This window comes from Nuphar pumila, chromosome 3 (assembly GCF_984573655.1).
Source record: "Nuphar pumila chromosome 3, dmNupPumi1.hap1.1, whole genome shotgun sequence".
NCBI lineage: Eukaryota > Viridiplantae > Streptophyta > Magnoliopsida > Nymphaeales > Nymphaeaceae > Nuphar > Nuphar pumila.
This window is the reverse complement of record NC_143251.1, coordinates 120,618,424-120,690,512: the sequence shown is the minus strand read 5'-3', so window position 1 is coordinate 120,690,512 and position 72,089 is coordinate 120,618,424. Positions and strand designations below refer to the sequence as shown.

General features: G+C 35.5%; 2 protein-coding genes across 3 annotated transcripts in view; one reads left to right on the top strand and one right to left on the bottom strand.

The window, feature by feature from the left end:
• LOC149843502 (polyadenylate-binding protein-interacting protein 9-like) overlaps nt 1–7,570 on the bottom strand; it is a 23,994-nt gene extending 16,424 nt beyond the window's left edge. For both annotated transcript variants that reach the window (XR_016431140.1, XM_090001853.1), the window contains exons 1-3: nt 7,181–7,570; nt 3,197–3,304; nt 3,051–3,095 (exon numbers count right to left, since the gene is read on the bottom strand). Coding sequence is in view for 1 of the 2 variants with exons in the window: in XM_090001853.1 (XP_089857979.1) it covers nt 3,051–3,095; nt 3,197–3,304; nt 7,181–7,447 (420 nt within the window). In the remaining variant the exon portion in view is untranslated. The remainder of the gene's footprint in view (nt 1–3,050; nt 3,096–3,196; nt 3,305–7,180) is intronic.
• Nucleotides 7,571–56,499: 48,929 nt separating this feature from the next.
• On the top strand, nt 56,500–63,221 carry LOC149843501 (large ribosomal subunit protein uL18). The gene is made up of 9 exons (XM_089999867.1): nt 56,500–56,594; nt 58,365–58,434; nt 58,520–58,611; nt 58,861–58,987; nt 59,100–59,179; nt 59,389–59,505; nt 60,755–60,889; nt 60,959–61,128; nt 62,876–63,221. Exons 1-9 carry the CDS (start codon nt 56,592–56,594, stop codon nt 62,976–62,978), a joined length of 897 nt encoding a protein of 298 aa, XP_089855993.1. The 5' UTR covers nt 56,500–56,591; the 3' UTR covers nt 62,979–63,221.
• The last annotated feature ends 8,868 nt before the right edge of the window (nt 63,222–72,089 follow it).

Genomic DNA, 72,089 nt, shown 5'->3' with positions numbered 1-72,089 from the left:
CAGACAATGACTCTATTGGGAGCTCCCATATGGTCTCCCTCTCTCTTGTATGTGTATAAAAAGAGGCTTTGTCCCCTTTCATTGCTTAATGCTTATCTTAAGCATTCATGCTCAATAAAATATATATTTTTTATGATCTTGTGTTTCTTTAGCAATTATATGTTGCACCGGGTGCATCTAATCCCTAATGTAGACTGTCATATCTTATTCAATCCAAAGGTTGTGATAATGCAGAAAGAAAAAAACAAGCATTGCATTTATTAACATGAAACTTTGAAACCCCTTCATTGTAGTGCATATTTTTATTCTAAATTAGCACAACAATTGGACCAAAAAGATTCAACTGTCTATATTAGGGAGCAAGTTCAACAGATGCATTATATTTATATATATATATATATATATATAGAGAGAGAGAGAGAGAATGTTTTAAAACCCGGTGACTCGTCACTCGGCTTGTCCTTGAGTGACTCGTGACTTGGCTGAGTCATCAGGTCATGTTAACTTTATATTTTATAGTATTTTACCAATATATTATATATAATATACATTATATGATATTTTTAATAATATATTTAATGTATAATTTATTAATACATTATAATCATATTTTTATATATAATATACATAATATTTACATTATATTTCATATAATATATGTAATTATATATAAAATATATTATATATGTATATATATATGCATGACTCGCCCATGACTCGGCCGAGTCATGGCCGAGTCATGTTAAAGTCGGATCACACCTGTTTTTTGACCCTCTGGCTGGGGGATCCGGGCCGAATCACTGGGTAACCTGGTGAGTTTTTAAACTATGAGAGAGGAGGGGTTTCTGTTCATTGCTTTTGGAAAAGGGTTCATGGTGTAAGAGCATCACATTTTGAACTATTTATAAGTTAGGTGATTTCAACAGGGAAAGGGACAAAATAATTTCAAATTGCATTCTAGGAATATGATTTATGGTTTTGAAATAGGCAAGTTATAATAAATGAGCATATAGATTGGTGCATGGAGTGATTAATGGAAAAGAATGGATGCCTTTATGGAAGATGTTTCTTGGCTTTCGTACATAACCTTATGAAATTCAACCTTTTTCATGTTGGGTTGCTTTTCTAAAGTTTAGCTGTGTTCATTTGCTCTGGCTGATTCAGATACATTTTTAGTTATAAGGTGGAAAGCTTTGACGTCATTGCCTAGACCAGGTTGATCGTCTTTCCACTCTCTATATACTGTGGTATGCCATTTCCATCATAATGAAATATGCGAAAATACAAAACAAGAGCCTCTAAGGGCTAACAAGATCATAAACACAAGGTACACATGCACATACACAAGTCCTACTTAGGGAGAATACAAGAGCACAAAGGCACTACACAAGCACTAAGTGCATTCAAGACACCAGAGCTTTAGTTTAGTTTAGGGGTTGTTTGATGGCTTGTCCATGATTTTACGGAACAAAAGAACAAAACAGACAGAACACATGTTCTATCTGTTTTGTCTGCTCTGTAACAACTATATTCAGTCCAACATTTGGTGGCTTGTTCACGAAAGTTGTGTTCCTTATGTCCAACGTTTGTTAGATCCGGTGTGCGGACAACATGGACACACATGGATAATGGGTCGGATAACTTCATTTTGATTGTTCAGACTCGATCCGCCCAACCATATGAGTGTTTTAACATGTTTATTATGGATTTTAGCTCTGGATATGGATCTCAGATTGGATCTAAAAACACAAAAATGTTTAAAATTTGGATAATTTGATAAAAAATAAGAATTGATATCTTTTTATATATAAATTCTTTAATCGGTTTCATATTGGATCTAATTATGAAAGTTTATAAAAAAATTATGGATTTTAGCCTCAAATATGGATCTCAATCTAGATCCAAGTGCAAAAAAATGTTTAAATTTTGATATATAAATGCATCGAATATCGATCTTAATCTCGATCTCCGGCAGGCTTGGCAATGAACCCCAAGCCGATTCACCCATCGCCCCAATGGTAGAACCACCAGCCCCTCTATTGTTGTCAGCGATTTGTCGTTGGTGTTGCCACAGCCAAATCTGGACTGGAAAGGGGAATCCTCTGACCAACTACTGACCGACGATCCATGGCCGGAGGCAACCTCCACCGCCGGCTGCACCTTCACCCCAATGGTGGAACCACCAGCCCCTCTATTGTTGTCAGCGATTTGTCGTTGGTGTTGCCACAGCCAAATCTGGACTGGAAAGGAGAATCCTCTGACCAACTACTCTGACCAACTACTGACCGACGATCCATGGCCGGAGGCAACCTCCACCGCCGGCTGCACCTTCACCCAACATCCCTCCATCTACCCACCTTCCTCCTCTTTCCTTGTTACCCACCACCACACGTACCTTCTCCTTCCTGGTTCCATCGAATATGGATCTTCGATTGAGAAAGATGGCTTGGCCGGAGATCTCGATCTCCAATAGGAAGAAGATGTCGGTGTCAGAGCTCGAGATCTCCAGCCAAGCCATCTTTCTTGTTGTCGGCCTCGCCGCTGCACAAGAGAGAGAAAGAGAGAGGGTCGGGGACAGGAGGGAGAGAAATGAGTTTTTTTTTTCCATCGCTCGTGTCCTGTTCCCAACATAACAGGGGGGTGGAACGCTTGAGAACAGTCTTTCACCATGAAAACGGACACGGCAGACACCGTTCTGCACGCCCACCGCGGCATTATCAAACAACCCCTTAGGTAACTGTTATAATAGTGGTTTCATCATCTTCATGTTGTTTCAAAAAATTACCATCCGTTTCTTGAACATTGAATTTCTTAAAATTATATTTCTCCTTTGGGAACAAAGGAAATTTAGAATATTCATAGTTGTGTTGTTTTTGTAATAATTGGCTGCCCCCCTTAGTGTTATCATGACTTTATGTGATTTCCTAGTTATAAAGTGAAGACATGATTACAAGAGATTCACTGAATTGAACAAACAAGGGGAAAATGAAACTAAATTTCCCGGAGTTAATGGAACATGCACCAATCAGTATAGCTTCAAAAGGACGTACCTCTCCACAATTGGTAAACAACTCAGCAAGCTGCTCTTCCGTAACCTGCATCAAAGATCCATATGAATAGCAGTTTTCATCATCTAAACCATAAAAGAAAAATATAATAACTGATAAATTGTAGCAATCTTCCATAAAACTCATACATGTTGATCAATGTCCGATACATACACCGTCCTCCTGACGCTATCTTCTCTTTGATCTCTTGGAGCTCTTCCATTCAACCTCCTCATCATTGGATTGTAGTTGTTCCTCTGTTAAACAACACCAAGCCAACTGAATAAATACAGGAAACTGACTGTAGATGCTTACAACTCCACAAAACTGAAACTTGCAATATTGATTCAGGGGTTTTCATGCACCACTTGTCCAGGAAACTAAATAAGTTACATTTTGCAGTACCACGCTAAAACCGGAGTCACAAATATAGGCAATATTTTGAAAATATCACAATAATATTGCTGTATATTAATAAAATGATATTAAAGGCATAATCTCGTGATATTTTGAAAATATCAGAATTTTATATGTCATGATATTATCGCAAAAATATCATTACACTATCAGTTACTTTTACTTTTTTAATACTTCTTTATATATCTTAAACATGTTTTCTTCTTTCTTTTAGACTTTTTACTTATTTCTTTTATTATATGTGTACTTTATTATCTGAACATGATATTTTCTTACTTATTTCTGCTATTTTATATTTTAAAATTTTTAAGATAGAGTTTTTCCCTAGATTTTCCTGAGATTTATCAACTAAGAGAAATTTCCCTGCAGACATATAGCCAAGACTGATATTTGTGAATACCACTAAAACCTATCCACTTCCCATATAAAGGGGTGCAGGGTTCACATGAACCACACCCTTTTAGGTGGTACTTTTCATATAAATCTGGTCTACATGGAAAAATGAGGTTAGTGCACGAACAACACCATTTGGATGACATGTCAACCAGGTTTTGTTAAACTAAGGTTTTTGAAAACATAAGTTTTCCCTCCGTTTTGAAGAAACTGGGGGGTCCAGATTTTTTCATAGGTAAAACTCTTTTATCAAGGTCTACACCTTTCTTCCTTCCCCATTTGCCTCTCACTCACCTCCCCTCCCCTCTCCTCCTCTTCTTGATTGTTCTCACCTATCCACCATTCAGCCATTTTAATGGCTGGATGCCAATTAAAAGGTGCCATCGGCGGGGGGAGACCCCCCTGCTGGAGAAAAAAAAAGAACACTTTACTTGCGGCGGGCGGCGGAACGGGGGGTGACGAGCGGCGGACCGGGGAGCGACGGGCCTGGGAGTGCGTCGGCCGGCGGGGCGACGGGCCAGGCGGAACGAGGGGCGACGGGCTGAGGAGTGCGTCGGGCGGCGGAGTAAGGCGTCGGGCCGGGTGGAACGAGGGGCGACGGGCCGGGGAGTGCACCGGGCGGCAGAGGAAGGCGTCGGGCAGCGGGGCAACGGGTCGGGCGATGGAGGAAGGCGTCGAGAGGGGAAGGGCGGCATCGGGAGGGCGGGAGAGAGGAAACAAGAAAAGAGTGAAAAGGGCTTTAGTTAGGGATTTACGTGAAAATTAGCGATGGCTTTGACAATGGAATTATTCCGTCGTCAAGCCATCGTAAATTTACAGGAACTGTTAGCGACGGAATATTTCCGTCGCTGACGTTGTCGCTAAGTAGCGATAGAAAACTTTTCGTCGTCAAATTCGTAGCTAATCGTCGCGTGTATTGCGACAAAAATGTGTCGTCACTAATCCTTCGTTACGTAGCGACGGAAGGTTTTTGGTCGCTACATCCGTCAATATTATAAATCTTAGCGACGGATTAGATTCTCTCGCTAATCCGATGCAAAGTTGCGACAGAAAATCCGTCGCTACGTCACATTTTTCTTGTAGTGTACATAGTTTTGCGATACTCATGCTTTATTTAAATTATACATGCATTTATTTAAAATACATAGTTTTGTATACATCTGCTTTATTTATGATAGCTTTTTTGGCAAACATTGCTTTATTACGTGTAAATATATACACATATATATGTATAATTTACTTAGAGTACACAGTTGGGTGATACCCATGCTTTATCGATGGGTTGCTAGAAAACAACCGGAAACCCAGAGCATTTGCTTGACTTTCTGGCCATTGTCTGGCCACCCAATAATCAACAATAGCTTGTATGATTTTGTCTGACCTAGATCACATGTTACTGACCATTTTTCACCCAAGACATGGTTGGAAAAGAGAAAGGAGAAAAGAGTGGCATAGAGAGAGAGAGAGAGGATGGTGCAGTCCAGAACAGAGGCACCTTCTCCTCGGCCAATTAATGATCTTAAGTCCGGAGAATTTGCTAGAATCTTTGGCCACTGTCCAGACACCCAATGGTTGAAAATATATTGGGCAGTGCCATCCAGCTTGGGCGAAACCTCTACCAACTATTCTCTAGCTAGGCCATGGCCAAATTATCGTCGGGAAAGACAGAAAAGGGGGGAATCATTAAGCTTCAACTTCTCATCTCTTCAATATCCAGTTTTCAGACATGAAATTTCACTGCATTAGTTTCTCTCTTGGCAGTTTTGTAATGTAGCCACCTTTTCTTAGGTAGTAGCATCCAATTTGGTATTTTACTATTTTTGAATTAATTCATTGATTTTGGGAACTATGTTTATAGAACTGATTGTTTGTATGAAGAGATGATCAGCAAATAATTTTATATGTTTCATTTTTAAGTGTTAAATTTTAAAATGTTTGTAGTGTTTGATTCATAGTAGCAATTTAGCAGCATTTTTATCCCAAGTGTATGAATTTAAGTTCATGTCTTTACTTTATTTGTTGGTTTCTACCTTGTCAAGTTTACACTTCACCATGTCATTAAATGTTGAATTGTTCCTTGTCTGATTTTGTTTTCTTTTCAATTATTTGATCATTTCCAGCTTCCTTTGCATTGTGGGGAAAATATTTTAGGGGTGCTCATTGGAGTGATGACAAGATATCGTGAAAAGGATTGGTTGCATGCAGAATTCAAGTTGAAGCAGAATTTGATGTCAGAAAATGCCATAAGCAAGGCACTGCTGGCAAAAGGAAGAGGGGGGTTTCTGTTTTTGTTTCCATATGATGGCTTACCAAGCCTCAGATAGCCACAATTGGGTCATGTTGTTTGGCTGCAATGACATGCTATATGATTCAAATGATTGGTCAATTGATTCTTTTCTTTTTTTTAGAACAAACAATGTGTAAGAGAGAGATAAACAAAAAAAGATATGTCGAATTATACAAACTCCTTATGATTGCTAAAAAGGTGTATGTAATAAGTTATTTTGGTGAAAAAAATCTCAAAACCAGGTTAACTATCATCCGTCCCAAAGTTGGCGTAGTGGGGTGGGGCCTTGGCTGCTAGACGGCCAGTTAAGGTTTGATTCTCATGGGAGTCGCCCCTCTGCGCAAGCCAATCAGTTGCATAGGCCCCGGGAGCAGAGTTTTATGCTGCCGGCACGACGACCGTAGGTATGGTAGGCTGAGCCAGCGCGACCAGGTCTTAGTGCTGGGTGCTGTTTCTTCGGGTTATAAATTCAAAAAAGGTTAACTATCTTCCAAACAACAATAATTAATACCCAAGTAAACTATTTGTTAACTGGCCTGGCCATCATCTATACAACAAACAAAGTTCCCAGTCTGAAGAAACAGGGTTTCGCACCAGGTTTTGAGAAATCAGGTTTTTTATATTTGCCATTCAAATGCTCCTAAGTGGGCGCATGCAGAAAACCATCTTATGTAATTTTGTCTATTGAACAAAGAGAAAATTCCTTCCCGGGAAAAAGTAAAGGTGACCAAACTCCTAGTAAAAAAATGCTCATATCTACAATGACACTCAAATCAGTAAATGAGAGAGGGGGGGGGGGGTGGAGTCTTCCTCCTTTTCAGATGGTGTGATCGAACAAATTTCAGCCGAAACCCAAAAACGCCTACACAATGTTTCATGTTTCAAGCACGATCAAGATGGATCACAGTCTTCCCATATCAAAAACAAAAGCTAAAAAAAAACCATCTTTGCCAAACCCAACTGATCACACAAAAGGGAAATGATCTATGAACCAAATTGAAAAGTGAAATACAGGAAAAAGTGATCGTCTTCGCACCTTCCGGAAATTGCCTGAAACATTGGCGCTGAAATCCTTATTCGATTCGATGGCATCATTCGAACGGGATCGACGATCTGCGTACGAAGAGGGGAAGAACTCCTCGGCGGAGGGGTTCAATTTGGAGAGCAATTCGACCAGATTCTGCATGTCACGCTTGAACTCGGCCTTGTCATCGGAGAGGTGGTGATGGAGGTCGTGGTGCATGATGGGTTTTTGCTGAATGAACTGGTGATCGGATTCCACGGAGTTCTGGGTTATGGCCATCAAGAAAACAAGAAGAAGAAGAAGCAAAGAAAAAAGCAAAATGGTGAAACCAATGAACCAGAAGGGGGGAAGAGAAAAGGAGGGGATGGAGTCTTCCTCCTTTTCAGATGGTGCAATGCAAGCTTCAATACAAAAAGGGAAACATTGTTAAAGGGAGAAAGATGATTTGAGTTGACAATGGCGTTTATGAGAATGGGTTTCTGCTGGAATTTTATTTTTCTCTCATTGTATGTGTGGAGAGAGAAAGAATAGCACGTTAGAATTTGTCTTTTTTGGAATGGGGTACCGAGTACAACAACTGAGGTGACATAATATGAGAGAGAGAGAGAGAGACTATTATATGTATAAAAATGGAAAGTTAGGTGGGGGAGATGAATGAATTGGGTATTGAACCCATCTGACAAGAAATGAGAATTTTCTCTTACACAAACAACGCCCACATTGGTTTGGTTTTAATTATAGAAAAAAATTTAGTTTTGGACCAGTCTTTTACCATTAATTACAAAATAGATCTTATTTTTTAAGTTTTCTTGATATTACCTCTGTTTTATTAAAAATTACCAAACAAAAAGTTTATTAAAAACTGCCAAAGAAAGAGTTACTTGTGTTATTATTAACATATGTTCAATTTTATCAAATTATGATAATAACTTTTATAATCAAATTTCAAAATATTTGCCCTTTTAACATTATGATGAATGAGTATTTTTTAATTTCAAAACTGATACAGAAAGTCAAAAAAAAAAAACTGAAGTCTTTATTTGACAGATTGAAGGAAACCTAACATCCATATTAGAATTTGCAAAAAAGTGAGCTATTTATGAATTTAGGGGTAAAAATTAGTAAATAAATGAAAATTTTTCTTTTAAGTCAAAACTGCAAGAAGAATCCATTAATTGCTGATGGGGGAAATTTTTCCTTTTAAGCCTGATTCCACCTGAGTCCGAACAAAACTGGACAAGTTGACACCCCTAAGGTCTCTCTCTCCCTCTTTCTCTCATATGACAATTAGGTCAGTCATATATAAGTATATAAGTGGTCCATGTCCAACACTAAAATATTTGGACCTTTCTAGATTTCAAGACCACCAGTATGCACCATATCATGTACTTTAGCTTTTTATGTATACATAGACAAAAATGGACTTGTAGGGTAATGCTAAGCCATGGTAACTTACTCTATGCTCTTTCCTCCTCCCACAACCAACCTTTAACAATTAGGCTAATCCCTTTAAGTGGGTTCATAAGGATTTGGCACTAAAGTAACATAATCTCTTCTAAGGTACAAAAGATGAAAGAAGTTTTATTTTGTCATAGATGTCTTGAAAGTCAATTTTTGTTCCATCTTAAGATGGCGCTCATCATATTTTTCAAACTCTTGAATATTAAAGAGTGACCCACTTACAAATTGGGAGTGAATGTCTTTTGCACTTGTTTGAACAAGAAAACTTTCAAAAAAGTAAATTATTGGGCCTAAGTTTTTCTTTTTCTTTTTTATTTGAAAGGTGAGTATTAGTTTGACCTCGACTAGTTATACAATAAGTTATAATACACTTTGAGGTATTGAAGTCATGACGTTCCAACACTTGGTAACATTCATACATCGTTTTGACCAAATGAGAGGAGACCTTACAAGTAGGGGAAAACATTTTTATTAGATATGCTTAGCAAAAGCATGAGTTTTACAATAATTTTCCTATTAAAATTATTGCACCTCAAGAGGTCTAACAATTTTGTTTTGAAAAATGTCATGACCAATGAACAAGATTTTCTAAGGATCTCATTAGAAAGGATTGTTAAAATACTACTTTTTCAAGACCCATGTCACAAGGATATTACCCCCAACTTACTATCGTGCCACATTTCCCTATACACTACAGTTAGTAGGAAATCATATAAAAATAATGTGTCGCATGTCATTTTAGCCATATCTATATGACATAGTTTAAAGTCTATCAAATGCATAATTTATCTAAAAAAAATTTACAAACTTAAGTTGTTCCGATTTGTTTGTCCTCGCCATCGTCATCCCTCTCTCATCCACCACCTTCTCTGTCAACTACTACCATCATCATCCCTCTCTCATCCACCACCACCTCTGTCAACTACTACCATCATCATCCCTTTTTTTTTATCTATCGACATTGTTTCTCTTTCATCTAACGAAAACCTCTGCTGACACCATCTCTCTTTGTTACAAAAATAAACAAATGAAGTAATGCACATACTATACTATGAAGAGAAAAAAGGAAGAAAACATGGCATTTACATAGTTTGGCTTTTAGTTTACATCTGACAACAGAGGAGAATCAAGAAAACCAAGTACATTTATGAATCGCTCTACAAAACCCTAAAACCTTAATATACATGCAAACTCTCTACTTTTTTTTTAAGTGATGACACTCTTAAATGAAAAGAAAATCCTAATTAATATTAGAAACTTTTTGGATCAGCAGGTATATGCCTTCTTTCAAAGTTTTCTCTAAGTTTGTAGCATAGAGCAATGAAGTAAAGTGGACTAGGGATGGCAATGGGGGGAGGGGGGGATGGAGGTCATGAAACGGGGATGGTGGTTAAAATCAAAACCCGTGCGAGAATGAACTTACGCTTTCCCCCACCCCGCACCGTCTCCATTCGGATTCCCACCTTGCCCCACCCCATCCTCAATCCTTCTTTAGGGATGGCAATGAACCGAGAAAAAATGGAGTTCCACCCCGCCTCACCCTGTTTGGACCGGGGATGAAGGTTAAAATCAAAACCCGTGCAGGAACAAAGGTGAGGATGAAGGCGTTGTTGTTGTTGTTGTTGTTGTTGTTGTTGTTGTTGTTGTTGTTGCAGGGGTGGAGACCTTGACCCCCGCACCTGCCCTCCACTGGCATCCCTAAAGTGGACCAACCACTTAGTACACATAACACTCTTTCATCTACTGCCATCACACTATCACCACTGATGTTGTCCATCCCTCATCACCAATGTCCACCACCATGTCATTATTTTGTTTTTTTAGTCCAAATCAAAATGTCCACTACATTCTCTAATGTAGACTTCATTCTCTCTATGCATGCATCAAATCTGGAGAAAAAAATGTATAAAAAAATAATATAAAAATCTCAAAATAACTTTCTCCCTGCAGTTCTATTTGAAAAAAAAATGTCGAGAGCAATAAAAATGTCCCTTTTACTAAAGTTCAATATCAAATAATGTTACGAATGAAATGTGATTTTGAAAAGCATTTGACAAATATCCAAGAAATAATCATTTACATTAGACGAATTAGAAGTTTATTTCTAGTTAAGTTTCTCTAGTTTTTAATGGAATGACAAAAGGATGAAAGGACAAACTAGACCTCAAAACAAGTGCCGTGCATAATTGAGAATATAACACAATCTTTTCATTTGATGGAAAAATTACCTATTTTTCATATTAAAGTGAATTGTTTTTCCCACATATTATAAAAGTAGAAGTGAGGGTAATAGGTGGCAAAAATTAGATCCTTCATGAGTTTTTTTTAATTTGACATCCTTGCCATGTATTCTAACAATGTTATTAAAAATTTGTTTGCTCAATCTCCATATAGTTTTCCAAAAAAAATATCATACATGACATATTGTAATTATTCAAAAACTTTTAAATTACCATATTTAACACCCTTGTTTTCTATTAATCGTTTCATTATCAAGAAAACGTCTCTCTCTCTCTCTCTCTCTCTCTCTCTCTCTCTCTCTCTCTCTCTGGTGAACCATGAGAATTCCTCTTTCATAAAATATCTCCACAAACCACTCTTCTCTCTCTCTCTTTTCATTAACGATGAAAAAGGCCAAATCTAAATGGGTCATCACATGTAAATGAAATTAAGGGTGATGAACGAGAAGGATTCCTATCACTTAATTGTAAAATTATTCTAGATATTCATGCTTAAATTCATATCTTTTTGTCAAAGTATTTGTATGTCTTCATATATTCATTTGTCATAAAAGTATTAATTTAAACATGATATATCTAGGCCATCCATATGAATGGGCTGCCAAATATCTAGTTTTTCATGATGGATGAAGCAATGCTTCTTGCGATATGACGAAACGCCCCACCTGGCATCTCCCACACTACAAGCTTTTTTTTTTTTAATCCTTTGATAAAACCCATGTGCAAACCGGTCAGATTCGTCGCATCTCATCAAATTTGGAAGCCTTCGCCACCTTGGAGCTGTTGTGCCACTATATATAATGCTTTGGAACATCTCCGAACATCTAACCATATTTCTTGTTTGTTACCAGGAAAACAAAATGGGTACGATAAGCAATGTGTAAAGTGAAAGCGGGAAGCGAGTGTTAAGCAATTGTGAAGTGATTATGCAAGGGGAGGGTGTTGTGTATTCTCCCATAAACATAAATTCGCGTGTTCCGGTGTGTACGAAGGAATATCTTGGGACTCACAATAATTCATATGCCAATGTTGCCCCACGGTGACTTTATAATAAAATAACATATAAAAAAAGTAGATATGCTTTTGACAGAAATGTCCTCCCGTAAGATAGATATGTGTTGGACGAAAATGTCCTCCAACTCCCCGTATATAGATTTGCACGTTCCACCTTTGTTTTTATCTTATGCTACAACACATGGCAGTCTTCTCGTTCCTGCCTTGTGTTAGATAGAAAACTTTTTCGAGTTTGTTCTTACCTCGTGGAGATAACTATAAATTGAACGACTGGTTCGATCATTGGTGAGCGTCAAAGGGGGATTTGTCGGCCATCTCTTTTTACAGTCTTCTCTTCTTCTTCATTTTCGTTAGGCAGTATGGAAAAAAACAATGGTGCACAAACATTCCAACAAGTGCCATTAAAGCGTGGTGAGTACATTTTCATGTCATCATGCTATTGTTGAAGAATGTATGTCATCGTGAGTATCATTAAAGCGTTGTTTTGTTATTGCAAGTAGATTTTATCATTTCGATAGTTGGAAACTTGAAGCTATTTGTAAGATGGTGGGATCTCTTGACAAAAATGCTTGGTTACAGATGTGAGCAAGAGCCTCTACCCCCATCCAGTATCGTCCATTCACTTTGTATATGCAATGTAACCAAATCGCGGTTGTAGTAACATGTATATCGATTTGTGAGATATTGTTTTGTTTGTTAATATCGATTTGTAATATATTATGTTGAATTACCATGTATTGATTTGTAAGATATTATGTGTTTTCTAGTGTCAATTTGTGAGATATTGTTTTGTTTATTGATATCGATTTGTAATATATTATGTTGAATTATCGTATATCGATTTGTAAGATATTATGTGTTTTCTAGTGTCGATTTGTGAGATATTGTTTTGTTTGTTAATATCGATTTGTAATATATTATGTTGAATTGTTGTATATCGAATTTGTAAGATATTATGTATTTTCTAATGTCAATTTGTGAGATATTGTTTTGTTTGTTACTATCGATTTGTAATATATTTTGTTGAATTGCCATATATCAATTTATAAGATATTATGCTGAATTGTTGTATACTGATTTATAATATATTATGTTGAATTATCGTATATCAATTTGTAAGATATTATGTGTTTTCTAGTGTCGATTTGTGAGATATGGTTTTGTTTGTTAATATTGATTTATAAGCTATTATGTTGAATCTTTGATATTGTGATTCATTCAATCATTTATTTGACTTGCTTAACTAATCGGTAGTTGTTGTTATATGTATCTTAAATAAATTGTAGTAAACGTATGCGCAAATTGATATTTTGCTCATGACAGTGTTTAGCATATCAACTAGTTGCAGTGAAGATGATGTATCCCAATCATTGGGAAGTCATGGAGCAACGAACATTTGTACTATCGACGCACCTGAAGAATTGAATATGTGCACTAACGATGCACATGATAAGAAGGGTGCAGGCATTGGATTCACTCTTGACTTGAATATTCCAGCAAACGAAATGCAATTCGATAATGAGGTAGATGATCCTGACACTGCACTTGACAAAGGTGCAGGCACCTCAAGTCTACATGATAGTACACTTGACTCTGTTCCCGTAGAGGGAATGCAGTTTAATAATGAGGAAGCTGCATACAAATTTTACAATGATTATGCCTTAAAACTTGGCTTCAGTGTTAGAAGGTATTCTTGGGCAAAAAATGCATACGGTGTCATGATGAGAAAGGCATATGTTTATTCTAAGCAAGGTTGGAAGAAGTCAAGTGACAATCCAATAAGGAGCAAGCCAGATTCAAGATGCGATTGTCCAGCAAGAATGATGTTAAGAAGACTTCTGAATGAGAAATGTGTAGTTCGTACTTTAATCAATGATCATAACCATGAATTAGCCGCTTCATTTATGACTCCTATGTTAAGGTCATATCGTAAAGTAACGGAAGCACATGCTAAAATAGCTAATAGTGTCGGCATTACACCAAGGATGACATACAATTTATGCGCGCACGTAGATGGTGGTCATGAGAATATATCATTCACACCTATGGATCTAAGAAACCACTTGAGAAGGAAGAGGTCGAAAAACATGAAGAATGGATAAATATGTTCTTTGGTTGATTACCTACAGAAGCATTCAAGCAATGACCCTAGTTTCTTTAGTGCAATGTAACTGGATGAAGATGGGTATGTTGTGAATATGTTTTGGACAGATTCAAAGTCAAGAGTAGATTATGAATGCTTCAATGATGTGCTTGTTTTTTATACGACAGTGAAGATTAATATAGAACAATGACCATTTGCGCAGTTTGTCGGAGTGAACCATCACTTACAGAGTTGCATATTAGGCGGTGCTTTTTTGTATGACCTGACTAAGGAAACCTTTGAGTGGTTGTTCGAAGTATTTACACAGACAATGAATGGGAAGTAGCCTAAAGTTGTACTTACAAATGATGATCATGCAATTGCGGTTACAGTGTCTCATGTATGGCAATTTGCATATCATCGCCTATGTTTATGGCATATCTTTCAAAATGCAACAAAGAACATATGACACATTTTTAATCAGAAGACAGAGTTTGATAAAAAGTTTAGACAGTATGTACTTGAGTGCATAAATGAGGTTACCTTTATGTCTGATTGGGAGCAAATGATTCATATGTACGACCTTGAAGACTGTGTGTGGTTACAACATTTATATACAGACAAAGAGAAGTGGGCATTGACATATGAAAGACAATACTTTTATGCAGGTATGATAAGCACACAAAGAGTTGAATCTATGCATGCCACACTGAAAAAAAACCGTGTATTCATGTTTAACAATGTTTTGCTTCATGGAACAGTATGAATTATTTATAGACGATCTTAGTAGGAATGAGCTTGAACAAAATGTGAAATGCTTCAACACCTGCCCTGTAACTTTGGGCATAAAAATATTGACGTGACCTGTAGATCTGTATACACTAACTGTATTTGAATGGACTAAAAAGGAGGTTATACAAGTCATGAATTGCAACATAGAAAAAAATATGCAATATACAAATATGCACAAATACCATGTTGTATGGGAGGACAAAGAGCATCCAAAAAAGCAAGAAGCACATGTTACATACAATGTTGACAACATAATAGTTGTTGTTAATAAAAACCTGAGTCATATATAATGTGAAGATGGATGAGATAAACAAAGATTGAACAGTTGGATACAAATAATATTAGTTCATCTAGTGTTGATGATAAGTGTCGCATAGCCTCCTCTTACCAACAATTATGTAGGTCACTTATGAATATTGCAGATTTGACATCGAAAAGTGAAGAAGTCTATGTATGTATGAGAAAAGTGTCAAGGGAATTACTTGAAAAAGTGCAGTTAATTCACCATGAGTCTGGTACAGCTCATGAAGACTAATCTAAGAAAACGGTATCGAACAACGTAGGTGAAAATCATGTTTCTCCTTACCCTTATGAGAAGTTGCACCGAAACGTAAACATCATTTTCGATAAGTCAGAAGTAAATGTTGTAGATTATGATGGAAATATTCACCAAGCGAAGGGTATCAAAAGAAAACTTTCCTCTGATCGCAGTCGTCGGAGGACAAAGGTTGCACTGGAATTGGTTGGCAAGAAAATGTCTAAGAAACAACCAACCCATAAGCAACCAAGCCCTTCGCATGAACAGGTATGTAATGCAGTATATTGCTTCCTATGTAAGTTGTATTACGTGCAATTTATCAATATCTAACTTGTGTAATTTCCAACATGCTACAATACCCTACAGACATGCACTACAACGTTGGAACCTGCAATCCTCCCGACCTGTTTGAGTGGAACGAAGGTATGAGTTTGACTGGTCTTTTGGTATGTAATAATTTTAGGAGGATGTTTGCATTTCTTGTTGAACTTAATATAGTGTCTGATATTGTTCTATTTCATGACATGTAGGGATGGCAGTGGACCGGGGGAAAGCGGGGCCCCGCCTCGCCCCGTTTGGACCGGGGATAAAGGGTATGAAACGGGGATGGAGGCGGGGACGAAGGTTAAAATCCATCCTCGTCTGGGGGTGGAGACGGGGATGGACGTGCACTTTTCCCTGCTCCGCCCCGTCCCTGCCTCATCCCCGCCCCGACCACTTTCCCCGCAATATCCCTGCCCCGCCCCGCCTCATCCCCGTTTGAACTGGGGATAGAGGACATAAAACGGGGATGGAGGATAAAATCCATTCCCCGTCGGGGATGGAGGAGGGGGTGGAGGATAAAATCATGAGGCGGGGCGGGGGTGGAGACCTTGTCCCCTGCCCCGCCCCACTGCCATCCCTAATGACAGGCTCAGTTCAATTCAAAAGTGAGCAACACAACACAGGAATCGCGTGTGGATTCTTTAGCTACAAAATAGTTATAGCATTTAACTTTCATATCTTACAAATCGTTGTAATGTTTAGCATTCTATAATTTTTTGTTGTAGTTCTATAATTCTTTGTTGTAAATCGATAATTTTTTGTTGTAATTCTATAATTCTTTGTTATAAATCGATAATTCTTTGTTATAATTCTATAATTCTTTATTATAAATCGATAATTCTTTATTATAATGTTATAATTCTTTGTTGTAATTCTATAATAGAAATCATACTATAAATATAATAAAAATCGATACTAGAAAACACATAATATCTTACAAATCGATATACAACAATTGAGCATAATATATTACAAATCGATACAAAAATTCAACATAATAGCTTACAAATCAATATTAACAAACAAAACCATACCTCACAAATTGATACTAAAAAATACATAATATCTTACAAATCAATATACGATAATTCAACAAAATATATTACAAATCGGTATACGGCAATTCAACATAATATCCTACAAATCGATATACGGTGCACTGGAATTGGTTTACAAGAAAATGTATAAGAAGCAACCAAGCCCTTCGCATGAACAGGTATGTAATACAATATATTGCTTCTCATGTAAATTGTATTACGTGCAACTTATCAATAACTAACTTGTAAGGTGAAAAGGAAGACGACATTGATAATGCATATGAGGTATAGTGAATTAGAACATGGTCTGCTCAATGCATTTATTCATCTGCGTGGTTTTTAGTTTATAGTGTATCGTCAACCTTTTCTATCTTTTGCTTTAGCTAATGTTCAGTTTGAGACAGAGGAAGATGATGATTTTGAATACGAAGTGCCATTGTCGCGATCATGGGTAAGAATCGAGGAACCTCCATCTTCTCCACCCTTTGTTTTGTTGTTGTCTTATCGTGACACACCAACATCGTCGAAGAAACCCATGCTGGAGGAGCCAATCCCACCAAGAAAGTGGTTGCAGTTGAAATTGGAGTCACCATCTTCCCCACTTCAGTCTTCTCCTCCAAGATTGTCATACCATGAAGCCTCATTGTCGAGGAGACCCGTGTTAGAGGAGCCTCCAAGAAGGCGGTCTGTGAGATTGCAGGAGCCCCCGTTCACCATCAACATCTCTTCTGTGCTTGCCATATCGATAGTTCTTTGTTGTAAATTGATAATTATTTGTTGTACTTCTATAATAGAATTCATACTACATATATCATAAAAATCGACACTAGAAAACACATAATATCTTACAAATCGATATATAATAATTAAGCATAATATATTACAAATTGATACGAAAATTCAACATAATAGCTTACAAACCAATATTAACAAACAAAACCATATCTCACAAATTGATACTAGAAAACACATATTATCTTATAAACCGATATACGGCAATTCAGCATAATATATTAAAAATCGATATTAAGCAATTCAACATAATATCTTACAAATCGATATATGGCAATTCAGCATAATATATTACAAATCGATATTAACAACCAAAACAATATCTCACAAATCGATACTAGAAAATGCATATTATCTTACAAATCGATATACTACAATTCAGCATAATATATTACAAATCAGTATACGGCAATTCAGCATATCCTACAAATCGATATATGGCAATTCAGCATAATATATTACAAATCGATATTAACAAACAAAACAATATATCACAAAATGATACTAGAAAACACATAATATCTTATAAATCGATATATGACAATTCAACATAATATATTATAAATCGATATTAAGTAATTCAGCATAATATCTTACAAATCGATATACGACAATTCAACATAATTTATTACAAATCGATATTAATAATCAAAACAATATCTCACAAATCGATACTGGAAAACACATATTATCTTACAAATCGATATACGGCAATTCAACATAATATATTACAAATCACTATACGTCAATTCAGCATAATATCCTACAAATTGATATACGACAATTCAACATAATATATTACAAATCGATATTAACAAACAAAACAATATCTCACAAAATGATACTAGAAAACACATAATATCTTACAAATCGATATACAATAATTCAGCATAATATATTACAAATCGATTTTAACAACCAAAACAATATTTCACAAATCGACACTAGAAAACACATAATATCTTACAAATCGATATGTGACAATTCAGCATAATATGTTATAAATCGATAATAACCAACAAAACAATATCTTATAAATCGACACTAGAAAACAATAATATCTTACAAATCAATATACGGCAATTTAGCATAATATATTACAAATCGATATTAACAAACAAAACAATATCTCACAAAAATCGATATAATATCCTATAAATTATAAAATGTGTCAATTTGCTAGATATTTATATTATGATTTTGAAACATGTGCCTGTAGAATTTACATTGTTATGATTTGGGCGTTTGAGGTGGCGATTTGCATATTCAACACAAGTGTGCCAGGTTCGTAATTTTGGTTTATAGATCAATGTGAATTTTGTACACAGTCTTACAAAATTTGTATACACAATCTACAAAATCTGTTACAAATGACTATACACAAAAAATTAGAAATTGAAAGTTGAACAAAAAAATGTTATCTCTCTCTTACCAGTAGAACGTAACCCTCTTCACGTTATCCTTGAGAATAGGTAGACGTTTAAAAGGACTTCATCTTACTCTTAGGGGCCTCGCGTCCTTCATAGCTTTCTAGGTAATATTGCAGCCTGGGTTTTTGTATATTCCTTAACTAGAAAATTCTTCGGTTTTTTGCATAGTTCTGTGCAAAATCTAGGTATATCATCCTGAAAAAAAAACTAAAAGTCAGACCAATATAAAAATGTACTCACCAATAATGTAGGATAATAAAACATGTTTAAGTGTACAACATACAACGGTGAATTCTGGTGCTCGTTTATAGTATATTGTTTCAATATACTTCATTACAAAGATGTCATAATCGATGCCATTATTTTGTAAAGGAGCATCCTTTGCGACGTGAAGCCTCCACGGGCTAATGTCGACACCCAACATGTCTCTGAAAAATCCAACCTGTGGTTTATGCAAAAGCAAGTAAATTCTAGGCATGGTACAAGATATGGTAATCTTAAAGATAGAAATTTATCAAATGCACAATGTCACGGTCTACACCAATGTTATAGTCCAAGGAGTTGTATAACCATATTTTTTGTTCTCGTATATCTAACACGTATAATACCCAATGCTTTTTCGATTGCCACAATATAGGAATCAATATCTATAAATTGATTATAAAATATCTTTAAAAATAGATATGGAAATGCGTGTTGATACCATAAAAATCGATATTAAGAATCAACATATAAATTGATATTAGGAATCAAACCAATATCTTAAATTGATATCAGAAATCAGCATAAAAATTGATATTAAGAATCAGAACAACATCTTAAATCGATATGGAAATTCCTATTGATAGCTTGAAAATAGATATTAAGACTCAGCATAGAAATCGATATTAAGAATCAAAACCATATCATAATCGATATTAAGAATCAGCAAAGAAATCAATATTAAGATTCAGAGCAATTTCTTAAATCGATTTAGAAATTTGTATTGATATCTTAAAAATCGATATTAAGAATCAAAACAATATCTTAAATCGATATTAAAAATCAAAACAACATCTTAAATAGATATAGAAATTTGTATTGATATCTTAAAAATCGATATTTAGAATCAAAACAATATCGTAAGTCGATATTAAGAATCAAAACAATATCTTAAATTGATATTAAAAATCAGCATAGAAATCGATATTAAGAATCAGAACAATATCTTAAATCGATATGTTGATAGCTTAAAAATAGGTATTAAGAATCATCATAGAAATCAATATTAAGAATCAAAACAATATCTTAAATCGATATTAAGAATCTAAACAATATCTTAAAAATTGATATTTAGAATCAGCATAGAAATCGATATTAAGAATTAAAACAATATCTTAAATCGATATGCAAATTCCTATTGATAGTTTAAAAATTGATATTAAGAATCAAAACAAGATCTTAAATAGATTTAACATCTTACAAATCAATATGGTCACAAACCTTTTTACTTGAACAAAAGTCTGCCATTTAGTCATTGTTACCCCAATATTATATTACGTCTAGAAATTTAGCCGCATATGGCATTCGACGGACAATACTCTGTTGAACGGAATAGTAATAATAGTAAGTTTAAAACATGAAGGTACATTAGTAAATAAAAATAAATAAGCATATAAGATAACCGATATACCATAAAATAAGGGGTGACGACACAGACCGACATGGTTGTTCCCTTGCTTTGAATATACATGACGAAATCGTGTATAGTCTGTTTACAATAAATATGTATTTGTTAATATACATACCCATGGCATACGTAAATGTATAATTGATAGTGGTTTCATACGTACAAAATTATTAATAGTGTGTCCTTTTGCAAATTCATCTCGCATCCGGTCAATGTTCTCTTCAAGCACTTTGTTGAGTTTTCTAACACCTTGTTTTATAGATGTAGCACTGAAATTAACTGAATATTCAATAAACGAACTGTAGCATTATATTTAGTAAACAAACTGTAAACAATATAAAAAAGATGGAGTAGGTTATAGGAATCGAAGGTACTCTTTTTGTGGATGTTTGACTGAATCGCAGCGTCCTTCTTCGATATTGATACAGTTTTTGCGACAAAGGAGGTTAAAGAAAACATTGGTTTTTCTGTTTGTTGCTCACGAAGCAGGTTATAGGAAAGGCTCTTTTTCTTCATTAAATGAAATGTCGCATGTTTCATGCATGCTCTTAAAGGAAACGTCTTGTGTTTCTTGCGGAACACACTGTTGAAGTTATGTGATGCTTCATTCATTTATTCTTTACATTGTTTCACGTCCCGCCTGTTTTAAAAAATCATGCAAAAAGAATATTAACAAATAAATAAATTACACTGCGCATTAATTAAAAGACATTGTTTCATTTGTTAGTATCATCGAAATGATGTTAGTACGTGTAAATGAATGACACATCTTATAACATCAATAGCGTGTCAGATAACGTTTCCCTAAACTCTAGACCCTAAATCCTAAACTAATGTTATGTGACGTTTCTTGCACCTAAAGGAAACACTATAAATAATAAAACCTAAACCAGTAATCGCTTAACGATTTAACAAACCTAAGTACAAATCATGGTAACTTCATAATCGCTATACCTAGTAATCGTTATTACCAGAATCGTTATACAATATAAATTCAATCAATAAACACACAATACAACTATGACTAACCACCCCAAAATTCACAACTATTTCATAATCAGGAAACTCTCTTTGCAACTTAGACGATGCCCCCTATTGTCACTTTGGACTCCAATAAGAAAACCACATTGATTCTCTGAGACTTCAGTGTTTCAACTACCACTTTTTGAGCCCATTGTCACCCCAAACCTCTAGCGTTTCATCCCATTATATTGGAAGGGGTTGGAGTGCAGTCTGTGTGGACCTCTATGCCTTTATGAACCTTCTCTTCTCTTGAATTCATTGAATCCTGACACTCGTTAGTTTGAAGCTCCATCGCTTCCTTGGTCGCTATTTTGAGGCATTTTTCTCTACTTGAGAAGCTTCACTGGCCATGGCGGAACTATAGGAGATATCTCTCAATATGGTGCACCTTGAGGAGACTCCTCTTTTCTTATTTCTATTTTGAAAAGTTTTATCCCCAGTCAGTGCTCCTTAGAGGGCCCTTTCTTTTTAGATTCTACCTTAGATGGGTTTGGGTTTGGGTTTGGGTTTGGGTTTGGGTTTGGGTCTAAGCCCGAGTAGTTGTTAATGATGTTTAACTGGTTCAATGTGTCTAGGTTTGAGAATCTCGGGGGTAAAGTTGAGGTTTCCATTTCAAGGGAAGATGGGATGGTAGAGTCGTAATGAGGGGTTAGGTTGGTGTGGTTGGATTTAGTTAGGGAAAGCGGATGGTTCAGACAGGCGGGGGGAGGGGGCTTTTGGTGTAGTGGTGTGGGGCTTTGGCTGCTAGACAGGCAGTCAAGGTTCGATTCTCATGGGTGTAGTCCCTGCGCAAGCTAACACGTAGCATAGGCTCCAGGGGCAGGGTTCTAGCCTCAGATTTTTACACTGTGGATTGTAGGTATGAGTATGACATCTTGGTGCCGTGTGTGATTTCTTCGGGTTATAAATTCTAAAGAAAGATTGAACATGTTTGTTTTGAACAGGAGAGCTTGAGAATGAAAATCTGGGGGTTTGGTTTGACGAGGTTGAAAGAGACATTGAATCGTACCTCAATGTGGCCTGCTGTTCTGGTAGGCTTGACCCACACAGCCTACATAATCTAATGGAGCTTTTGTAAATTATTCACGAGGAACCTCCTTGCCATTTTCAATGGCTATATCAATAACAAAGCCTACCCTCCATCCCCGTCTCCATCCCTGTTTAATGTCCTCTATCCCTGCAGGTCCCCTCGGTCCATTGCCATCTCTAAAGAAGATTAGGGAAGGAGCGGGGTGGGGCGAGGCGGGGCAGGGGGAAGTGTAAGTCCATCCCCTCCTCCATCCTTGTTTCATGTCCTCCATCCCTGATCCAAATGGGGCGAGGCAGGGTGGGGCCCCTTTTTCCTCTGGTCCACTACCATCCCTAGGTACTCTCCTAGATCTCTTAGGAAGAGCCACCGTCCTAGGAAGGGGGTGCCCACATGGTGATTCAAACTTGGATAGGGATAAAGTTTTCTATCCCGGACTCTGAAGCCAAGTGGCCAACTCTTATGAAGTCTTTCTAGGTAATCTTCAATCTTAGGTGATTAAGGTCTTTGTCCTTTTTTCTTGTTTTCTCATTTTTCTTATCCTTCATATGTCATTGCCATTATTAGGCAAAAAAGTCATGCCATTACTTTATGAAACTTGCACCTTCCTATTTTACAAATCATGACTGTTGTATAATTCATCAGGGACCACTATTGTAATGTTAATTAGCATTAAATTCATCATTATATCCTCCCAATTAATTTCCTATTATGTAATTTCTATAGATTCTCACTAACTACAAATAGTGGCCCTACAAAATAGTATAATTTGTGATTCCATTTGTTGGATCCTATGACCATACTTTTGGATCCCACCATTGTTATCAAAATCCATCTGAATCGGTCCCTTAAAGAAGCTAAAAACATGCTTATTCTGACATTTAAAAAATTTGACCAAAATTTTGGCGATTTTTACCCTGAATTGATTCGTTTATAGGTTACAAATTATATTTATAAAGAATAAAGTTAACTAAGAATAATATTTGAAATGGCGCAATTAAAAAATAATCTGATTCAACTATGGTTTTCTTTAAAAACCAATTCACTTTTTTTTTCCATGATGAACCGGATAACCATCTCTGAGATAATGACCTTTCTCCTTATATGCAAGGGGTTGCCGCCCATAAGAATGACACTCTGACCACCCGCTTAGCATTCAAAGCCTCCTTTCACTTTGCCAAAACCTTTGGGGCTAAAAAACCAATTCACTTTGTGAACCGATTTTAATTACCCTGGATCACACTTGCACAATAAATATGCCATTCTATCATAAGGTTTTTGCATTTTGTTGGTAGTTCTTTTGATATCGGGAGTCTTTATTTGAGAAAGTGCGAGCCATCCAACTTGGAATCTCAAATGATAGTAGGAATGTGACTGCACCACCCTTTCTAGGGATGGTAGTGGACTGAGTTGGGGGTGGAGGATAAGGTCTCCACCCCACCCCCATCTCAAAATCCTGCCCTCCATCCCTGCACGGGTTTTGATTTTAACCTCTATCCCTGCCTCCATCCATGTTTCATGTCCTTCATCCTCGGTTCAAACGGGGCGAGGTGGGGCAAGATGGAGATTGGGACGGAGACGGGACCGAGTCAGCGTAAGTCCATCCCCACACGGGTTTTGATTTTAACCTCCATCTCCATCCCCATTTCATATCCTCCATCCCCGGTCCAAACGAGACAAGGTGGGGGTGGGGCCCGTTTCCCCCGGGTCCACTGCCATCCCTAACCCTTTCCCCTTCATTACCATTAGAACCATATAGCAATAAATTAACAGAAAAAGGTGTTCCATCCCTTCCATTGAATCAAAGGCTTTAAAGTTTAAAAAAAAAAAAGAGAGGTTCACTGTGTATGGAACTCTGAAAAAGATACCAATGGGCTCCGTGTGTTTGGCATGAGCAGTTAGTGCACGTCTCCTTGTGTTGGAACGTTGCAAGTTCGAATCCCAATGGTATAGTTGTATAACTAGTAAGGGGTCTCACTAACCCCTGCTTTCTTTGTAGAAAAAAAAAACTCTTGAAAACTGGAGTTGAAAGCTAGGGTAGGCCAACCTAGTTTTATTGGGCCAACAAGCCCTATACACGTGGTGGGAAATTCACCAGCCCAGACTTGACCCCTTTCTCAGACAAAGCAGTCAAGTCAGGTCTACCCAGGTGGGCTGCTGGTAGCCTGTAGGCTACTTGAGGTAGTGCCCACTTTTAGACAGAAGAAAATACTATGGGCTGGTAAATGAGCTGAACCAGACGAGCTTGAAGTGTTCAAGCTTAGCTCACTCTTGTGGTGAGCCAAACTAAGTTCAAGCTCATAACAATCTGAGTTACTAGAGCCGAGTTTGAGCTGGCTTGTTTATAGAAAACAAAATTTTGTAGATGAAAGAAATATGATTACACAAAAATACATGTAAAATATATTTGATACTATAAGGAGCTTATATGAGTCGAGCTGAGCTGAGTACCTATTGTTCATATTCAGCTTCCATAGACTATTTTAAGATTTTGATTGATCTCTTTATAAGCTGAACATGGGCTGAGCCATGAGCGGCTCGGCTTGTCTCCTAACCCTAGGTTTAACTTGCAAGAGGGTAGGCCCGTTAAGTGACCCGGTTCTTGGTGAGAACTCCTGGTCGTAAAAACAACCCTCAAATATTGTTTTAGCTAATCAGCTATTGGCTTTTAGAAGTTGGGTTCAGAAGGAGAAAAGCTCGTACTGAATCTGTTTTTTTGCATGTCATCGATTTTAGTTATATGTCAAAGTTGGATATTCATTGCATTTGGTAGAAGAACTCAAAAAAACCATAACTAAATTCAATTACTAATCATATTTGATTAGGCTTACTGAATCTGACTAGTTCAATCCAGATTCAGCCAAATATCTAATAAAATCGACACATTAAGATGCCTATTAGTAAGGGTTTAAAATCTTATTGGTATTAACTGTGTCTGAATTACAATTCTATTGTCATCGCCATTGAGAGTGAAAACACATGTCCATTGTTTAATCCCATAAGCTTCTTGCTACATGGGAAAGCTCGCTTCATAAGCAAGAAACTCCTCGCTTGCCCGAAAGGAGGGGAAGCGAGGGAAAACTTGCTTTCAAAATATGAGAAACTCGCTTCCTCCTTGTTTCCCAAATTGATTTTATTTTACGCTTCCTTAATGTTTTGCCCTGCTTCTTATCACTTCCCTACTCGCTTCCCCTCACTTCTTATGTTTTTATATTAAAAAACAACACATTCTTTTTATAACAAGTTTGCATGTTGGTTTTATATCATTTTGTCATTTATTATTTGCTTTAGTCTAGCTTCATATTGCCTTTTATGTGTTTTCTTTACATTTTTCATGTGCTTGCATAACGAAGCAGGTTATATGTCCCCCCCCCCCCCCGAACACGCAGGTGCGTGTTCTCGGGTCTGAATGAGCGCCACATATGTAAGCATGTGGGGCTCGTTTCCCTGTGTGTGTCGGCATCACTTAGCATCGAAGTCCGGTTTGTTTGCAAAGACTTAAGTACCCTTTCTTGCCATTAGTGCCATGAAACGATGTTTCGAGTAAAGGACAAAAATGTCCTCCCATCAGAAGAGAAAAAAGGTTAAAATCGTCATCGTTTTCGCCCTAAAGAGTACATGATTATGCTTTAACAGGAGCTCCTCACAATATGTCGCCCTAAACGTTCTGTCTCAGCCTTTGACGATGCACCATCAGTTGTAACAGGAACTCCCTTTGACGACGCAACCTTTGACGTCTTCTGTTGCCGCGGGATCACCCTTTGTCGTCGTCTGCTGTCGTCGGAGCACCCCTTTTCATCGTCTGCTGCCGCCGGAGCACCCCTTTTCGTCGTCTACTATCGTCAAAACATAGTCAGAGCACTGTTGCCACCATCGGCTGCATCTACTTTCTAGGTGTTTCTCTTCCACTACCGGATTAACAAAACTTGTGTTCTTTCAGTGAGTTTTGTGTAAGGTTTTGTTATGTAAACCAATCGACTTTCGTTATATAAATCTGAATGCCAAATCTTACAACTAGTTATACTATTCATGCTAAATAACACCTATTTTCATATTGAAACAAATCGATTTATACCTATCCACCTTCTGGGCGTCGAAAATAGTTAGCATGATTTATTTTTATGAAGGCCAAACATTACAACAATATGTACTTATGAAGGCTAAATTTCTACAACGATTTGTAAGTTTGAATTTAACAATGATTTATACATTTAATGCAATAGCGATTTGTTCGATGCAATAATGATTTATATGTTTCAAGCAGTAGCGATTTAGCCGATTTATGATTCATGATTTATATATTTAAAGCAGCCATGATTTATACATTTAATGCAGTAGCGATTTATGATTTACAACGATATGTACTTATGAAGGTTTCGATTTCTACAACGATTTACTATTAAATTTATGTGTTGTGCAGGTTAGTAATGACTACAATTCGTAAGACAAGAAAGCCTTTGCCGTTGGAGGGGAAGACTCTTGGAAAAATCATCTGCCAATCCGATATATATGAGGGTTATGTAAAGTACCAAAATATAATGAACATTGACCATGAAAAAGACAGGAACAAATTGTTGGATATTTATTATGCGGAGCCTGATCCATCAGATATTGAAGATGAAAAGCAAACGAAGAAAGATGAGGAAAAACTAAGGATGACGAAGAGAAGGAAAAGCAAAGGAAGAAGGAGGAGGAGAATGAAAACTACACCCACTTATGAGGCAAAAGGATTTCTTCCTGCCGACCATGCAAAATTAAATCTACATGAACATCATTCTTCATGTTATCTGTCATGATCGTCAGTTGCATCACACTATACTATGCATCGAGTTGTTATTTACTATGTCAATTAAAGAAATGACTTATCATATATGTGTGTTGACGATAGCGATTCACATGACAGTGATTTAATGACAGCTACGCCGCTGTGAAGCGATTTCAATTTTAATTACTAAATAAACAACGATTTGAATATGCAAATTGCCACCGCAATCGCACAACAATGTAAATGCCGCACACACACGTTTCAATATCATAATACAAATATCTTACAAATCGACACTAGAAAACACATAATATGTTACAAATCGATATACATGTCACATAATATATTACAAATTGATACAAAAATTTAGCATAATAGCTTACAAAATGTGATTTGCATTATAGTATTCCAATATTTTATATACAAAGGCAAATCGTTGTGGCCGACATATACGTCATTGCGTAAATCGCATAAATCGTCAACCAAAATTCTGGTCTCACAAGGCATATCGATTTTTTACAACGAGCAGGATGTGGAACAATGTTTACTGTTGAATCTCAAACGTTACAATGATATGCACTTATGAAGGGTGTGATTTCTATAACGATTTATATGTTTGAAGCAGTGATTTATATGTTTAAAGCAAGGATGATTTATACGTTTGATAAAATAGCGATGTATACTTGTTGATGATAGAGATTCACGTGACAGCTATTTAATTACAGGTACGAAGCTTTGAAGCGATTTCTATAAAAATCGCTAAATGAGCAATGATTTGAACACGCAAATAGCCACCTCATGTCGCTATAATGTAAATTCTTCATGCACAGTTTTCAATTACATACTACAATATCTAACAAATCAACACTAGAAAGCACTTAATATTTTATAAATCGGTACGTATATCCCATAATATATTACTATACCTAAACCTATACTCTAAACCCTAAACCCTTAATATCTTACTAAACCCTAACCCTAAACCCTAAACTCTAAACCCTAAACCTAAACCGTAAACTAGGGGTAGCAAAACCTGACATGACCCGCCAACCCGCCTCTTAGGCGGGTTCGGGTTTGGCTTAAATGGGTTCGTGTCATAAATGGGTCGACCCACCTAACCCATTTATTAAACAGGTCAGGTTCGTGTTAGGGGTATGCCAACCCGCCAACCCGGATGACCCGTTTAATAAACGGGTTAGGCGGGTGAGTCAACCCGTTTATCTGAACTCGACCCGGCAACCCGTTTACCCGAACTCGACCCGCCAACCCGTTTACCTGACCCCGACCCGACCGCCAACCTGCCAACCTGTTTACCCAACCCAACCCGTTTATTAAACGGGTTAACCGAGTCGTGTCGGGTTACTGGTTTAATAAATGGGTCGGGTTCGTGTTTGCCACAGTCGACCCGTTTAATAAACAGGTCGGGTTCGTGTTGAGGTATGCTGACCCGCCGACACGACCCGCCAACCTGACCCAATTGCCACCCCTACCATAAACCTAAACCCTAAACCCTAAAACCCTAAAACCCCTAAACCCTAAAAAACCTAACCCTAAACCCTTAAGATATTGTTTTGATTAATAATATTGATTTAAGATATTGTTTTGATTCTAAATATCAATTTTTAAGATATCGATACGAATTTCCAAATCAATTTAAGATATTGTTTTGAATCTTAATATTGATTTCTATGCTAATTCTTAATATGGATTTAAGATATTGTTTTGATTCTTAATATTGATTTAAGATATTGTTTTGATTCTAAATATTGATTGGTAAGATATCAATAGAAATTTTCATATCAATTTAAGATGTTGTTTTGATTCTTAATATCGATTTAAGATATTGTTCTGATTCTAAATATCGCTTTTAAAGATATCAATACGAATTTTCAAATCGATTTAAGATATTGTTTCGAATCTTAATATCGATTTCTATGCTGATTCTTCATATCGATTTAAGATATTGTTTTGATTCTAAATATCAATTTTTAAGACATCAATAGGAATTTTCATATCGATTTAAGATGTTGTTTTGATTCTTAATATCGATTTAAGATATTGTTTTGATTCTAAATATCAATTTTTAAGATATCAATACAAAATTCCAAATCGATTTAAGATATTGTTCTGAATCTTAATATCAATTTATATGCTGATTTTTAATATCGATTTAAGATATTGTTTTGATTCTTAATATCGATTTAAGACATTGTTTGGATTCTAAATATCATTTTTCAAGATATCAATAGGAATTTTCATATCGATTTAAGATGTTGTTTTGATTCTTAATAACGATTTAAGATATTATTTTGATTCTAAATATTGATTTCTATTCTGATTCTGTATATCGATTTATAAGCTATCAACAGTAATTTCCATATCAATTTGTATGATATTTGATCATCGAATTGTGTTATACTATGACAATATTTTTGTAACAAAGGCAAATCTTTGTGGCCGACAAAGACGTCATTATAAAATCTTTTATTATAAAACGTGAACCGCCAAAAACGTGAACCAACAAAAAAACTTTGGCGGGTCCCATAAGCATTAAACTCCTTGCTATAAAAGGAGCTCTTCGCAATATTTTCCCCTAAACGTTCTACAAAAAATCTAACACTTCATCTTCTTTCGCTAGAGCACCCTTTGCCGTCTCGGTGAGTTTTTATGTTGTGCAGGTTACCAATGGCTTATATTCCTAACAGAAGAAACGCTTCGTCGTCAGTGGGGAAATCTCTTGACAAAATCGTCGAACAGTATGCTTTGTATGAGCAATTAGAAGCATACTACAGAATAATGAAGATTGAGAATGATAAAAAAAAGTGAGTAATTTATGGTAAAGTATAGAGAGGAGCCTAATCCATCAGATATTAAAGATGATAATCAAACAAAGAATGATGAGAAAGAAGTACAGATAAAAAAGAAGAAGAAAGATGATGAAGAGAAGCAAAATGAAAGGAAGGAGGAGGATAATGAAAAAAAGCAAAGGAAATCAAGGCAAAAGAAGGAGGAGGTGGAGGATAGGGGAAAGCAAAGGAATAATAAGGAGAAGGAGGAAGAAAAGCGAAAGCAAAATGAGGAGGAGGAGGTGAGGGAAAAGCAAAGGAAGAATAAGGAGAAGGAGGAAGAGGAGAGGGAAAAGCAAATGAAGAATAAGGAGGAGGGAGGAGAGGAAAAAACAAAGGAAGAATAAGGAAGAGGAAGAGAAACGAAAGCAAAAGAAGGGGGAGGAGGAGGAGGAGGAGAGGAAAAATCAAAGGAAGAATAAGGAGAAGGAGGAAGAGAAGCAAAGGCAAAAGAAGGAGGAAGAGGAGAGGAAAAGGCAAAGGAAGAATAAAGAGAAGAAGGAAGAAAAGCGAAGGCAAAAGGAGGAGGAGGACAGGGAAAAGCAAAGGAAGAGGAAGAGAAGCGAAGGCAAAAGAAGGAGGAGGAGGAGGAGAGGGAAAAGCAAAGGAAAAATAAGGAGAAGGAGGAAGAGAAATAAAGGCAATTGAAGAAGAATGAGGAGGAAGAGAAGCAAAGACAGTTGAAAAAAAAGGAAGAGGAAGAGAAGCAAAGACAATTGAAGAAGAAGGAAGATGAAAGGCAAATGAAGCAGATTCAGGATAAGGAAGAGAAGGAAAGGCAAAGAAAAGAGAAGGAAAAGGAGGACAAGGAATAGAAGGAAAGACAAAGGAAGAAGAATGCAGACGAGGAAGAGAAGGAAAAGCAAAGGAAGAAGAAGGAGGACGATGAAGAGAAGGAAAGACAAAGGAAGGAGAAGAAGGACGCGGAAGAGAAGGAAAGAGAAAGGAAGAAGCAGAACGAAGAAGAGAAGGAAAAAGAAAGAAAGAAGCATGAGAAAGAGAAGAAAAGGGAAAGAAAAAAGCAGACGATGGTTGTTAATACCGAAAGGAAGAAAGAAGTACAAAAGCAGAGGAAGGGAGGGGATGAAAAGGAGAAAAGTGTGACCAAGGTACATTAATTGCTATTGTATGTCGCAATGTACCGTTGTAGATATTATTATATATAGTGATTACTATAAATAGCAATTACTCTGTATACCAATTATTATGTATAGTGATTACTTTGTATTGCAATTACCGTGATAGCGATTAATGCGATAGTGATTACGCTGTATAGCGATTACTGCGATAGCGATTAACTGTGATTTGATATTTTGTGTTGCAGTTAGGTCAGAAGAGAAGAAGAGCAGCAAGTGAAAAGCTAAAAGGGTGGTGTCAGTGGTCTGTAGTTCTGTCATGGTTCAGAAAGTTGATTGAATATCAGAAGGACCGATTATGAAAGATGCACTTTGGTGGCCTTCTGAACCAACATCATTTTGAAAATTGCTGGAACACACCCACCTGGTCAATAAGTGGAACCATAAGACGAACATGTTCCAGTTTGGGGGTTTTGAGATCACCATGATCCTAGAAGATGTGACATGGATTACGGGTCTTAAGTGCCATAGAAGTGTTGTCCTAACACGAGATTCAAACTATAACCTAAGGGACAATTGCATGGCCATTCTAGGAATATCGATGGAGGAATAACGTGAGTGTATTTCTGGTGGAAGCAATTCCTCATCGATATAAGTTAGTTTTTTCTGTAATAAATGGGAAGGCCGGTCCGCTGCATGTGCATCTAAAGCAGTTGACCAAGAGTTGCACGGCTTTCTTCTTTGTTTTTTTAGACTTACTTTATTTTTTTATTGTTTTGGTTTGAGAATAAGTTAATTGTGGTTGTAGTTCCTAAAAGACTTAGATGAAGTGGATAACTGGGCATGGGGTGCTGCTATACTTGCACACTTGTACAGTCAACTTTACCGTACGAGTAGGGGTACGAAAACTGTTGGGAGGTTTTGGCCATTTGTTCAGGTATTTGTTTATTACATATTTAGTACTTGTGGACTAAGTTTGTTGAAGGTTGTAGTCTTACTAATATATTGTTTTTGTAGGCCTGGATGTGAGTGCATATTGTTGCCTTGCGTCCTCAGCGTGGCTCTGTGATTTGTGATTTTCCCAAGATCGACCAGGGCTTCAATAAATGTCAAGGAGAAAAATGCTCAGTTCATTTTAGATGGGCTGCAATTAAATGAGGTAAATGGTTTAAAATTGTTGTAATGCTTAGCATTTTTAAGTAATCATCGCTTTAGGATTTTGTCTTCCTTAGTATAAATCATTATCTCCTTAGCATCTAACTTTCGTTAGCGTAAATTATTGTAATGTTTAGCATTCTTAAGTAATCATCGCTTTAGGATTTTGTCTTCCTTAGTATAAATCGTTATCTCCTTAGCATCTAACTTTCATTAGCGTAAATCATTATAATGTTTAGCATTCTTAAGTAATCATCGCTTTAGGATTTTGTCTTCCTTAGTACAAATCGCTATCACATTTGCATCTAACTTTCATTAGAGTAAATCATTGTAATGTTTAGCATTCTTAAGTAATCATCGCTTTAGGATTTTATATTCCTTAGTACAAATTGTTATCTAATTTGCATCTAACTTTCATTAGCATAAATCGTTGAAATGTTTAGCATTCTTAAGTAATCATCGCATTCAGCATTTTGTTTTCCTTAATACAAATCATTATTGCATTTGCATCTAACTTTCATTAGCATAAATTGTTGTAATGTTTAGCATTCTTAAGTAATCATCGCTTTAGGCTTTTATATTCCTTAGTACAAATCGTTATCACATTTGCATCTAACTTTTATTAGCGTAAATTATTGTAATGTTTAGCATTCTTAAGTAATCATCACATTCAACATTTTGTCTTCCTCAATATAAATCGTTATCACATTCAACATTTTGCATGAATGATTATGTCTATATCTAAACCATAATCTTGATTGTATAGGTTGTGTGGAGACCTTATGAGGATAAGAAGGACAAGGATGACGAGGTTGTTGTCGAGGCTACGAAACTGTCTGTTTGCGATATTTGTCTTTTTAGCAAATATGAAGCCAAGTTGCAGCATGGTAGTTGAGTACTCCTACAAGCTGGCTTGGGACAGTCGATACCAAAATTGTCTGTGGTATTGAAAAAGAAGATGAATAGTGGTGGGGCCAGGAACGTGAATTGGCACAAACGCTTCAGGAAACAATGGATAGCTGGAGCAAAAGAGTTGTTCATGTCATACTATATGATTATAAATAACGACAATATGACCCCAACTATTTTAAACAATATTGGCAACCCATGCGTGGAAATCGACAGATTGAGGAGAAGCAACCTGAAAGTGAGTTCACTCTTGTCACCGAGCATGTCGTCCTCCAGCATAGACGTAACGTCCATCGTGTCCATTTTTTAGATACTACAATTTCCTTTGTCACAGTACACGATAAAGAGCAACACAACTCTCAAAGGAGAAGGTATCATCCGATCAAAGGTTAGCGATGTTGGAGAGTGAGAATAAGGAGTTACGAAAGGATGTAAAAAAAATTGAGTAGACAAATTGGGTCACTGGTTGAGATGATTACCAATGGGTTTAATGAGATCAAGGGAATGAAGAGGCCACCTAATAAAGAGACTCCACCAAGTCCAAAAAAAACAACAATTTCTATGTCCATCTGAGTTGTCAAGTGCCAGTGAATAAACATATTATGTGATTTGTGTATCCCGATAATTCTATATTGTAATTCTAGTATTCTTTGTTGTAATTATATAATTCTTTCCTTAATAAATGTAACACAGAAGTGTCACTGAGAAATCGACAAGACTACATAAACATAGGTTTGTAATTATATAACTCTTTCATGATTTATACTTACGTATAACGCTTACTGGCTTAGGGTTTATTATGTATCATGATTTTTGTGATAGCGATTACTCTGTATAACGCTTACTATGTATACTGATTATGAAGTTACCATAATTTGTACTTATATTTACTAAATCGTATAGCGATTACTAGTTTAGGGTTTATTACTTATAGTGTTTCTTGTGATAACGATTACTTAATATGTCAATTACTCAGTATAGAGATTATAAAGATACCATTATTTGTACTTACATTTGCTAATTCGTATAGCAATTACTGGTTTAGGGTTTATTATTTATAGCATTTCCTGTGATAGCAATTAGTTAGTTTAGTGATTAATAAGTATAGCGATTATGAAGTTACCACGATTTGTACTTACGTTTGCTAAATCGTATAGCTATTACTAGTTTTGAGTTTATTATGTATAGCAATTACTCAGTATAGCAACTATGGAGTTACCATGATTTGTACTTACTTTTCCTAAATCGTATAGCAATTACGGGTTCAGGGTTTATTACTTATAGCGTTTATTGTGATAGCGATTACTTAGTATAGCGATTAATCGGTATAGCGATTATGAAGTTACCACAATTTGTACTTACGTTTGCTAAATCCTATAGCGATTACTGATGATCTTCCTAGTGGAGCATGCCAATGAGGTGTGAATGATCACTGTGATCTATGCTAGCAATGACCCATCGACTCATAGTGGCCTCTGGAACTTTCTCTACAGACATCGCAGGGACACTCCCTAGATCAAAGTCAGAACGGTTCAGGTCTGTTGTAGGATTTACAGACAATAAAGTTTTCAACAACATGATTATGGGATGCGGCCTGACAAAGATCAACCATGCAGGAGAGAACTTCGAAGCGGGTCAGCTAGACAGTACTTTGGTCAATGACAGATTGATGAGGTCAATTTTATGATCCATTTCATCACAACGACCTGATAGCTGGTAAGTGGTAAGAGCTTCTACTCATTCCTCATTTAATTTTTTTTTTTTATTTGGACATTAAAAGAGGAGTGTGGTAGAATAGTTCAAAATTGTTGGAGTACGAGGGTTCGAGAGTGTGCGATGTTTTCCCTATCCTGAGTTGGAAGCAATGAAAAGAGGCTTCAATGTTGGAGCCTACGAAAAAGATGATACAGAACATACTTGAAGTGGCCATGTTCGTCTGATAATGGCCAATGAGTGAACCCGATCTATCATCTCTGAGATGTTTGTCTCCTTAGCCGATCGCAGCCCTTGATGAGCGCAGGCCCTCCAATGACGGTGAGCAAGATCCAAATTGCAGAACAATCAACTGTATTGATTTGCTTCTACATCGTATAGGGGTTTCTCATCAATACCCCTTTTATAGCATTAACCTTCATTAGGAAACAATTAAGATAACTATTTCCTCCAAATGGTAAGGTTTATCTGATAGGGACACCTCTAGGAGAATCCTTATACGTGGGTGACTCCAAAATTCTCCCACTTATCCCAGTGATAAACCCTTAACTGAATACCTTATATCAATGACTTGATAAATAGATTGGCCTTTAAAATCTATTCTACAGATCCTTAGTTGAATCTCTAATCCTTATGAGATTAACAAAAATGACCATAATGAGAATCAAAACTGTATGTGATCACTTTATTCTTATGCATATATAAAAAAGAGTTTAACAAGCCCATCCTCAATACATATTTGTAATACAATCCCAGTGCTAGCTCTTTAGTAAGAGAATCAACAATCATCTCTTTGGTACCAATATTAACAATATGCATTAGATGATTCTCTGTCATTTCTTTAACAACAAAGTACTTTAATTCCATATGCTTACATGATGTAGTACTTTTATTGTTATTCGAAAAGGACATTGCAACTTCATTATCACAATAGACCTTTAGTGGATTCTCAATGTAATCAACCACCTTTAACTGAGATATGAAGTTCTTCAACCATATGGCATGCGAAGTAGTCTTGTACAATGTTATAAACTCTACCTCTATGGTGTGAGCAGCAGTGGTCGTCTGCTTCCCACTCCAAGAGATCGCGCCCCCAGCAAGTAAGAAGACGTACCCAGTAGTAAACTTTCTACTATCAAGGCATCATTCTAAGTCTGCATATGAGTAGCCAATGACCTCGAGATGATCAAACTTATGATACGTCAACATATAGTCTTTTGTCCCTTGCAAATATCGCATGACTTTCTTAGCAGCTTTTCAATAAGCTATGCCTATGTTAGACTGAAATCTATCAAGCATTTCTACTGCAAAAGAAATATCTGGACGTGAACAAGTATGCATGCATTACTAGCCGCCAACAACTGATGCATATGAAATTATGGTAGGTTTACTAAGATGGGGCAAAGGGAAGGACCATTAGTGTGATTTCTTAAAGTGGAAGGCATTGTGCCTCAGTATACCAAGCCTGGTAGTGCCTACCAAAATGGTGTAGCTAAGAGGAAAAACCGTACACTTAAAGAAATGATCAAGGTCTTGTTGAATTATTCAAAACTTCTCATTAAGTTGTGAGGTGAATCCTTAAGGACTATTGTGCATATTTTGAATAAGGTTCCTACAAAATCTGTGTCTAAAATTCTCTACGGGTCATGGACAGGTAGAAAACCATCACTGACATATATGCACATATGAGGATGTCCTGCAGAGGCTAAGTTGTATAACCCCCACATTAAAGCCTTTGATCCAAGAACAACCAGTGGATATTTCATTGGTTATCCAGAGAGATCAAAAGGATACATGTTTTATTGGTCATCTCATTCACCACAGATTGTTGAAATGGATAAGGCAAAATTCCTTGAAGATGGTTCAGTCGGATTAAGTGCACTTCAAAATCTTGATTTTAAAAAAATACGGGATCTAGTCTTACGACCTATTGAGGAGAACATCAAGAGATACCATATTGTTATTCCTAGTAATGATGTGGTTGATTACCCGGTCGTTGATGCATAAATCCAAAATGAACTCATTATGGATAATGCAGAAGAGCACGAATAGGATGAACAGGTTCAATCTCAACCTGTGGAATGACCTGTTTGGAGATCCACAAGAGTTAGAAAATTTGTCATATATCCTGATTATGTGGTGTACCTTTAGGAGCTTGATGGTTTCATAGATATAGATGATTACCCATTGACTTTTATGAAAGTTGTTGAAAGTAAGCAATCTTCGCACTGGATAAAAGCCATAAAAGAAGAGTTGGACTCTATGGCTTAGAATCAAGTGTGGGATCTGGTTGAGTTACATAAAGGAGTATGGGTCTTTAAGACCAAAAGAGACTTCAAAGATGACATAGAGAGACATAAGGCAAAAACGGTTGATAAAGGATTCACCCAGATAGAGGGCATTGACTATAATGAGACATTCTCTTCTATCTCAACTAAAGAGTCAATGAGGATAATTTTGGTCATCGTAGCTCATTATGACTTAAAGCTACATCAGATGGATATGAAAACAACGTTTCTCAACGGGGATCTGAATAAAGAGATATACATAAAACAACCTCTTGGTTTCTCTGAAGATGATTGTTTAGTTTGCAAGTTTAATAAATTAATATATGGACTTAAACAGGCCTTCCGACAGTGGTATATTAAATTTTTTCAAGTCATTGTGACTTTCTGGTTTACAGAACACATCATTGATTGATGTATATACCTTAAAGAAAGTGGGAGTAAGTTCATCATATTGATGTTGTATGTAGATGATATACTGCTTGCAACCAATGATATAAAGTTACTTACAGAGACAAAACAGTTTCTTACATCATATTTTGACATGAAAAATATGGGTGAGGCTACTTATGTACTTGGCATAGAGATCCGTCGAGATAGAACAAAAGGTTTTCTAGGTCTTTCTCAAAGACCCTACATAAATAAGATACTAAAGCGATATGGGATGGAGAATTGTTCTCCTAGTGCATCACTCATATCAAAATGTGATAAATTGAGCAAAAAAGATTGTCCACAGAATAATATTGACAAAAAACAGATGAGTGTTTATCCATATGCATTAGTTGTTGGCAACTTGCAATATGCGCAGACTTGTTCACGTCTTTCATAGTAGGGATGCTTGATAGATTTCAATCTAACTGAGGCATGTCTCATTGGAAGGCTACTAATAAAGTCATACGGTATTTGCAAGGGACAAAAGACTATATCTTGACGTATCATAAGGTTGATCACCTTGAGGTCATTGGCTACTCAGATGCGGACTTAGGAGGATGCCTTGATAGTAGAAAGTTTACTATTGGGTATTGTTAGGAAAACCACAAGCAAGAAACAACCAAAATGAAACAAAGAACAAGAACGATCAAACAAAACACAAGAAGAACATAGATTTACGTGAAAAAACCTCCCCTCAAATACGATAAAGAGTAAAAAACCACGGCCTCCCAGAGAGAAATCTTATTACTCTTATCCAACAGTTACAAGATGGGGAAAGACAAGCGAGAATATAAACAAGGCAAAACGGGTCAGATCCACTGAAAACCGGGTCCCAAACATAGGTCCAAAACAAATTCTTCTGGGGGGGCGCTGCCCCCTATAACCCCCCGCCAGGCCCCCCTCCCTGGACCCCCGCGTCGGGGGGAGCCCCCGGACCCCTATTCCTGCAAGGGCAAAAACAATGAATCAGGCTCCACAACTCATCAGGTACATCTTCTTACTTACTGGGGGCACGATCTCTTGGAGGAGTGAGAAGCAGACGACCACTGTTGCTCACACCACAGAGGCAAAGTTTATAGCATTGTACAAGACTACTTCGCAGGCCATATGGTTGAAGAACTTCATATCACAGTTAAAGGTGGTTGATTTCATCAAGAAGCTATTGAAGGTCTACTGTGATAATGAAGTTGTGGTGTCCTTTTTGAATAACAATAAAAGTATTACATCATGTAAGCATATGGAATTAAAGTACTTTGTTGTTAAAGAAAGGACAGAGAATCATATAGTGCATATTGTTAATATTGGTACTAAAGAGTTGATTGTTGATTCTCTTATTAAAGGGTTAGCACTGGGATTGTATTCTGAATATGTATTAAGGATGGGCTTATTAAACTCTTTTTGATATATGCATAAGAATAAAGTGATCACATACAGTTTTGATTCTCATTATGGTCATTTTTGTTAATTTCATAAGGATTAGAGATTCAACTAAGGATCTGCAGAATAGATTTTAAAGGCCAATCTATTCATCAGTGATTCTCATAAGGTATTCGGTTAGGGGTTTATCGCTGGGACAAGTGGGAGAATGTTGGAGTCACCCATGTATAAGGACTCTCCTAGAGGTGTCCCTATCGAATAAACCTTACCATTTGGAGGGAACAATTATCTTAACTATTTCCTAATGAAGGTTAATGCTATAAAAGGGGTATTGGTGAGAGACCCCTATACGGTATAGAAGCAAATCAACACAATTGATTGTTCTGGGATTTGGATTCTGCTCACTGTCACTGGAGGGCATGCGCTCATCAAGGGCTACGACCAGCTGAGGAGACGATAGATCAGGTTTACTCATCGGCCATTATCAGACAAACATGGCCGCTTCAGGTATGTTTCGTCTCACCTTTTGTGCATGCACCAGCATTATGGACCATTTACCTCCAGGCAAAAGATATTTTGTCACCTTTATTGATGACTATTCTCGGTATATGTATCTCTACTTGATGAAAAATCTAATGTTTTTCAAATGTTTAAAGAATTTAAGAAAGAAGTAGAGAAACAAATCAATAAAGTTATTAAGATAGTCAGGTCTGATAGAGGTGAAAAATATTATGGTAGGTTTACTGAAATGGAGCAAAGGGAAGAACCATTAGCGCGATTTCTCAAAGAGAAAGGCATTGTGTCTTAATATACCATGCTTGGTAGTGCCTACCATAATGGTGTAGCTGAGAGGAGAAATTGTACGCTTAAAGAAATGGTCAGGGCTATGTTGAATTATTCAACATTTTCCACCAAGTTATGGGGTGAAGCCTTAAGGACTGATGTACATATTTTGAATAAGGTTCCTACAAAAATTGTACCTAAATTTTTATACAAGTTGTGGACAGGTAGGAAATCATCATCGTCATATATGCACATATGAAGATATCGTACAGAGGCTAAGTTATATAACCCTCATATTAAAGCCTTTGATCCAAGAATAATCAATGGATATTTCATTGGTTATCCAGAGAGACCAAAAGGATATAGGTTTTATTAGCCATCTCATTCACCATAGATTGTTGAAACGGATAAGGCAAAATTCCTTGAAGATGGTTCAGTCGAATTAAGTAGACTTCAAAATCTTGGTTTTGAGAAAATATAGGATTCAGTCTCACTACTTGTTGAGGAGAACACCGAGAGATACCATATTGTTATTCCTAATATTGATGTGGTTGATTACCCGATGGTTGATGCACAAATAAAAAATGAACTCATTATGGATAATGTAGAAGAGCACAAACAGGATGAACAGGTTCAATCTAAACCTGTAGAACGACATGCTTGGAGATCCACAAGAGTTAGGAAATCTACCATACATCCTGATTATGTGGTGTACCTTCAGGAGCCTGATGATTTTATAGATATAGATGATGACCCGTTGATTTTTATAGAAGCTGTTGAAAGTAAACAATTTTCGCACTGGATAAAAGCCACGAAAGAAGAGTTGGACTCTATGACTAAGAATCAAGTGTGGGATCTTGTCGAGTTACCTAAAGGAGTAAAACTCATTGGGTGTAAATGGGTTTTTAAGACCAAAAGGGACTCCAAAGGTGACATAGAGAGACATAAGGCAAGATTGGTTGCTAAAGGATTCACCCAGATGAAAGGCATTGATTATAATGAGACATTCTCTCATGTCTCAACTAAGGAGTCAATGAGGATAATTTTGGCCCTCATAGCTTATTATGACTTAGAGCTACATCAGATGGATATGAAAACAATGTTCCTCAATGCAGATCTGAATAAAGAGGTATACATGAAACAACCTCTTGGTTTCTCTGAAGATGATTGTTTGGTTTGCAAGCTTAACAAATCAATATATGAACTTAAATAGGCCTCCCGACAGTGGTATATTAAATTTTCTCAAGTCATCGTAACTTTAGAGTTTAAAGAAAACATCATTAATCGATATATATACCTTAAAGAAAGTAAGAGTAAGTTCATCATATTAATATTGTATGTAGATGATATACTACTTGCAACCAACTATACAAAGTTATTTGTAGAGACAAAATAGTTTCTTACATCATATTTTGACATGAAAGAAGCATGGTGAGCCCATAACCCAATGTTGAAGCATGCGCAAAAGATGAGACGAAACATACCTAAAGCGACCATGTTTGTCTTATAATGGTCGATGAGTGAACCCGATCTATCGTCTCTGAGACATTCGTCTCCTCAGCCGGTCGCAGCCCTTGATGAGCGCATGCCCTCCAGCAACAATGAGCAGGATCCAAATCCCAAAACAATCGACTATGTTGATTTGCTTCTACACCATATAGGGGTCTCTCATCAATGCCCCTTTTATAGCATTAACCTTCATTAGGGAACCATTAAGATATTTGTTCCCTCCAAATGGTATGGTTTATTCGATAGGGACACCTCTAGGAGAGTCATTATACGTGGGTGACTCCAACACTCAAAGCAAGGTCAAAGATAGAAATTAGCCGCATCCTAACAGGAATCAAGTTTATCATGGCAGATCTTGATCTGATATAACAAAGCTAAGGGGAAGTTCAATTAGAAAATGTCTCCAAAGAGTTGCACCTTTGGGAGGAACTTCAGTCCTTGTACAAGATCGAGGATTGTTTCTTGAGGCAGAAATCCAAATGCCACTGGCTTAAGGAAGGTGACAAGAACTCTGCATACTTTCATTCCTTAGTTAATAGAAACATAGCAGGAGGAAGATTCCACATCCGGTTCAGAAAGATGGTTCCAAGATTAGTGACAGCGAAGCCATTAAGATGGATGTCATCAATTTCTTTTCCAAATTATTCACCAAAGATGATGGGTTCAAAGAACCATTAAGCAGATTAACTTTCCACAGAGTGTCAGTTGAAGACAATAAAGAGCTATTGAGGGTGGTGATAGACCAAGAAATCAAACAAGTGGTCTTTGCACTTGATGGGGAAAGTGCTCCCAGCCCAGACGGTTTCAATGGAGCCTTTTTTCAAATCTTTTGAGTGTGGTGGGGATGAATGTTTGCAGGGTGGTTAAAGATTTTTTTATAAAAGAGAAACTACTACAAAGAGCAAACTACACAAACATAGCTTTAATTCCCAAATCTAAAGGGGCAAAGTGTCTCAACCAATTCAAGCCAATAAGCCTTTGTAACTTTATGTACAAGGTGATTATTAAAATCATGGCAATCAAATTGGAAGGAATCCGAGAGAGACTAATCAGACACAATCAAAGATTTTGCCTTAAGGGCAAGAATATCCATGAGAGTGTGCTCCTCCCCCATGAAATCATTGACTTCCTGGCGACGAGTAAAAAAAGGAGTGGGATGTTTAAGATGATCCTCACAAAGGCATATGGACTTTTTTTATAAGAAACCTTTTAGTTGGCTTTGATGAGGGATGGGTGGAGAAAATCATGACATGCGTTGTCATCATAAATAGGGAGGTGACCAAGCAATTTAAGGCCTCTAGAGGTATACAACAATAAGATCCATTGTCATCATTTTTATTTCTCTTGGTTATGGAGAGGCTAATGAGATTTTTGAACTGGGCAGAAAAGGAATAGATCATTCACCCTATCAAAATCAAAGAGTTTGCATGGCATCACACTTTGTACTCCAACAATGCCCTTTTTCCTTTTGGATTGTAGAAGATCCATCTCGAATTTCATTGCTATCATGAAGAGATTTGAATCATGTTGGCATCGGGCTTGCTCATTTTCATAACCTTTAATATGGATTAGCAGAAAAACTCCTCTATTCATAGTGCCAATGGACGGCAACAATCCAAGTTGCCCATGAACTATCTTAGTCTTCCACTATTTCAAGGATGCCTCCATAAAAGTATGTGTAAACAACTCATTAGCAAGTTTAAATCAAGAGGGGAGGCATGGAGAGGTAGTCTGCTATGGATGGTAGAATAATTGGCATTCATTAAGTTTGTGGTGTAGTCATTTTAGATTTATTAGATGACAAGTTTCAAACTCGTTGAGTGTGATAAATGGCATGGAAGCAATTATGAGAAAGTTTGTGGTATGACTTTGATCAACAGATGCACATACACTTGATAAGTTGGGATAAAGCTTGTAGGTTGCGAGAGGAGGGAGGGTTGGGGATCAGAAGGTTGGAGGACAAGAACAATGCATGCCTAGCCAAAGCTAGCTTGAACGGTAGAAACTCAAATTAAAAATCTCTTGTCATAGTTGGTTGCAACTAAATATCAGAGTAAAGAATTTATATGGGTCCCTAATGTTAGACGATATCATGAACTGTCTCTAGACCTAGAGTCCAAATTGGCTACATCATTGACGTCTTCTACAGTTGGTAAAAGAAGAAAAGATAAGGATGATGCAAATGGAGAGTTTTTAAAATAGGAAACTACTGAATATAACTCTCATTATCGTGTAAATCCCTCTGTAAAAAATCCCTTGAATCAAGGGATCAAAATTGCTTTGTAAGCTATAAATTCAATGGAAACTCTCTCGCTTGTTATTGTGTTAAAGAGAGAGAGGGAATCGTGGATGTAGGCTCTCATCTTGAAGCTGGACCACGTTAAAAGTATCTTCTTACATGGTATCAGAGCTCTGCGATCATGGCCTCAAGTTCGATGTCATCCTCTCAATCCAGTGGCACCGGAAATCAACACTCTTCATCAGATGTCAGCAGTTTGATCTTCCCTCAGGTTCCCACTAATCTTCAACATTTTTTGTTCATCAAATTAACTTTAGAAAATTATTTATTATGAGAATCACAATTCAAACCCATTTTGATCACATATGATCTTATGGGATATGTTGACAGCAGCAACCCGTGTCCTTCTCGTTATGTCGAAGGATCAACAGAATTAAATCCCTCATATATTACTTGGATAAAACATGATCAACTCCTAATGAGTTGGTTGATTTCCTCATTGAGTGAATTGGTTCACTGCCAAGTGATTGGCCTAAGCACTTCTTTTGAAGTCGGGAACACCCTCAAGGCATCATATGCGACACACTCAAGATCTTGTGTAATGCAATTAAAAGGACAACTTCAAGATCTCAAGAAAGGAAGCAAATCTATCGATGAATATTTTCATTAGCAAGCCAGGTCTATATACCATATATTGACCATTGCATCTAAATCAGTCCCTGAAGAGGATCTGGTTGTGCAGCTCCTAAGAGGTCTTCCCTTGTAATTTCATGCTTTTAAGACCTCCACAGAAACTCATCCAGATCAAATCTCTCTGAATGAACTCTATAGTCTTCTCTTGATTCAAGAAAGACATCTTGTTGGCATCAACAACACTGAGTCTGCTCAAATTAATGCCTCTGTAAACACGACACTCAAACCTAACCATGAAAATCAAAATCAAAATCATGAAGGATTTACTCCAAGAGACCGTGGAAACCGAGGTCGCTTTCACGGTAGAGGAGGTCGATGCCAAAATGATAGACCGCGTATCATATGTCAGATCTGTGAAAAACTGGGTCATTCAGCCCAGACATGTTATCAACTGCAGTCGTATGTTCAGAACAATCAAACGTCTTCTCCCAGTGCTTATCATGTGACTCCTAACAATGACTTGAGCGGCGACAACAACTGGTACCCAGACTCAGCTGCATCGCATCATGTCACAAGTGACTTGAACAATTTATCCATTCACTCAGAATATCAAGGTGATGATAATGTCAAAATCGAAGATGGTTCAAGTTTGAGTATCAAGCATATATGTTCCTCCCTTCTTGATAAATTCATGATGAATGACATATTACACGTACCTCAAATTTCAAAAAATTTTCTATCGATTCAGAAATTTGCTAAAGATAACAGGTGTTTTTTGAATTTCACCCAAGTTGTTGCTATGTGAAGGACTACAGCACAGGGATAACTCTTATGTAAGGGGAAAGTGAAGGAGGACTCTACAAGATGACTCTTACAAGGGATAAGCAGGCATGTATCTCAGAAAAAGATGCCATTGATTTCTGGCATAAGCGTATGGGCCATTCTGCTCTTGATGCAGTGGTGAAAGTATTGAATAAACTTGGTTTGCCTTTTTAAGATTTCATTAAGAATAAAGTGTCTGAGGCATGTCAGGTGGGAAAAAGTCATCATCTACCATTTGACAAACCAGCAACACCAGTAAACAGTTTGCTTGATGTTATTTATTCTGATGTTTGGGGTCTAGCCCCAGTCACTAGTATTGCCGATTTTCATTATTATGCTTTATTTGTTGATGCTCACTCCAAGTACACATGACTATATCTACTCAAGCAAAAATTAGATTTATTTCAATTTTTTCAAAAATTTAAAGCCCATGTTGAACTAGTCACAGGCACTAAGATTAAATTTCTCTACTCGGATTGGGGAGGCGAATATCAAGGACTCTAAAAATACTTGAATCTCATGGCATTGGCCATCAGATATCTTGTCCTCACACGCCCGAACAAAATGGGGCTGCTGAAAGATGTCAGTGTCACATCGTTGAATGTGGTCTTACTATGATGGTTGAAGCTAGTATACCTCAAAAGTTTTGGTCTTATGCCTTTAGTGCTGCCACATATCTTATGAATAGAACTTCAACTAAGATTCTAAAAAGAAAAAGTCATATTGAAGTCTTCTTCAAAATGGAACCAAATTATAAATTATTGAAAATATTTGGTTGTGCTTGTTTCTCGTGCTTGTGTACTTATAGAAAACATAAAATGGAGTATAAATCTGAAAAATGTGTGTTCATGGGTTATGTTCCCAAGCATCATGGCTATTTCTGTTTAAGCCTAAAAACCAGAAAAATGATTATCTCCTGGCATGTCATATTTGATGAATATACTTTCCCTTTTAGAAGTGGAAACAAAGACAAAAACATGGAGTTGAATGTAAAGATCAATCAAGATCCCATTGTTTTAAGATTTCTCTTCTCAAACAAAGAAAAATTCAGCGACTCTATGATTGAGTCCAATTCTGAAGAATCCCGATTTGAAGGTGAGGACATTCAATCCATGTCACCCAACAGCCAAGAGCTTGCTCAACCCATGATGCCTGAAAATCAAGTCTATGATGACCCTAACAATATTCAAGTGATTCCTACACACACTCATCACATGATAACTCGGTTTCAAGATGGAACCTTGAAACCAAAGGTATATGGTGTGTCCAAGTATTCTTTACCAAGCGCTTTACTTGCCTTATTGTTTCAAGATAAAGAAAATGTGACATTTGAAGAAGCCATAAGAGATTCCAACTGGACCTCTGCCATGGAAAAGGAAATTGATGCATTGAAAAAAAATCACACCTGGATCTTAGTTCCAAGATCCAAGGAACATCACATTGTTGGATGCAAGTGGATCTATAAAATCAAAAGAAAGGCTGATGAAACCTTAGAACGACATAAGGCCAGACTAGTTGCCAAGGGTTATAATCAACAGGAAGGAATTGACTATTTTGAAACTTTTAGTCCTATCGTGAAACCCCCTACTATTAGACTTGTGCTTTCTCTGGCCATTGATCAAGGTTGGTATATGAGACAACTTGATGTCCATAATGCTTTTCTACATGGGTATATCGAGGAATAAGTGTATATGAGTCAACCTCAAGGTTTTGAAGACAACAAACATCTTGATTATGTTTGCAAACTCCAGAGAGCTCTATATAGTCTTAAACAAGCACCACGTGCATGGTTTTCTAGACTCAGTACTTTGCTTCAACAACTTGGCTTTATAGGGGCAAAAACATATTATTCATTATTTATTCTTAAAAATAATAAATATATTATTTATGCACTCATTTATGTTAATGATATTATAATAACTGAAAATTTGAAAGATTTTGTTCATCATCTCATATGCATGCTTGGACAGGAGTTCACTCTTAAAGATCTCAGAGTTCTGCATTTTTTCTTAGGAATTGAAGTAAAGAAAAACTCTCAAGGAATATCTTTGTCTCAAAAAAGGTACATTGGAGAACTCCTAAACAGAACAAAATTGTTAGAAGCCAAAACTGTAAATACTCCTATGGTTGTATCCCCTTTTTTATCGGCAACTTCGGGCTCAAATTTTAAAGACCCAAGTCTCTACAGAAGCATTGTCATAGCTCTACAATATGCTACTCTTACTAGACCAGATATATCTTTTATCGTTAATAAGGTATGTCAATATATGCACGCCCCTACTGATGAGCACTTGAAGGCGGTCAAAAGGATTCTCAGATATCTCAAGGGGACTATTGATCACATTTTTTCTATTAAGAAATCTCAAGATTACTCCATTAATGCCTATATAGATGTTGACTGAGTAGAGAACCCCGATGACAGAAAATTCACAAGCGGTTATGCTATATATGTTGGAACAAATTTAATATCATGGAGTTCCAAGAAGCAATCAACAGTTTCAAGATCTAGCACTGAATCCAAATACCAGGCTTTAGCAACTACTGTTGCAGAAATCACATGGACGAAGTTTCTATTAAAAAAACTTGGAATCACTCAATTCAGAATGCCTCTGGTATGGTGTGATAATATTGGAGTTGTTTGTCTAGCATCACATCCAGTTTTTCATAATAAAAGAGCAAACACATAGAAATTGATCTTCATTTCATCAAAGATAAGCTTGCAAAATGAGAATTGTGTATCAAGTACATTTCAACTCATGATCAAATTACAGATGTTCTCATGAAACCCGCTGCCAAGGATCGACACAGTTACCTAGCCATCAAGCTCAATGTGATAAAAGAAACGTTGAACTTGAGAGGAGGTGTTAGACGATATCATGAACTATCTCTAGACCTAGAGCCTAGATCGGCTACAACATTGACATCTTCTATAGTTGGTAAAAGAAGAAAAGATAAGGATGATGCAAATGGAGAGTTTTTAAAATATGAAACTGCTGAAGATAACTCTCATTATCGTGTAAATCCCTCTGTAACAAATCCCTTGAATCAAGGGATCATAATTGCTTTGTAGGCTATAAATTCAATGGAAACCCTCTCTCTTGTTATCGTGTCAGAGAGAGAGAGAGCGAGAGGGAATCGTGGATGTAGGCTCTCATCTTGAGGCTGAACCACGTTAAAAGTGTCTTCTTATACCTAATACATCTGTGGCAACATCCCATGCAAGGAAGGGGGTTAGAATTGGTACGACTAAGCTTTTAGAGGGTGTACCATCTGCGGGAAAATACCCAAGTAATCATGTATGAACAACTCCTTCTCAAAATCAGTCTTAGCAGCATGCTAGACAAGGAGTTTTAGCCCAAGTGTAAGAGAGTGCAAGAGGGTTTTCGGCTTCTGAAAGTTGTTTATGAAGAGATTCAAAATAGTGAGTGTGACCCGAACAAGATAGATGCTGAGATTTCTCGTTGAAGGGGGTATGGGAGAAGATAAGGAGCATAGGTAACAAGGATCCCATTTGTAGTATAGAAAACTCACAACTTTCCCTAGAACTTGTACCACCCACCTTTCTGTAATTGAATGAAAATTAGTGACATGGAATAGGTTGAAATACATGGATTATCTATGGCCAACAGATGTATATGTGTGACCACCTCTTCTTGGAGTGCATATGGATAAAAGAACTTCGAAACAGGGTCACCACTCTATTTGGGAGGAGGTTGAAAACCAAACAAAAAATCAAGCATTTCCTCAAATCCTAGACCTTTGCATTTTGAGCAACTAGAGATTAAGAAGAGTTGGGATGCAAACCAAGACATGAGATCACTTTTGGCTTAGGGAAAGTACTCCTCAATAGCTACTTAAAGAAACTATGCTAGCAATGAGAGAGCATATAATGCTGACAATCGAACACTCACCCCATCCTATAGATGTGAGATGGAAACATTTAAATCATTGAATTTCTCCTCAACAGAGATAGACCAAAGTAAGTGTACATAACATTGATCATGAAGAATGGAAGATAGGTTAATATAATTGTGACCAGTTGGTTCACTTCATCGGAGCAGTGCTTTAGGGGGTCAGTCAATTGAGATTGAACCAGTGAGCTCGAAGGCACACGTAAACGCATTGTCTTTCAAGCGATAGTTGCCCCACATAGAATCAAGTCCTCGGTACAATAGGTATTCATGCAACTATGCTCCCAAGATACAACAGAGCTTTCACCTACTCTCAAAAATTTAGTCCATGCCCTGCACTGGGTAAGACTGATAACCTCGATACGAACCACCTTGGACAATCTCTTGACTAGGAAGATCTAGGTTCGAATTGGATATAAATCCAGGATTTGGATATGAGTATGAATCCAAACTTCAAGGGGGTATAGATCCAAACAGCAAATGGATCGAGAACTTAGTAATGGATCTGAATATCAACTGGGTCTGGATAGAAGATGGATCTCGATCTGAATAACAATTGAGCATGGATCTGGATATGGATTCTAACTAGATTTGGATCCAAACAACAACTAGATATTGATTCAAACTGAATCTAGATTTGAATCTGAACTGGATCTAGATCCAAACAATTAGATTTAGATCTGAAGTGGATATGGATCTAGATCTAGATTCAAACAATAACTAGATCTGGATTCGAACTAGATTTGTATCTGGATCTAAACTAGTTTGGGTCTAAACTAAATTTGAAACTGAATTGGATCAGGATTTGAACTAGATCTAGATCCAAACAACTGAATCTAGATTTGAATTGGATCTGGATTTGAATTGGATTTGGATCTGAATTAAATCTAGATTCAAACTGGATTTGGATCTGAACTAGATCCACATCCAAACAACTAGATTTAGATTTGAATTTAATCTAGATCTAGATCCAAACAAATGGATCTAGATCTGAATAATAATTGGATCTAGATTCACAATAAATTTGGATATAAATTGTATATGGATCCAAATAGCAAGAGGATCTGGATCCAGGACAAGAATCCGAACAACCAGATATGGATCATGGATATGGATCCAAGCAAGAACTAAAATTGGATATTGAATAGGGATTCGAATAAGAATCAGATCTGGATCTTGGATATGGAGCCAACTAAGAAATGGGTTTGGATTCCTTGATAAGGATCCGAACACAGCTCTTGGGAGAACACTTGAGAGAGAGATGAGGATGGGATGATAGAAATGGGAGAGGATTGAGATTTATATAGGCTCTAACCTAAGGCCACCTATAAAAGCCATAAAAAGCCTTTAGAGGCAAAAATGGCTAGCCATAAAAGCCCAAACTATTATATATAGCGAAGCATAAAAAAGGATCCAAAATGACCTTGAAAGGAACACCCTTGATTGAGTCAACAGGTCAACGGTTAAACCAGAATGAGGATAAGAGGCGGTTATGGACCGTTTTAAACCTTTAATGCCCATGTACAACCGTTGGGTAAGGTTCAAACATATTCAAATAAGATCCAGAAATATCTGAATAGGATTCAATGTTAAGTCTGGTGATCAACACAAGTTACCATGCTCAAGGATTGTTCTCAAGTAAACTTGTTCAAGTTTGAACATAATTCCATAATTCATCTATCTTAACAATCGAAAGCATTAAAATTTTGAATGGCAAAATGACAGCTGCCTTAACACAAATATGTTTCTTTCATAGAAAGATCTTTTGTTGGCCAAAACTCATATCAAAGAAAATGGTTAGCAACATTTCTCTTTAGACTAAACAAACATGACAATTATGATAATGCTGGTGATAATGACAATGTTGTTTAATTGGTCCTCCGCATGCGAATAATGGACCGACATACGCGAAGATTGGATTTCATGTCATGGGGTGTCGATCTGCCCTTAATAGAGAGATCATAGGCATAACTCTAGTAGCTAGATCATGCTAGTAGACATGTATCATATGTGAACAAATATATATATATATGTGTGTGTGTGTGTGTGTGTGTGTGTGTGTGTGTGTGTGTGCTATTATTATTGGATCACCAAAGATTGCTGAGGAACGCATGGAATGCAATTAACGGTAGCATGTACATAAAAAAAAGAAGAGGCATATATGATTCAAGTTTTTTTTATGTGGTATACATGTTGTTTGATCATAGAAACATTCACTCACGACTTGCACTAACGTGTTTTTGGTTTCTCCCATTTAAGTTCTGAAAAAAATAACTTAGGTATCAATAAAGTTAAATCCGAATTAAATTTTGTCATTCCATGTTCATGCATTAGTCCCTACCTTGTTGTTGTGTTCATTTACAAATTCAAAGAAACAATAAACTAAGTTGAACATAGTCCCTACCTGGTTGCTGTGTTCATTTACTGATTAAAAAATATACTAAGTTGAATATAGTTGTGGGTCTATGTATTTCGATAACATTCTCAGTTTATGTTAGATTATCGAAAAAAAATATATACAGTGAGTGCCATGTGATCTGCATTTAGTTTTATGTTCTATTATGAGTAAAAAAAAAGGTTGTGCCTATGATATGCGTGGGTGAGTATGGAAACGGGCAGAGGACTGTTTGACCCCAGCCCACTTTTAATTATGGTTTGAGGCTGGTATGTCAGACCAGACCTGTCTGGTCGGCCTGGCCCGACCTGACTAGGGTCTGTTGACTCCTATTCGGGCTGGGCGCTGCAAATCGCTAATGCACAGCCACTGCTAGTCAACCTGGACGGGCACTTCAAGCCCAACCAACACTACGTTGTTTATTTGATTGGGGGTTTGCCGCAGCCCAAGCTTACCTTTCAAAAGGTAAGTCAAAAATATATAATAATAATACCTAAATATATATTGCAGACCGGCTAAACCTGTCAACACCTAGCTGACTGCCTATATTGGCATGCAGCCAAGTGTGGTGCCCTGTTGATCACAGCAAACCTGTTCTGCTGTGTTAAACAGGGGCAGCAGCCGCTGCACCCAATGTGCAGCTGGCTGGGGTCAACCCGACCCCAGTTTTCTCCTATCTAATACCCAGACAACTAACGGGTGCTCCACTTGTCTGGTAGGAGGGGCTAGTGTACGTCATCTTGTGTTGACGTTGCAGGTTAAAAAAACTAATGGTATAATTATATAACTAGTAGGGGTCTGCCTGTAATGCCCCAAAAATGTTAACCTTAATTATAGTTCAAATATTGAAATTTTGAGACCAATGCGGAAATAATTTTTAAAAACGGTTAAGACTTTGGGCGTGGTTACACTAAAGATAACAATCAAATCAAAATGTACGGGATATGCACATTTCAAACCACGTACAATATAAGACTGAAATATGAAGAGTTTTAATTTCATTTCAAATCAAAGTATGAAAACAATACTTCAGTCTCTATATGATCAAGTACTTAAAATGAAAAGATCATGAATACCAAGATCGCAAGGTAAGAGTGGACCCTCGAGGATGCAGCTTGACCCGCCCTTCGCTCCAACTACTCATCATACTTTACCTTCATTACCCGCCCCCCATAAAACGGGGTCAGACTCGCTAAAGTCTGGTAAAGCAACCCAAACACAAACTTAAAGGAAACATATTAAGCATTTAAAGGTAAAGATATATCATTCATCCATTGTCAAGTGATAGACAAGGGAACGTCCTATGAGTCATTCATTTCAAGCATTCAAACATAAATCATTTGAAAGCATTTCATCACTTAATATTCTATTCAACCTTAACTCATGTAATAAAGTACAATCTATATGCATTCAAGTCATACAAGTCATCACATATATGTATATATATAAGACATTCAAATCATTGCATCATTTTCATATGCATTCATAATTCTTATAAACAATAAGTCAAATCACATTTGATCATTCCAACGTGAAACACACGCACATACCCTATAAGTAATTTAGTTAGATATTCATGATACACATCAATCATGATACATAGGTGTGATATATTTACTCAAACAATCATAATGCAATCATTTGCAATGAAACTATATAGGCGTGATGTATTCACCTAATAAGTCAAAACTAGTCATTTGTAGGCGTGATGTGTCATTCACCTATACACTAATATAAGCATCACAATCATAACCTCATATCAAGATCTAAAATCAATAAGGATCTGATTATCATATCTAAGTTCAATGTATAATCATGCTATAATAGAAAAGCCAAATCTATAGATTCATAACTGGCTATCTCAATCAACTCAAAAGATCATCACAATTCATCATAACATTTCATTTATTCATAATAAAGATTTACAAAATCCACGCCAGATCACCTGGTCTAGGAAATGTACAACCTCACAAGGAGTTATCGCCCTAGACAGATGATATGCCTGGTCTTGGACAATGCACTTTCTTACAGGAATATACCATCTTCGCGGGCTACCCGCTCTTGGACAATGCACTTCCTCACAGGAATATACAGTCTTCGCGGGCTACCCGCTCTTGGACAATGCACTTCCTCACAGAGACTTACCGCTCTAGCCGGATTACTTGATCTGGTCATGCACACTCCCCACAGAGAATCCTTTGGGAATAGTTCATCAATAGGTACCATATCCAGTGACAAATATTATGATACATGCAACAATACAATTGACCACTCTCAGAGTCGATAGCCATCAACACGGGCATAAGCATGTATATAATCAAAGCATCACACCATACATCACTTCATATGACATTAAAATTATAAAATCACACATTTAACTAATAAGGCTTTATGAACCAAAGTTCACTATTGAACTTAAACATTTATCACATGCATTCATAATTTCATTTCATGTGGCATTTAAATCATATCATACATAAGCATAATATCCTACACATCATATCATCTCCACAAAGAACATTGCACTTCATAAATTGAACCTCAAAGTATGCGTAAACAAAACATAAGTTTTATGCATGCATACATGAACATGCACATTTCATAATACAAAGCAACTAAACTTCAACATACATAACTCATACGTAGTTCGAGATTTGCACACACGATAAAAGTCATATGCATTTTTCACCACATGAATCAATATATCACCTTAGATATAATTGTGTAAGGGTTTGTCAAAATCTCATTGACCATCCTACCGTACATCATACACATATATTTCTTAATCAAACAAGACATATAAGTTTAAAACAATTTATAACATTCGCATATTTTCTTCTATACAAGAATAAAAGAGTCCATCATATGATAAGACAATATATATAACATTCACAGTATGCATCGAACACAACTTATACATATCTATAGTAGTTATATGTGCACCATATATCAAATTTATACAAACACACAAAGAAGTATAGTATGCGCAAACCAAAGTATGATGACACACATTGCGTACATATTATACATTCATAAGTGCACATGCATTCAAACTCACACACATGTGTACCTACAACAAACACACTTCATATTTTATTAACTACAATCATGACAAGCATGATCTCTGGACTACAATAACAAGAGTCCTAGATATCCACAACTAAGTGAAGTGTGTGAAATTTTTGTAAAAATACAAACAATAAATAAAAATAGAATATTCAAAAGAATACTCCTTTGTCTTTTATCTCCTTGTACAAATTTTATAAATTATATAAAGTTACACTCTGATTATCTTTTAAGCAATCATGATATTATATTATCATCTTTTAACATTTATGAAGATGTAGGTGTAATTTGATTTTATTTATAAGTAATGTTATAGATATGTTAATAAACTTTTATTTTATTTGTATGTTTTAATTATAAATAAATTAAATAATTTTATTACAAATATTTGTAATAAATAAAAATATTAATATACTTTTATATATTTGATATAATAATAAAAAGATAAATTCTACAAAATGTTAAAACAAACCTCCCTTAGTTTATTTGCATCATTTTATAAGCTTAACCAAGTATACAATATTGCCTACTTAATAGTCAACTAGCTCATTTGTCAATTGTGAATTTAATCTATCTTTCTTTTAATATTTTTATAGATAATAAAAATAAAGTTAACAATAATATACTATGAAAAAATTGTTTTAATACCTATTAAATATAAAAAAAATGAAAATATGCAAATGTGCTTGTTACACTAAAATTGTTATAAAAATGCAAATGATAAATAAAAATATAATATCTACCTACCTTATTTTTTATTATAAATTTTAAAAAGAATATAAAGTCTTAATATGATTTATATAAAATAAAATAATGAAAAAGATAAATTACAAAAATGTTGCAACAATTTTTTTTTAATCATTTTGTATCGCTTCTTAACTCTAAACAAATACATGACATCACTTATTTAATAGTTAGCGGACTCTTTCGTCAATAGTTATTTTAATTAGTCATGTATGTTTTTTTCAATAATTTTGAAACAAATGACATTAAGAACCATTACGAAGCTAAACATTGAAAACTAAGTACTTCTAATACCAATAATTTAAATGTATAAAGACTTTAACTGAATACTAGGAACACTTACAGAACATCGGCGATGATTTAGTAACATATGATGTTTCGCATAACTATTGCTTTACCACAAGCAAAGACTATAACACCAACTTATAACGATTAAACCAATTTATATAAAAGATTATTATAAAAAATCAATATTTGCAAAATCCTTCTCATGTCATGATATATCGTGTAATAAAATGATTGAAAACCACTTCAAGGAATATATATCAATCATGTGTTGGATACTTTTGTATATAAAACAAATGAACTTAACGATAATATACTAAAAAATATTTTAATGCTTATCAATTATATAATAAATAAAATAACCATATATACTCATTACATTAAAATTAATGTAAAAATACAAATACTAATGAAAATAAAATATTAAAAAAAACATTTATTTATCTTTTACAATATCGTACAAATTGTAAAAAAGATATAAAGTCCTATTGTTATTGATCATTTGAGTAATCATGATACTATATTACTATCTCATAACACTTATGAATATATTGGTTTACTTTTATTTTATTTCTAAGTGATGTTATAAACATATTGGTAGACTTTTATTTTATTTATACACTTAGGTTAAAAATAAAATAATTTTATTGTACACAATTAGAAATAAAATAAAGTACAACATATTTTGTATATACTTAATGAAATAATATCCGTATTGAAATCCACTGCATTGGGTCTTTGGATTCAGGTTTACTGCTTAGAATTCAGACTCATTTTCGGGTATGCCGTGTTCCCATATCTAATATGTTTGTAGCCACTAGATGACTTGCTAGGTATGCAAGCCAAACCCGACTCATTTTGATGAGACCAACCAACACCTAAGATCCGGATATATCAAACCCTAACCCATTCTAAGATTTAGGTTTTAAAACTGTCCTTATATAAGGAGGAGATGAGAGAGTGGGATGGGGTTTAGGGAGTAGCTCCTGCTGAAGAGCGACCACGAGCAAAGGAGGGCTCGCCCCATTCAGATCTGTTGCAGATAGAAATGGTAACCCTAATCTCTCCAGAATCTCCGCTATGTTCGTCTGATCTCGTCTCCTTCATCTTTTCTCTTTTGCTCCGCGGTGACTGATGAAAGTGTCTTAACTCTCGTTTTTGGTGGCTATTCTCTGCGTCTAGTTGCTTCTATGAACGGGATTTATGATTTTTTTTAATGTGCATCTTTGTGGTTCCTTGATTTTTAAGAGAAGTATCAGTGTTTTCTTTGCTTATATTTTGTATAACATAGAGGGGGATGATTGGTGATTGTTTCGAAGCAGTATCTCGGTCTTCTTATGCTGAAGCCTTCAATAACCAACAAAGAGCTAGGGTTTGGTTGCACAGAGGTTCACCTTCTTTTCGGATCAAATTAAAATAGTTAGCCATCTTTCCTCGAGTCCCGTCATGATTGTGCACTCAACAAGAGAGTTTTACAAGACATTTCCCTTCTCCAATCGCACTAAAACTTCGTCCACTGTTACTCCCCCCTCCCCCCCCCCCCCCCCCCCCCCCCACACACACACACACACACAAAAAAAAAAAAATTATATATATATATATCAAAGTAACGACTTTTTAATGTGTTATCTGAGTATTGATAAGAGTTAATGAATTTCTTTTTTCTCTGTTTTAGATGCTTGTGAGTTGTGACCACAAGGATTACTCGATTTTATGTTCACTGTCACCGATATCGACGACATTTTGAAAATATCGCGATATTATCATATTTCAAGGTAGCCTATATTATCGAATATTTCAAGGTAGTCGATAATATCAGGAATATATTGCGATATTTTCAAAATATCGCCAGAAACATAATATCGCTATAATTTTTAGAAAATTTCTTCTTTTTTTTTTAAGTTTGCATTTCCTATTTTTTTGTTTCTTTTATATTTTAAAACCTTTAAAATATGTTTCTTTATGTTTTTGAAAGAAAAATAATGCAAAACTTATTATTTTCTTAGCTGTTTTGTTGTTTTTTTTTTAACTCCTGAGATTTTCGTGAGATATCCCTTAGATTTATCAACTTTTTAAACTCCCGAGAAATTACCTTTAACGATACAGGTGACTGATTTTAACAATATTTATACCACTGAAGGATAGAGAAGGGGAATCATTTCCTGAAACTGAAAAATTGCATCCTTGATTTACATGTGTTCTCTGTAGCCCTTGCAAGTTCCTCAATATAACTTTGATTCCTAAAATACTGGTCAGATGGTGCCTTGGCAATGGGATGTTCAACTAAGAGGGGTCGATCTTGTAGAAAGTCTTTTGTTTTTCTTTTTTGAACTAAAACTTCAAGTAGTTGCAGAGTATTAAAAAAACTGTAGGCATGATTCTCTCAACTAGGCCATCTACTTAACCTGCAACGTGTTTTTAATCTGAAGGAGAACATTGCAGATGTTTTGATTGTTGACCTTTTGTGTAGGACTTAGTTTTATATGCAGCAGACTAACAATTTTATATTTATAGATACCGATAATATTTTCAGTTTTTACTGTATTTAACTGGTCAAGCAAAACTAAGTAAGGAAATCTGAGATGATCTGCTTGGCGTTGAGTTAGGGTTAAGAAATTGGTCATCGTGGTTTCAAATTGCTATTAATTTGAGCTACATATGCTTTCCAAAAGCTTTGTAGTGGATGGCATGTGAAAGCCATTTCTGCATTAGTGCTTCATTAATTACTTTCTCATTACTTTATGGTCATATAAAAATTTCTTTTCTTGTGCATTTCTTTTGTTTGCAATTGGCTTGTTGATTTAGTTTGTGTTTATTTCAGGTCTTTGTTAAAGCTCAGAAGTCAAAAGCCTATTTCAAGCGGTTTCAAGTGAAGTTCAAGAGAAGGAGACGTATGCAATTTCCTTTTCTCATACAATATTTTTTGAAGATTCTGTAATTATGTTGTGTTTTCTTTTATCTCAATTTTTTTAACAGAGGGGAAGACGGATTATCGTGCACGGATTCGACTTATTAACCAAGACAAGAACAAGTACAACACACCAAAATATCGATTTGTTGTTCGATTTGTATCCTATGATGCACCTATTTTTTTTGGTTGTGTGACATTGTGTATATGTCCATTCCTGTAATAAATTTAAAATTGACTGCTGGATTATTTGTAGGTGCCATCGGTACTTGTGGATGCTATTTCTGTTTCTTTATTAAAATATGATGTTTTTTATATTTCCAGATTTCAAGGATATTACTGTTCTATGTTGCTATTGATCCTTCGTGGCTGTCTGAAGTTTTGTTACTTAACTGCCTTTCTGAATCAGACTAACAAGGATGTTACAGCACAAATCATTTCTGCTAGCATTGCGGGAGATTTGGTGCTAGCATCCGCATATTCACATGAGCTGCCACGATATGGACTGGAAGTAGGCTTCACCAATTATGCTTCTGGTGTGCAATCTCACACGCACACTCTCTCTCCACATGTAACACACACACACTTATAGTTGATTGTGGGTGTACGGCCAACAATTTTAACAAACTTTATTGCTTGTGGTGTTAGCCTACTGCACCGGGCTTTTGTTGGCTCGTAGAGTCCTGAAAATGCTTGAGATGGATGAGGAATACCAGGGTAATGTAGAGGTATGTTCTCCAGTAATTTATGCACATATACATTGTATTCAAGTGGAACCATGCTGTGTGTGTGGTTTTGTATTGATTCATGTATTTTTGTGACCTTTAAGGATTTTCATCATAAAGCTTCTGCTGGATTTCTATTACAACTTGATATATAACTGTTCTAAATAGCTTGCAGCTTTTGTAGTTAACCAGTGATTGCTTGTTGGTACTAGGCCACTGGGGAGGACTTCTCTGTTGAACCTGCTGAGAGCAGAAGGCCTTTTCGTGCTCTGTTGGATGTTGGTCTTGTAAGAACCACCACAGGCAACCGTGTGTTTGGTGCTCTTAAGGCATGCTCTCTCTCTCTCTCTCTGTATGTGCGTGCATGCATGCATGTGAGAGAAAAAACATTTCTGTAACTGTGATAGATATATCTCTGTCATGTATTTGGAACAAACTCCTATGGAAAAATGTATTTGGAACTAACTGAATAATGAAATGAAATTTAAATTTTTTCAAAATTTGTAATAAAAAATGGTTTCATAAGAAATTTCACTAAACACCTTTTTTATTGAGAAGAGTTAAACCATTTTTTCTTTGTCACTTCATCATTCTTACATTTGACAACCCAATGCAGATGAGTCCATTCTTACATTTGTTGGCAAAGGTGTTTAGTGAAATTCTTGCATTTGTTCATATAGCAAAGGAAGTGTTGACTGCCATGGACTCTGCATTTTGCTGTCAAAGTGAGACCGTGAATCTTCTTTGAGAGGGTTTCTTTTAATGAAGGATTCTTCTTTGGTGTTCCTTCATGGTGCATGTGAAGATTAACCAGTCCCATGCAATAAAAATATTTCCTTTGCTTTTAATTCCAATTGATCTTGAGGAAAAACAGAATGTTGACTTTCTTACAGTGATTGGTATTATTTATCATTTCATGGCCTATGGGAAAGACTGTCAATCAATTCATTTGGACTGTAATTAGCTGATTCATTGATCAGCATAGTTCAGTTGAGAGTGTTATGGATTAATGGTGTTCAGTTATGTTCTTTTCACTCTAGCCAACATGTTCTATCAAAGTCAGTCATTTGAAAAGATGCTCTAAAACCCTTTGGGCTTTATTTTGTACGTGTTTGTGAATTCTTGGTTGATACAAAATGATGCCTCTCTACAAAGGGGATCAAAAGGAAATTTTGGGGCAAAAGATGAAGCTTGGAACCTTATCTGATTGTCTGGTTGGGTCAAAAGATCCAGAAATATTGTGGTGCACCACATGCACATTGTTAAGTTGTTTTTCCTACGAGCTTGTGAGTTGGATTGGCTACACTCATACACTGTTGAATTGGTCTAGTCCTGCCTAAACTAGTACCAACTTAGTCATTTTCTTTTGGAGTTTGAATCAGTGGTATAAATTTTGATCAGGAGCTGATCAGACTGTACCTGTCCATTGCACAGGCCTTCCTATCCAAAATATTTTTAATATGACACTTGTTCTATCAGTAGGTGCTTCATGTCACGGATGCTGTACATCCTAATTCATGTTTTCTGTTCCAGTTATAACAATAGATTTACTGAAGAGCATCTGTTATGAATTTGTAGGGTGCACTTGATGGTGGACTTGACATTCCTCACAGTGACAAGAGGTTTGCTGGATTCAGCAAGGAAGAGAAGCGTCTTGATGCTGATGTCCACCGTAAATACATCTTTGGTGGCCACGTGGCTGCTTATATGAAGGTATGATATGACCATTCTGAATTCCGCTTTCTGACAACCTTCCATTTGAGGAACATGATTGGCTTGCAGACTTTGATGGAGGATGAGCCTGAAAAGTATCAATCACATTTTAGCGAGTATATTAAGAGAGAATTAGAACCTGATGACATCGAGGGTATGTATAAGAAGGTTCATGCCGCCATCCGTGCTGATCCCTCCTCTGTAAAATCTGAGAAGCAGCCACCCAAGACACATAAGAGGTATGATGGTTACTCTTTGCTTATTCATAGCTGCTTAGAGCCATTATCTCAATGGTGCCTCTCTCTCTCTCTCTCTCTCTCTCTCTCTCTCTCTATATATATATATATATATATATATATATATATATATATATATCGGTAGGTGCAAAATTTATACTTGCTAAAAGTACTTAATGGGTTTTTCTGCCCTTCCGGTGTTTTTTTTTTCGCAGTTTGGACCCTATAAATGTGTTGGGCATGGTCGATTTATGTGGAATCCACACCTCGATCATGTGTTTTCGATGAAAAAAATGATATTTGGAGCCTTGAAAATTTACAAAAATTTTGGACTGTTGATTTTTCGAACCTTATAAAAAATCCACCCATGTGTCGGAATTCAACATTTCAAGAGCTGATCCTTATAAAATCAAGCACATAGATCACATCTGCACACTCAGAATTTAAAAATAAAATGAAAAAACCTTGAAAAATTCATTTAGCATCTATTATTTAGCACCTATCATTTCTCACATACCCATTACTATATATATTTATATATATATATATATATATATATATATAGAGAGAGAGAGAGAGAGAGAGAGAGAGGTAGGTGCAAAATTGATACATGCTAAATGGGTTTTTCTGCTCTTCCGGTATTTTTTTTTGCAGTTCCAACCCTATAAATGTGTTGGGCATGGTCGATTTACAATGAATCCATACCTCGCTCATGTGTTTTCGATGAAGAAAATGAGATTTGGAGTATCTAAAATTTACAAAGATGTTGGACCATTGATTTTTAGAACCTTATAAAAACCCACCCATGTGTCAGATTCAAACACTTCAAGAGCTGATCCTTATAAAATCAAGTACATAGATGGTTATAATTTAAAAATAAAACAAAAAAAGAACTCTGAAAAACTCATTTGGCATGCATCATTTCTCACTTACCCATATATATATATATATATATATATATAGAGAGAGAGAGAGAGAGAGAGAGAGAGAGAGAGTAATGGGTCGGTGCTAAACCCATTTGGTGCTAAATAGGTTTTTTGGGCTTTTTTCATTAAAATTTTTAAATTTTGACCGTACATATGTTATCTATGTACTTGATTTTATAGGGATCAGCTCTTGAAGAGTTTGATTCCAACACATGGGTGGGTTTTTATAAAGTTCGAAAAATCAATGGTCCAAAATCTTTGTAAAATTTTGAGGCTCCAAACATCATTTTTTTCATTGAAAACACATGATCCAGGTGTGGATTCTTAGTAAATCGACCATGCCCAACACATTTATGGGGCTGAAACCACAAAAACCCATTTAGCACCAAATGGGTTTAGTAGGGACCCATATATATATATATATATATATATATATATATATATATATATATATATAGGGAAGGGGGTCCATCCAACCAAAGGAATGTCCAAAATCTGCAACCAATGATTATAGTACTACTCTCCTTCTCTAATGCTTGAGTATCGGATCTTATATTTGTTCTTTATAATTTATGTAGTAAGAAATATGCTTTACACAAAGACTTCCGGACATTAAACATGTTTCTCTGAATACGAAAAAACGATGGCTCACAATGCATTTAAAAATTTATTATACAAAATATTATGGGGGGGGTGATTTTACCCCTTTCAAAAACACATCTAAATATCGAAAATTCATATTCTAAAGCATGTGACTTACTAAATAAATAATAAAAATTCATATATTTTGTACTTTATTTATACCTACTATGCACTTTGTGCAGGTTCAACCTGAAAAAGCTAACGTATGAGGAGAGGAAAGCGAAGCTGATAGAAAGGTTGAATGCCCTCAATTCTGCTGCTGCAGAGGATAATGATGATGAATGATGAAAGGGTCCGAGGTGCCAAGATATTTTAGTATTGTCCTCTTTTTCTTTTCTCCTATTTTTGTTCCCCTTTTTTATTTTTTGAATTCCCTGGCTGATGACTAGGCCACTTTTGAAGTTTCCATTAGGACAAATACTGTTATTGCATGATTCTCCATCCGAGTTTTGTTAGACAATGAAATTTTGATATCAGAGCATGAACTAGAGATTGTTGGTTTTTAATATTCCAATAGACTCCCTAAAACGTCTCCTTGGTGGTGGTGTTATAATCAACTCCCTAGTGTGGCATTCATTGATCTGAACTTGGTACCATTGGGTTTTGAACTTGCAATGTCCCAACACATGGTGACGTGCACTAACAGCTCCTACCAAACAAGTAGAGCCCCGGTTGGTATTATCAACTAGAATGTTGTTTGGCCCAATTTGGTATAAAATTGTTTTGAAGGAAATCAGGATGATGCATGTTGCTGCAAGTTTCAATTCTATGTTTGATCTGTTTGCTTAAATGAATTGAGGTCCTTTTTAACCCATTGTCCTACCAAACAATTAGTATTCGTTATTGTTAAGGCTGCAATGCAATTTTAGTTAAAGTACCATTATATTGTCCTGCTTCCTGCCTGTTATTATATTGGGTTAGCTTAAATGACTCCGTACCCAGCGAAGTTAATTGGTACATACCAGTGTTATAAAAAGTGTGCCTTGAGGTGCAAAAGGCACGCCTTGCCTTGAGGCGCAGCCCTCTGTACCTCAAGGCGCAATTTTTTATTTTTATTTTTACAACAAGATTTCTGAGACATAATCAACAATGTTTTTTAGGTTAATCTCATATATTTTCCAGTCATTTCAGTTATGTAATAAGTTTCTTAGTATATTACTATATTTTAACTTTTGTTGGTTAATCTTGTATATTTTTCAGTTATTTCAGTCATGTAATTAGTTTCTTAAATATATTTGAACTTTTTTTGGTTGATCTCATATATTTTTCAGTTATGTAATCAGTTTTTTAGTTACTTTTATATGTTAATCTCATATTTTTTAGAATAATTTCATATATTTTAACTTTTGTAGGTTAATCTCATATAATTTTTTGTTATTTCAGTTATGTAATTAGTTTCTTAGTATATTTTAACTTTTGTTGGTTAATCTCAAATATTTTTCAGTTTTATATGTTAATCTCATATTTTTTAGAATAATTTCATATATTTTAAATTTTATAGGTTAATCTTATATATTTTCCATTTATTTCAGTTATGTAATCAGTTTCTTAGTATATTTTAACTTTTTTTTGGTTAATCTCATATATTTTTCAGTTATGTAATCAGTTTTTTAGTTACTTTTATATGTTAATCTCATATTTTTTTTAGAATAATCTCATATATTTCAACTTTTGTTGGTTAATCTCATATATTTTTCAGTTATGTAATCGGTTTCTTAGTATATTTTGTCTTTTGTTGGTTAATCCCGTATATTTTTCAGTTATGTAATCATTTTTTAGTTACTTTTATATGTTAATCTCATATTTTTTAGAATAATCTCATATATTTTAACTTTTTTAGGTTAATCTCATATATTTTTCAGTTATTGTTAAGGCTGCAATGCAATTTTAGTGAAAGTACCATTATATTGTCCTGCTTCCTGCCTGTTATTATATTGGGTTAGCTTAAATGACTCCGTACCCAGCGAAGTTAATTGGTACATACCAGTGTTATAAAAAGTGTGCCTTGAGGTGCAAAAGGCACGCCTTGCCTTGAGGCGCAGCCCTCTGTACCTCAAGGCGCAGTTTTTTATTTTTATTTTTACAACAAGATTTCTGAGACATAATCAACAATGTTTTTTAGGTTAATCTCATATATTTTCCAGTCATTTCAGTTATGTAATAAGTTTCTTAGTATATTACTATATTTTAACTTTTGTTGGTTAATCTTGTATATTTTTCAGTTATTTCAGTCATGTAATTAGTTTCTTAAATATATTTGAACTTTTTTTGGTTAATCTCATATATTTTTCAGTTATGTAATCAGTTTTTTAGTTACTTTTATATGTTAATCTCATATTTTTTAGAATAATTTCATATATTTTAACTTTTGTAGGTTAATCTCATATAATTTTTTGTTATTTCAGTTATGTAATTAGTTTCTTAGTATATTTTAACTTTTGTTGGTTAATCTCAAATATTTTTCAGTTTTATATGTTAATCTCATATTTTTTAGAATAATTTCATATATTTTAAATTTTATAGGTTAATCTTATATATTTTCCATTTATTTCAGTTATGTAATCAGTTTCTTAGTATATTTTAACTTTTTTTGGTTAATCTCATATATTTTTCAGTTATGTAATCAGTTTTTTAGTTACTTTTATATGTTAATCTCATATTTTTTTTAGAATAATCTCATATATTTCAACTTTTGTTGGTTAATCTCATATATTTTTCAGTTATGTAATCGGTTTCTTAGTATATTTTGTCTTTTGTTGGTTAATCCCGTATATTTTTCAGTTATGTAATCATTTTTTAGTTACTTTTATATGTTAATCTCATATTTTTTAGAATAATCTCATATATTTTAACTTTTTTAGGTTAATCTCATATATTTTTCAGTTATTGTTAAGGCTGCAATGCAATTTTAGTTAAAGTACCATTATATTGTCCTGCTTCCTGCCTGTTATTATATTGGGTTAGCTTAAATGACTCCGTACCCAGCGAAGTTAATTGGTACATACCAGTGTTATAAAAAGTGTGCCTTGAGGTGCAAAAGGCACGCCTTGCCTTGAGGCGCAGCCCTCTGTACCTCAAGGCGCAATTTTTTATTTTTATTTTTACAACAAGATTTCTGAGACATAATCAACAATGTTTTTTAGGTTAATCTCATATATTTTCCAGTCATTTCAGTTATGTAATAAGTTTCTTAGTATATTACTATATTTTAACTTTTGTTGGTTAATCTTGTATATTTTTCAGTTATTTCAGTCATGTAATTAGTTTCTTAAATATATTTGAACTTTTTTTGGTTAATCTCATATATTTTTCAGTTATGTAATCAGTTTTTTAGTTACTTTTATATGTTAATCTCATATTTTTTAGAATAATTTCATATATTTTAACTTTTGTAGGTTAATCTCATATAATTTTTTGTTATTTCAGTTATGTAATTAGTTTCTTAGTATATTTTAACTTTTGTTGGTTAATCTCAAATATTTTTCAGTTTTATATGTTAATCTCATATTTTTTAGAATAATTTCATATATTTTAAATTTTATAGGTTAATCTTATATATTTTCCATTTATTTCAGTTATGTAATCAGTTTCTTAGTATATTTTAACTTTTTTTGGTTAATCTCATATATTTTTCAGTTATGTAATCAGTTTTTTAGTTACTTTTATATGTTAATCTCATATTTTTTTAGAATAATCTCATATATTTCAACTTTTGTTGGTTAATCTCATATATTTTTCAGTTATGTAATCGGTTTCTTAGTATATTTTGTCTTTTGTTGGTTAATCCCGTATATTTTTCAGTTATGTAATCATTTTTTAGTTACTTTTATATGTTAATCTCATATTTTTTAGAATAATCTCATATATTTTAACTTTTTTAGGTTAATCTCATATATTTTTCAGTTATTTCAGTTATGTAATCAGTTCCTTAGTATATTTTAACTTTTTTTTGTTAATCTCGTGTATTTTCCAGTAGTTATATAATCAGTTTTTAGTTACTTTTATATGTTAATCTCATATTTTTTAGTACTTATTTGAGATTTTCTATTTCTTATTGGTTGTTATTTCATCAATAAAGCATTTCTTTATTTATTTGTATTTTTAGATATTTTTTTATAATTTTTTAAAAGTTTTCAAAAAAATTTTGAGGCTTAAGCTTTATGCCTCTCATCGATTTTTGGTGGAGCGCCTTGCTATGCCTCAACACTTTTGACAACACTGGTCCATACCGATTTTTTATTGGCCTAATCTTGCTTTTGGGCATTGTCCTGATAATGTTAAAGCCTCGATTACTGTGAGAATTATCAATAAACTCGTTGCTTAGTCAGCTAAGGGTGTATTTTCTCGGGATTCTTTTATTTAGATGATTATACCTTTGCATCATTTTGAAAGCTGTAATAATCTTAGCCTGCACACGTATGAAATGCTGAGATGGCTTTATGTAGCATGCATTTGAGGATGGAATATATTTCAAGATATCTGGTTGTTGGATTGGTTCATAGGTGCCTATGGCCGGCCACTCTATCCTCTCATTTTCAGTCCGTATTGTGGATTGTCTTCCAAAACTAAGCTAATCAATGTATTGGTTAACTACATGAAATCTATGAGACTGACCAATTTGCCATGAAGTAAGTTCTAAGAATTTTTGAAAGTGGATTCGATTTAGCTAATCGTTCGCATAGTTAAGAACTACTTATGTGTTTGGAACTGGTAGAAACGATGCATAAAACTTGCAGGATCCTTTGACTCTTGAGTCTGCAAATCCCGTAATTATAATAAAATTTGTATGAAATCATTCAAATATCATAATTTAATTATGGAATTATACACCGTAATTTTAACTATCATTTCATGTCAGGAGTCTAGTACCAAAAATTTAGTATTTTTAAGTCATTTTGAAGTTCTGTTAACTTTAACTTTATTTTTGACTTTCAAAACATTATTCTCAAGATTTTTGTTTAAATGATAAATTAAATTAGAGGATTTTAATTTTTCAACAAGTCAAAAATCAAGTCAATAAGACATCGAAGTAGAAAGTTATGACCAAAATATCGGAATAGACATCGGAGTAGAAAGTTACGGTCAATAAGACATTGAGCGCATTTTGACCAAAAAAATTATCGAAGTTAGTTTTTCACTTAAAGATGAATTAAAGTATAGGATGTTAGCTTTTCAACACATCAAAAATTACCTCAAAATAATATTTAGATAGAAAGTTATGTCTAAAACAATTTAACCAGTCGGCATGTGTTGTTAGCAAAATATTGACGATACGCACATTTTTGAAATTATCGTTAGCATTTTAGAAATTTTGTTAGCAACTTTCGGGTTATTGTTATCATTTTTTTTCATATGTCGTCGACCAATCTGTTGTTAACATTTCCTTATCTATTGTCAGCATTTGCCACCAATCTAGAGATGTGTGCCAATTGGAGAAATCACATGAATCCTTATCTCTACCTCCTTTATAAATCAAGATAAGAATATTCTCAATCCCTATGCCACCTGACTAATCTCACTCCTTGAGTCGCTTGAACCAATCACACTAAGTCACATAAAAAGCGAACCAATAGGAGCCTTCCATGTCAACTTCAAAAAGATTTGAAAATCAAACAGATTTTGTTTGAATCCACAAAAAATAAATTACAAATAGCGGACCATCCCTCATATTCCAGCAAATGAAATTTGAGTCCTAGTTGCATCCTTACCTTGTAGAAGCCCTTGCATAACTAGACCTAGCTTGATCGAGCCTACCTAGCCTCCTATCTCACTTTTCTTTCGGAGCTCGTGCTTAGCTGGAGTGCTACTTGAGTTCCCCCACACTCCTCAATAATATAGAAAGGGCTACCTAATCTCGATGTGAGATTCAATGCATTTTTATCATTTATTTCATTCATTTATTGTATTTTTTTAAGTTTAAAATTTTATAACCTTCATATATTGTTTTTGTTTCCTTTTTTCTTTTGGTGGCCCACACCACTAAGGTCATTTTTTCTTTAGGATCTGCATATGAGGTACGTGCACTCGTAAGTTGAAGACCCATAAAAGAAGATTTCGAGCTCCTGGTGTGGCTGATACCTGATCAATGGAAGAGGACAGGTACACAACCTTGCAGAACAAACCCACAACTCTCAAATTCAGATCCAGTTTCTATTCCGCTTTTCAAAATTTTTTTCTCGTGAAAGCCCTTTTTCTTGTTTTCAAAAATTTGAGATCCACAAAATGACGATCACAGTGGGACCGTATATATAAACCTCAAAATTAGTGTTTTGGGTAAAATGAGTGTTGCACGGTTAGTACTTTGCTTTCTTTTTTGTTTTTTCAGATATTAGATCCATCCTAGATCCAAAAATCTTGTTTTTTGTTTTTTGTTTTTTGTCATGTCTGTTGTTGTTTTGTTGACAGAGTCATATCTCTTTATATGTAGGTCATCTTTTCACGTTCTAGAGATTGTTAAAAAATAGATGTTCAAATGTACCATTTTAATCTTTGGCACAAGTTTAGATTCTGACTCTAAGATCTTTGAAAATGTGTGAAAACAGAGAAAATAATCACTTCCTAACTTTTTTTTGCATAGAATTCTCTATTTCTAGGGCCATATCTCATCACTTCAACATAAAAATTATTGTTTTTACATTAATTGGGAAGATGAGACACAAATCTAGAAGTTTCTTGTTTTGGGTCAGAATTGAAAACCCATCCAGGGTCCTCATTTTTGCATTCCGAAGATCGGAAAAGAAATATGTCCGGCAGATAGTAACAATCGAATAGTCTGTCTTCCGAAGGTCATTTCTCTCTAATCGTTCATCAGATCAAAGTTATCTTGGCGGCGTTGGAAAGTTGACCTCCAAATCTGTTTTTGCACTTTTTCTATTTTACCAAATTTTTGGAGCTTATAACAGTCAAAATAGGTATTCCAACACTTGTTTTAAGAATGCTATCAGAGCTATATTTGAGTGTCCGTTTATCATTTTTTGGTGAATCAAGTGTTGTTGGAAATATAATTTTATCTAGTTTTCTTTTCTTTTTTGAGTTTTCCCAAATCTATTAATTTTTGGGTCCAAAATCTGTAGAAAAGTCTATTGCTCTACATGTTGGATTTTAGAAAATTTTGGGGAAAACTCAAGTTTCACATCAAATTTATGTTTTCGGGTCCCAAAATCTTGTGATTCCATTACCCGTTGTCCATTTTCAGTTCTTGTTTTCTCGTGTGCTACGTCTGGAACTAAAGAAAGCTTTTGGGTAAAGGTTTCCTTTGGATCTATATTCGATCCAATTAGGAATTTAATTCCTGTGAAAATTATTTTCCTTGAAAAACCAGTGTTTTTGGTGTGTTTATTATTTTTTTTGCTTTGTAGGCCGATACCGTAGGTAGAGTTGGTGTTCACTTATTTATTTTAGCTTAGGGATATAACTTAGAAACCCTTGTTGGAGAATTTTCATGCCACGTAAATTTTATTAGGAAAAATATCAACCTCCAACAAGCAAGGATTGCATTTTGTGTGGGACCTTGTTTTGCTTCGCCTTTTCTCTTTCTTATTTTATCCTCATTTTCTTAGGACTTTAATTATAGAGTCATCATTTTACTGCTTGATTTTTCAAACCCCCAATCATGTCCTATATTTTGGATCTTCGGATCTCCTCACTAGTACCAGAAATCATCAGGTTGGGTATATCGGTGGTGGACCAAGGAGACTGAAAACCTGCTCGTGTATACCAGGAGCCATAACTCAGTTATATAGCGAAAGGTTCAGTAAAAAGAAACCTCTACCTATTAGATCTCATCTAAAGTAATCTCACAAATCCGTAGAGCGTTAAGACGACCTAAGAAGCCTGTTTTTTAAAAACTTGATTCATGTGTTGTGTGATTGGTTTAGACTGTTACTTGTTAATAGATCCTATACCATGGTTCAAAAAAAGGATTCTACAGATCCTCTCAAGAACCTTGACCTGAGCATGCAACCTGAGTCTATAACCCAAAATCTACCTAAGAATACTGTGAAGATGCCTATAGGCATTCGAGAGTTGCGGGCCTTATTGGCCAAAAGCTCACTTTAGGAAGAGAGGACATCCTCTCTGTCTGGAAGAGATTCTTTCGATCAATCCTTTGTGGAGGGATCAAATGATGAAGACGAAGACGAAGACGATGCCCAGTATAAAGAATCAGACAAGGGCAAAGGAGTAATCCAAGAATTCTCAAGAGGATCCATTGTGAAAGAAGTAGAAAATTCCAGCACCGCCTTAAGAATATTGATGCAGAAAATACAACAGAGATTCCTGAAAAATAAAACCAAGTTAAAGAGCTACAAATAGGTCCATAGATAGTTGGATTGCTTGAAAAATGATCGAGCACTTATTCAATGGTTCTCGAGGATCCTTGAGGGCGAAGCTTTGTCCTGGGTCTTGACTTTGAATGTTCATCAGATAAGACAGTTTCAAACCCTTATGAACCTGCTCATTGAGCCATTTTGGTTAAAAATAGATGTTCAATCAATGATCAACCAACTCTATGATCTTAAGCAAAAGAAGGATGAGGATGTTCAACACTTCATAAATAGGTGGAAATCAATGTATCATCGCATAAAGGACTCAATCTAGGAGTCTCATGCCACCACCCTCATTATGAACAGCTTTAATCAACCTCTCAAGAGTCTCTTAGCTACTCAAAGGTATGAGACCTTCATTGTTCTTATTGATGTTGCCATTTAGATGCAAGAAAATCTTAAAAGAGGCATGTATTATGAGATTCTGGTTAATACTAAGTTTGAAAAGGACAATTTAAAATGAAAGTCATCCAAGAGCCAGGCTAGTGTGACTACTCCTCAAAAAGAAAAGAAAAGTCTATATCTCCCAAACAAAACGAAGGGCAAGCTAAAAAACATAGATGATCTAATGACAAAGAGTTTACTATGATCCAGCAAACTCAATCTCAAGTCTTAGATATTTTGCTGCAAAATGAAGATTTTAAATTGTCCAAAGTGTCAAATCCTCCTCAAATAAAAGGACGATACCCAACAAAGTTTTGCAGATATCATTAGGCTCTTGGCCATGATACTGAAGAGTACATTCTCCTTAAGCATATAATCTATGACCATATCAACAAAAGTGAACTTGTAACGCCCCAAATAATTAACTTAAAAATTTTGGAATAAATTTTTTTTCTAAAACCACGGCGAAAATATTTTATTCATCTCTCAGTCAAATAATTTAGGCGAGTTACAGGTGATAGCACAACTCAATAACATTAGGAAAATAAAATCTTGCCTTGGAATTTTACAAGTCACAATTGACAAATTTAATGAATTTATTAAAGGCAAAGTTCCTCAGGACATCCAAGGAAGATATGGTCTCATGGCCCATCCGCACGACGACTACAATTGCCCATCTTTATTTGTT

What these genes read in the sequence shown, in the direction of transcription:
- LOC149843501 (XM_089999867.1), top strand. An exon ending in AATACCAGGGTAATGTAGAG is followed by an intron (nt 59,180 to 59,388) that starts GTATGTTCTCCA and finishes TGTTGGTACTAG; the next exon opens with GCCACTGGGGAGGACTTCTC. An exon ending in CCACCCAAGACACATAAGAG is followed by an intron (nt 61,129 to 62,875) that starts GTATGATGGTTA and finishes CACTTTGTGCAG; the next exon opens with GTTCAACCTGAAAAAGCTAA.